The 71240-nt window shown below is 45.1% G+C and overlaps 3 protein-coding genes and 1 pseudogene across 9 annotated transcripts; 2 read left to right on the top strand and 2 right to left on the bottom strand.

Moving 5' to 3' along the window:
* Window positions 1-19876: 19876 nt before the first annotated feature.
* On the top strand, window positions 19877-24434 carry LOC120670084 (probable protein phosphatase 2C 56). Of its 3 annotated transcripts, none has more exons than XR_005673048.1 (8): window positions 19877-20322; window positions 20872-20999; window positions 21076-21174; window positions 21269-21460; window positions 22361-22447; window positions 22716-22807; window positions 23137-23407; window positions 23683-23757. XR_005673048.1 is itself a non-coding variant. In XM_039950072.1 (8 exons), the coding sequence occupies exons 1-8, from the start codon at window positions 20072-20074 to the stop codon at window positions 24208-24210; spliced, it is 1056 nt and encodes a 351-aa protein (XP_039806006.1). In that variant the 5' UTR covers window positions 19879-20071; the 3' UTR covers window positions 24211-24434. The 3 variants fall into 3 exon arrangements, 2 of the variants coding, with proteins under 2 accessions (XP_039806006.1, XP_039806007.1); XM_039950072.1 differs by lacking the exon at window positions 23137-23407 and adding an exon at window positions 24079-24434 and having other exon boundaries at window positions 19879-20322; XM_039950073.1 differs by lacking the exon at window positions 23137-23407 and adding an exon at window positions 24079-24434 and having other exon boundaries at window positions 19882-20322; window positions 21269-21427.
* A 554-nt stretch (window positions 24435-24988) lies between these two features.
* Window positions 24989-33382, top strand: LOC120670083 (DEAD-box ATP-dependent RNA helicase 31-like). 5 transcript variants are annotated; one of them, XR_005673046.1, is made up of 12 exons: window positions 25050-26344; window positions 28041-28147; window positions 29104-29159; window positions 29234-29458; window positions 29557-29763; window positions 29836-29922; window positions 29999-30094; window positions 30179-30394; window positions 30634-30816; window positions 31075-31122; window positions 32634-32925; window positions 33030-33382. XR_005673046.1 is itself a non-coding variant. In XM_039950070.1 (11 exons), exons 1-11 carry the CDS (start codon window positions 25050-25052, stop codon window positions 32859-32861), a joined length of 2748 nt encoding a protein of 915 aa, XP_039806004.1. In that variant the 5' UTR covers window positions 24989-25049; the 3' UTR covers window positions 32862-33267. The 5 variants fall into 5 exon arrangements, 2 of the variants coding, with proteins under 2 accessions (XP_039806004.1, XP_039806005.1); XR_005673045.1 differs by having other exon boundaries at window positions 32634-32932; window positions 32988-33267; XM_039950070.1 differs by having other exon boundaries at window positions 24989-26344; window positions 32634-33267.
* A 1390-nt stretch (window positions 33383-34772) lies between these two features.
* Window positions 34773-43832, bottom strand: LOC120670082 (anthranilate O-methyltransferase 1-like). The gene is made up of 4 exons (XM_039950069.1): window positions 43694-43832; window positions 43196-43585; window positions 35553-35813; window positions 34773-35222 (listed from the first exon to the last, which is right to left on the bottom strand). Exons 1-4 carry the CDS (start codon window positions 43766-43768, stop codon window positions 34863-34865), a joined length of 1086 nt encoding a protein of 361 aa, XP_039806003.1. The 5' UTR covers window positions 43769-43832; the 3' UTR covers window positions 34773-34862.
* A 1667-nt stretch (window positions 43833-45499) lies between these two features.
* LOC120670633 lies at window positions 45500-48573 on the bottom strand (annotated as a pseudogene).
* Window positions 48574-71240: the final 22667 nt, after the last annotated feature.

Raw genomic sequence — 71240 nt, 5'->3', positions numbered from 1 at the left:
GACTGGAAATCCACCACGTCGATCGTAACAACAACGTGGGAGCTGATGTCCTCTCCAAACTTGGGTCCACTCGAGTAGCTGTTCCACCAGGAGTTTTCGTCCATGAACTTCACCACCCATCAGTCAAGTAACAAAGCCAACAAGCTACTGACACGAAGGCCCCGGCCACAGTCAGAGAAGTGCTGATGATTGAAGCAGACTTGCGGACTCAGTTTATCGACTTCATCAAGGAATTCAAGCTTCCACCACATGTCGATCACAAAAGCGTTGAAGCTGCCCGCATCATCAGGCGTAGCAAGGGTTTCGTTCTCATCGGCGACAACCTATACAAGTGCTCTGCTTTTGGCATCCTCATGAAATGTGTTACCCTTGAAGAAGGCAAAGACATCCTTAGGGAAATACATGAAGGAGTTTGCGGCAATCACGCCGCGTCAAGGACACTAGTCGGCAAGGCTTACAGGTCAGGATTCTTCTGGCCAACAGCCATTTCAGATGCAGAAGACCTTGTCAGACGATGCCCAGGCTGCCAATTCTTTGGCAAAAGGACTCATGTTCCAGCACACAACCTGATAACAATCCCTCCATCATGGTCGTTCGCCTGTTGGAGTTTGGACATGATCGGACCATTAACCGTCGCTCCAGGAGGATTCAATCATGTGCTGGTAGCAGTCGACAAGTTCACCAAGTGGATCGAGTACAAGCCCATTGTCAAGATCTCATCAGATAGAGTAGTGGACTTCATCTCTGACATTATCCATCGGTTTGGTTTTCCTCACACAATTATTACAGATCTTGGCTCCAACTTCACGTCACAATCTTTTTGGGATTTCTGTGACAATTCCTGCATCGAGGTCAAATATGCTTCCATGGATCACCCTCGGGCAAATGGTCAAGTTGAGCGCATCAATGGCTTAGTACTTGACGGCTTGAAGAAAAGACTCTACGACGCCAACACCAAGAAAGGTGGCAAGTGGATTCAAGAGTTACCCCATGTGGTCTGGGGGTTGCGAACGCAGCCTAGCAAAGCAACTGGACAGTCTCCCTTCTTCCTCACCTATGGATCAGAAGCTATACTACCCGTAGATATCATGTGGAAATCTCCAAGAGTAGAAGCCTATCAAGAAGGAGAAGCAGATGAAGCTCGACAACTTGAGTTAGACTCAGTCGAAGAGGCCAGAATCAATGCCTTAACTCAATCAGCTAGATATCTTCAAGGAGTTAGATGCTATCATGATCACAATGTCCAGCAAAGATCTTTCAACATTGGAGATCTAGTACTATGCAGGATTCAGGATGAGACAGGACTGCACAAGTTAAATTCCAGATGGGAGGGCCCATTCATCATAACCAAGGTTACAAGACCAGGATCATACAGAATCACTGATGCAGACGACAATGAGGTACTGAATTCCTGGAACATTGAGCACTTGCGCAAGGTTTATCCTTGATCAAAGCAGTTTAATGGTGTTAGCGGATTTCTTTAATAAAGCGAGGATCCTTGTTGGCATATCGACTACATTAAAGGCAATCTGACAAGCATCACCAGTTCAGGACAAGCTTACACAGTTCTCCATTAGGACAACTATACAAGCCGCATCATTTCCCTTAATATAAGGGCTGAACCTACTCGCCTAGCTCGAGAAGGTGAATGGATACCTTTACTAGTTGTCCATCTTGGGTAACTCGATAGAGTTCATCCTAATAGGTCAACTATGAGGAACTCCAGCCTTGTTGAAAAGGCAAAACTACTCGCTCGCTCGAGTATGTTATGGATACTACTATATTTTGTCCATCTTGGGCAACCCAACGGGGTTCGTCCTAACAGGTCAATCTTAATAGTTACTCCATTCTACAAGTTAGACACCTTACTCGCCTCGCTCGAGTAAGTTTCAGATATCTTTTTGGCATTTACATCTTGGACAACCCGACGGGGTTCGTACCAAACAGTTTTGCCTTAAGGATTACTCCAGTCCTTGGCTAAAGGACACCTTACTCGCCTTGCTCGAGTAAGCCTTGGATATCCCTATGACATTTACATCTTGGGCAACCCGACGGGGTTCATACCTAACAGTTTTGTCTTATGGATTACTCCAGTCCTTGATAAGGACACACTACTCGCTTGCTCGAGTAGTTTATGGATACCTTCACAAGTTTCTCAAATCGGGTAGTCTGACGGGACTCATCCTAACTGAATTACTCCATGCGGGTATTCTACTTGATTGGTCGACTAGTTCACACTTACCCTACAGTATCATATTATGCTTCTGAAGACACACCAACAGGATACAAGCTATGAACAACAACAAGAGCTCACTGAAGATTATAAGAGTTGTTACAAGCAGTCTACTCTGCCATGTTTTTCAGAATCTCCTCCGCAATCACTTCTGATTCCTTACAATACTCTCGGAATTTCTCATCAGAGAAATTGGGAGCTATTCCTTTACCTATCGGAGTCAAATTAAAGTGAGGCAAGTACGACTTGACAACTCCTATCATGTGGGTTAAATAAATCTTGGAAGTAGCCGTCAAGACATCAAAAATCTTCTGGGGTGCTTCTTCCAAGCGCTCTACCAAGGATTTGCTATTTGACGACCCTCCTTGTTGACACACCTTAGTGCCCCAATTTATGTACCGCAAGCGCACGGATCGTGGTAGCTTTTCCCTTAGAGTTCTCCCCCAAGGTTTATCAATCCGTGGATCGACAAAGAACAACATAAGGTTTTCCATCTAATCCAATGGATCTATCCTAACATGAAGCATGAATTGCACATATAGAGTAAACCTTTGATAGATATGAGTGTTGTGTAAAGGTTGATCTCATCCATGAACATAGGCGTAACCGTAGCAAAACCAAAGACATGACTAGGCCTATCGTCATCTAGTTGTAGTTCAAGCTAACGAGCAAATAAATCATGCATCTCAATCAATAGCATCTTTAAATCAAAACCTCCAATCCAACCCCTCGGGAACCCCCCTACTCAGGCCATGCCCTGTCACGACGCTCCCTTTGGACAAAAGCACCACGAAGCACGCTAGACGTGTCGAACCCCCTAGGGTAGATCCGGTATGAACTCCTAGCCACCATAGCTACAAGGACACCCCATGCAATCTATCTCGAGAATAGATCTAGGAATAAGCGCACCCAAGGCAAGAACGAAATCAAAAAGGAGCGACATGATCGCTAATAGATTCGGAAGACATGATTATCATTACTCACATAATAGATGTGTTTGGATCAACACCTCCATGTGCACACCATCGATGAATCCAACTAGCTCATGAACTCCGCCATGGCACAACCACGCAGGGAGGCCATGGCGGCTAGGGGCGGCCTAAGCCATCTCCTAGACAACTTCGAAGACTTGTGGTGGCAGTCGTCTCCCTCCGGTCTTGGCCCTAGGTTTTCGTCGGGTTCTGGGTGGATGGATGCCGCGAGTTGAATAAGGTGCGAGCTATTTATGAGCTGAGGAAGCCACCGTTCGAAAAGGAGGCCGAACCGCCTCGAAAACGGGCTATGCCGGCCGGCTCATGGGCCTAGGCCGGCTGGCCTACCCTCTTTCGGGCCCGCCTCGGTCTCATCTTTCCCGTGTAGACTCCTCGCATCTTCTAGAGTTTATGTCCTTCACGATTGCACCCCTTTGGACGTCGTTATCTTGGAGATATCTTCGAGGAAAGGATAGAATAGGGAATCCTTCCTTAAATCTTCATTTGCTTTGCTTAATCCCGAAGTATCTTGATCTCATCTTCGTGGGCTTGATCCTTTGGGCTCTCTTGGAGAATGGATGTGCATGAATGGGCTTCGAATCAACATAGGCTTTGGCCTTCATCTTTCTCCGTATTAGCGCTCGATCACGGGCCTCATCATTTCATGCTCCAAAATAGGCCAAAAAACTGCAAAAACGAGGTTCCTCCAAAATATATGTGCAAATGTGAAAATGACCAATAATTAGGTCAGGGTTAGGACGGTTAGTGATTTTGATATTAAATTCATGCTATTATCAAGGATAAACAAGGGATAAAATGGGTACTTAAGGAGTGCCAACATCCCCCCATGCTTAAACCTTGCTCGTCCTCGAGTAAGTCCAGGAGCTTTGCTTATAAAGAAATCAGCGTTGCCCCTCAATGTCCTCTCTGCACTTAGTCATACATAACAAGACATATTGCTCTCTCAAGTATTTAGCATTTAAGTTCATGTTGTGACCGGCTACTTTTTCATTATGGAAGATAGACTAGCAATTAAAGAACAAGCCACAATAATAAATAAATGCCATGCTCTCAAACTTAAGCGAACTTCAAACCTTTACCTTGTTTCATCATGAAGAGTTTTCAAAAGAATGCATATCAAACATAAGTGAGGTTCTCTTGCAAAAGATCATGGAAACACTCATCTCATCAAGTCGCTCAAGCCTACATTAGATTGTCTTCAACCTATTCTACTCATATATAAAAGTGGAAGGCTTATGTGGAGCTTGGTAGGTAAAAACAATCCTAGCAAAACATTATACTTGAAATATTATCAAACTAAGAGAGAGATCTAATGGAATTACCGAGACTAGTCAAAAAGGCTATTGGAAAATAATGTTGGAGAGGGAGAAAGATGAAACACACACATTTAGATAGGTGGACATGTGCAAGTGGCAAATGGATGATCCCGAGACACAAATGAAGTTCTCGTTATCGGATTGCACATGGTTGGAAGATTTGAGTATGGAATAATTCTTCAAAGTAACTTGGAAAATTAATGAAGCCAAAAAGAGCTAAGGAGTATTTTATTCTTCTCTTTTTTCTTTCATTTTTCTATTTTTCTCTTTCTTTCTTTTTTTCTTTCTTTTTGCTCCTTAAAACTTTTGATAACATAGAATACTTACCCAGCCATCTCCCCATGCTTGAACGAATGCTCGTCCTCGAGTATGAATAGTGGGAGAACCAACTAGCTAGGGTAAGTATCTCAAATTCACCTTCTTCTTCATAGAACCGCTTGAATCTCCGGGGAGCCTTGTCTCCCAAAACTTGTCTTTATATGGTGCCCTTGATTCTTTTGATTTCGTCGAAATGATAATTTATACTCAAATTGGGTTGTGGTCAAGGAGGTAATCACAAAAAGATATTTTTTGGTTTAGGGCGGATATCCAGCGAGGTTTGCAAAATTCTCGAAGTAGAAACTCACAATGCATGGATAAATAGGCTAGCAAAAAGAAGGTTACACCAAAAAACGAAATGACCAGCTTCTTAGTCTCATACCAAAGAAATCAATCTTAATCCAACTCATCAAAATATAAGTTTGCAATCTAAAGGTTTCATCATGAAATAATATGTATGTATAGGCTTTAAACTTTGCAAGAGATTCACAAATGTAGATAGCATAGGAATTAAGTTTTCAAATTAAACAACACAAGGTGTAAGATCATTGGTAGACTTAAATCAAAGAGCAATATAGAATATGTGGGTCTAGAATTTAGTCATTTAACCTCCACAAATAAAAGAGCCGGTATTTAATCATTTTAATTCCATTTAATTGAGAGCAAATGGTCAAGTCATATACAACATAGCGTAGGTAAAACAAAGCAGCAACTTTCATCATTTTTCGATAAGCAAAAGGCATTGCCAAAATGTATCAATGTGGTGAGCACAAATTATGGTGATCCTACACTTATTGAAAATAAAAACAAAACTAGGTTGTCCTCCTATAAGCCATGTGATAGGTTGAGAGATATATACAAAGGTTGCATCTATGGTTGAAGGCATATATGTACAAGCATTTAGAAAAAGAGAGTTGAGGAAGAATTACCGTCCTTCTCGATGCTCGTAATGAAGTGTAGCGCGGCCTCCCCCATACTTAAGCATTGTGCTAAGCATGGAATAAGAATCATGAGAATCTTATGGAAACCTTGATTATCTTACTCCATGAGATCTTTCTTCCTTGTCCACGAAATCCTCCCCCATGCTTAGCATGATGCTAGGTGTGGAAGGAGAAGATGGATCATCTTGCAATTCTTGAAGTCCTTCCCTCATGTGTATGAATATCATATTCAATGTGTCTTCACCTTTGTTACCTCAATTTCCTTCAACTTCTTCTTGTACTAAGTCATGGTCCCAATCATTGCTTCACATCGTCGTCGCCTCCTTCAATTCCTCGTTGTCCCATTGCTGCCTCATCTTCACGAATTTTTCTTTCAATTTCTAGAACAGAACATGTACTGAAACATTGCTCCATTGCGAAGTGCACGAATTTTCCTTTCCAACGAGTCCTCATTCGCCCAAAATTGATTCCTAACAAGAGAGTTATGTCTATTTCATCCCAGCGCTGCAATCTGTCCCGACGAATTTCAGAACGCGCAACGTCCAATGTTCTTGCCATATCTCCTTATACGGGTCTTCAAATTCATTGATCTTGGATGCGTTGGAACGGTAATTTCATGGAGCTTCTGAATATCAACTTTTTCTTCCTTGTACGTCTCTGTCAATGTGCAAAATTTGATGAAAACAGCAGGGCTTGCTCTCGAACTTTGGAGATATTAACGAATTTGATTTCTTCTTTGATCACAAATTCATGGGAACGCTTTGTCATGCCTGCAAAAAAATCAAGTGCACACACTACCCCCGGGGTGACGGTCGGGAGTAGAGACAAATGCCAACAGACCAACCATCCCTAGAATCTCAACTTGTGGGATAGCTAGCTTAGCGAAATCTGATGAGTGTACGTGTGTGCAAGTGTAAATGCAGATAAAAGGAAGATATATAAACAATGACAATGTTTGCACCAAGTTCTAAACACCATGTTTACAACTAGGGTGCTTAATTTTCTATATAGCCATAAAGATATAACCGAGGTCAAAACACCATGTTCATTTCAAGGTTAAAAATTCTTCACGACGCAAGAAAGGTAAAGCGCATTGCAAAGCTTATAAATCAACCTAAAGCAACATGAGAACAAAATGGATTTCTATCTTGGTCAAAAGAGCTTAAAGATGGAGGTCCGCAAACAAGTTTAAACACCACATTTACACAAGATTGCAAAAGGTAAATGCTATCATGATAAGCATTACATGGATAGGAAAGCATACATCAATAATATTGAGACCAAGCTTAGCAAAATGAGGGCATGAACAATGGAATGGATGCAAAGTTAGCAAAAACAAGTGTTAGCAAGGTTGAAAGGACAAGTGTTAGCAAGGTTGAAAGGAACAAAAAGCCTCCGCGACACTTCATAAGAAGTGAGGCTTTTTGTCAATGAAAAGGTTATTTATCGAAAAGGACCAAGCAACCGAGCTAACAAGGTTTTAGAAGTAGGTTTATGGGTTTCCTATATTTTTTGGCTTAAAACAAAAATTTTGAAGAGAGAGTGTTGAGTATAGAAATTCTATCTAAGGTGGTTTTAAAAAACTAGAGAGAAACAAAAGTTAGATTTTTTTTTTGAATAAAAAATATAACCTATGGTTTTAGGATTGCTCTATGAGTGGTTTTCCTAAGGGTTTTAGGATCTCAAAAGCGAGGCTAGTCAAAGTTTTTTAGAAAAGGTTTTTTAAAATACAACATGCAATGCAATGCAAGGGTGAGACAAACAACATGGTATGCAATGCAACACGGGGTGGGTGAACAAAATGATATGACATGATGAGGTGGTCTAAAACAAAACAAAAAGTTAGCCTAAATTAACTAGCCACAAGTTTAGAATCAAAGGGTCGTGCAATGCTTCATAAATCTCTCTAAAAAGATACAAATAAAAAGACTCAAAACACTAATAGGCACACAAAAAGGTCTACAAGTTTCCCAAGATCAAATAACAAAGTGCTCCCTCAATAACATTTAGAATGAACAACATGAAGTTGTGGTTTTTGTTAGAGCAATGGTATAATGTTACTTGATATTCCGATTAAAGAGTGCAATGTAGACGGTCATATTAATATACATAAAATAAAAGATCGGGTTGCCTCCCGCAAAGCGCTTCATTTAAAGTCATAGAGCTCGACTTTCTTACCTTCAAATTGATACGAAGCCATGGTCCTTCATGCAAGAGGTGAAGGTGTTCCATGCAGCTCTTATTTCACTTCCCATGTTGGACATGATCAATCAAACTTAATGGAAAATTTGTCCAATCGTCTCTCACATCATCGTCACCTCATTTGTTGTCCTTCGTCGCCACCATTCTTTTCACGGATTTTCCTCTCTGTCCAGATTGGGAGTTGCACCAACCAATTGATCCAATGCAAGGTGCACAAAATCTTCTTTCCAACAAGTCTTCATTTGCCCAAAACGCATTCCAATTGAGGGAGTTATGCCCCTTTTTCCCGTCACTGCAATCTACCCCATGCTGATTTCAGCATGTGCATCTCCGATGTTTGAGACATAGCTCCACCTGTGGGTCTTCAATTGTATCGATCATGGATGCGTTGAACCGAGGACTTGATGGAGATCATGAATATTCAACTTTCTTGCATTGTAAATCTCTGGACTTGTGCACAAAATTGATGAGGCTTAGCGACGTCCGTTCTTGAAACTCGAAGATGTTGATGATGGTGATCAAAATTTTGGGCACGGTTTCCCTCCTCATCATTTGAGTTTCATGTCCTGCATGGTTAGTGAAATTTAGGGCTTCTCCCGACATGTGCTCTTTTAGGGTCATGAGCTTGACCAAGCGCAAAGCAAGATCGAGATTTGTAATTATTTGTACACATATGCAACATAATCACATCCTCAATTAAATTTCATCAACAAGGCATGGTGTAATTAAATGCAGCATGTGTTTCTTGCATAGCGCGGAGCTCATTATTCGGCAGAGGTTCTTTAAGCGTGAAATCAACATTCTCAAGAAACCCTAGCCTATCATCATGAAAAGAACAAGGCATAGAATTTAAACTTTCATTCCGACTATCGGTTCGAGTATGAGATTTTTAAAGATTATCAACAAAACCAATAGAAGCTCGAGAATTCAATGTATACCTTGGCCTCGGAGCTTTTTCATACTCATTGGAGTCGTGGTGCTTTGTGCGAGATGTCATCTTGATGCACTCTTCGTGGTCCATCGTGGTTTGCTTCTCACGTCTCCATGTGTAGAATGTTGCGCTCTTGTAATCCGTCGTGGTTTGTTTGCAACATCTTCGTCTGTCGAAGGTCGACCGCTTGTGCCTTCATTTGCCAATGTCATTGGGGTTCTTTCTCTGCTCCAATCCTCTGAATTTTATCATGTACGCTTGATGAAAGCATCGCCCAAGCCCCCCTTCATTGTTGTCATCGTCATCTTCTCTATCTTGTTCTCATCGCGTTGCTCCTGCCTCTTCTTCATGGAATCTCTCCTGTATACTCAACAGAACATATAACAAAATATAGATCTATTGAAATTTTTATGAAATTACCTTTCCAACGAGTGGTCATTCATCTTAAACCGAGTCCAAATGAGGGAGTTATGCTCGTTTCACTTTTGGCGCTACGTGCTGTCCAGAAATTTTCAGAGTGCACAACCTTCAATGTTTTGGCCATACCCGCTTGTAGGAATCACCGATTGACTTGGTTCTTGATTCGTTGAAACGGTAACTTCGTGGAGCTTTTGAATATCCAAAAATATGCTGCTATTTTCTTCTGAGGTCGAGCTAGACATTGATGAGAACAATATCTTCTTGTGAATTCATCCGAAGATATCAATGATCTCGATCATGTGGTCTTTGGAGCGTAGTGTCGTGTGTCCCTAGGCTTCAAGGTCATCATCATTGATTACCAGCATATCACGGCTTCAATGATGTGTCTTCTCCATTGTTCTTGCTTTACCCAAGGTGTTGGGATTGTAAGATGCTCCTGTGCTTCGTGTTGATGATCCGAACGGTTTCCTTCCTTGATAGCATCACTCGATTAGAAGTATATCGAGCATCCCACTAGAAAAGATAGGTGGTGTAGTGGTTCTTCTAATCTTGTTGCCTCTAGCTTTGGTCAACTTCAAATTATCATCTTTTGCATACACAGCCTTCCAATCATCCTTTGACTTCGTCATCACCTTCTTCGTCGATTGCTATTGCCTCTGTCCTCGTTGAATTCCCCTTCATCCAGTGTAGAACACATACCAAACTTCTGCTTCATTGCAAGGTGCATCAAATTATCTTTTCAACAAGTGGTCATTCACCCCAATTGGACTCCGGATAAAGAAGTTATGCTTGTTTTATTATAGCGCTGCAATCTGTCCAGAGGGATTTCAGAACGCGCAACGTTGAAAGATTTTACCATAACTCTTCACACCGATCTCCAAATTTGACGGTTCTTGATCCGTTGGAAAGAAGACTTGATGGAACTTCAAAATAATCCATTATTTGCTCATGGTACTTCTCTAATCTTGGACGAAAAACTCATCACAACAGTAACACTTCATAGATGATGATGATCGCACAATTTTCTTCGCGGGCATGCTTCATACCTATTGCTTGAACAAACAATTCTTCCCAAAAACATTAGTCTTTAAAATTAATTGACACGGCGGCGTACCTTATTTATCATCTTTTGCTTTGGGGAGTGGGGACTCGATAGCGGATGCTGGGCCACTAACAAAAGTTAGCACCTACCACTAAAGAGCGAATCTTGATGTTGTTGCCGTCATGTCGATGTGGACATTGTCGATGTTCCATGTCGAGGCTCCTCGATCATCTTGTTGCCGATTGTTGAAATTTGTTGAAGTGGATTATGGACTTCTCGAAGTCCAAGTTTGGTGTCTAGCTTTTTCCACCTGCTTTCAAGGACACAAACAAGAAAACAAGGGTATATGCAATAATAAAAATTAGGGTTAGTCCAAAAAACTAGATAGATCGCCCTAGGGTTCGAGTTGGCAATCCCCGGCAATGGCGCCAGAAAAGCTTGTTGACGCACCTTAGCGCCCCAATTTATGTACCGCAAGCGCACGGATCGTGGTAGCTTTTCCCTTAGAGTTCTCCCCCAAGGTTTATCAATCCGTGGATCGACAAAAAACAACATAAGGTTTTCCATCTAATCGAACTGATCTATCCTAACATGAAGCATGAATTGCACATATAGAGTAAACCTTTGATAGATATGAGTGTTGTGTAAAGGTTGATCTCATCCATGAACATAGGCGTAACCGTAGCAAAACCAAAGACATGACTAGGCCTATCGTCATCTAGTTGTAGTTCAAGCTAATGAGCAAATAAATCATGCATCTCAATCAATAGCATCTTTAAATCAAAACCTCCAATCCAACCCCTCGGGAACCCCCCTACTCAGGCCATGCCCTGTCATGACGCTCCCTTTGGACAAAAGCACCACGAAGCACGCTAGACGTGTCGAACCCCCTTGGGTAGATCCGGTATGAACTCCTAGCCACCATAGCTACAAGGACACCCCATGCAATCTATCTCGAGAATAGATCTAGGAATAAGCGCACCCAAGGCAAGAACGAAATCAAAAAGGAGATACATGATCGCTAATAGATTCGGAAGACATGATTATCATTACTCACATAATAGATGTGTTTGGATCAACACCTCCATGTGCACACCATCGATGAATCCAACTAGCTCATGAACTCCACCATGGCACAACCACGCAGGGAGGCCATGGCGGCTAGGGGCGGCCTAAGCCATCTCCTAGACAACTTCGAAGACTTGTGGTGGCTGTCGTCTCCCTCCGGTCTTGGCCCTAGGTTTTCGTCGGGTTCTGGGTGGATGGATGCCGCGAGTTGAATAAGGTGCGAGCTATTTATGAGCTGAGGAAGCCACCGTTCGAAAAGGAGGCCGAACCGCCTCGAAAACGGGCTATGCCGGCCGGCTCATGGGCCTAGGCCGGCCGGCCTACCCTCTTTCGGGCCCGCCTCGGTCTCATCTTTCCCGTGTAGACTCCTCGCATCTTCTAGAGTTTATGTCCTTCACGATTGCACCCCTTTGGACGTCGTTATCTTGGAGATATCTTCAAGGAAAGGATAGAATAGGGAATCTTTCCTTAAATCTTCATTTGCTTTGCTTAATCCCGAAGTATCTTGATCTCATCTTCGTGGGCTTGGTCCTTTGGGCTCTCTTGGAGGATGGATGTGCATGAATGGGCTTCGAATCAACATAGACTTTGGTCCTTCCTTTGGGCTTTGGCCTTCATCTTTCTCCGTATTAGCGCTTGATCACGGGCCTCATCATTTCATGCTCCAAAATAGGCCAAAAACCAACAAAAATGAAGTTCCTCCAAAATATATGTGCAAATGTGAAAATGGCCAATAATTAGGTCGGGGTTAGAACAGTTAGTGATTTTGATATTAAATTCATGCTATTATCAAGGATAAACAAGGGATAAAATGGGTACTTAAGGAGCGCCAACACTCCTTCATCGACCACATCCACAAGAGCTTGAGCTGCTGCAACCAGTCGAGTATGGTCTTCTAGAGAACCTGATGGAAAGGTTTTTCAGTAATTATTATTGACCAAGCAAGATCAAGAGAAAAGATCGAGTACTTACAAGCTTGGGCAGCCTGCACTTGTTGTTGAAGCTTGGAATTTTCTTCCTGCAGCCTTGATTTTTCTTCTTCAAGATTTTTTATCTGGAGCTTCATATTACAAATCTCCAGATGATGCTGTTGATTTGCTTCATAGAGCTTATTACGAGCCGCTAGGGACTCACCCAGACGTTTGGCAATCATGGCTCTCTAATCCTCCAAGACCTTTCTGTTGTCCATAGTCTTATACAGAGCATGAGACTTTAAGAAAGATCGATTGGCTACATCCTGAGACATACAAGACGAATCTGGTCAGATATCAACAACTACTCGACAAAGACAAATAGTGGCAGAAGACTCACCTTGGTGAATTTAAAGCTCCACTGCATACAATCTACAAGTTTCTTCATGTTGTCTAGAGACAACATCGGATCATCAAACAGTTCCTTTCCCAGCTCTTCTTGGGCTGACTGAGGCATAGACTGGAATGGTACCAGTCGAACGGAAGGACCTTTTGACCTTTCTGCTCCACTACTCCCAGATCCACCAGCTTTGGAAGCTCCCTCGGCAACCTCAGGAGTATCAGATGTTTCAGGGCTTGGCTCGCTTGGTTTCTCAGCTGTGTCTACACTCGGGCAACTAGCAGTCGGGTTCTCGATCAACCCGATTACAGGAGAATCGGGGGCTGATCGACTAGCTTCTTCCGAACCACTCGACATCCAGTTGCGGAAGTCCTGGACTTGATCTTTTTCATGCGACGAAAGATGTTGGACCCTAGCCAAGCAAAGATTCTGAATAAGAAAGTTGAGGCAAACGGGATACAATCAACAAAAGGTTATATACTTACTGGTCGGCATCAAGACGAGGAACATTCCTCTACAACATTTGCAGAAGTCGGAGGCATACAATACCAGGATTTATAATTCTTCTGCAGAAAGAAGCCAAAACTTAGACAGAAGATCGAAAATGGTTAACCACAAGTACTCGATATGGTATCCAAAGCACGTACCCAGGCATTCTCGGGAGGATTTTGTGCCGAGAAGAGTGTTGGAAGCGTCAAAGACTTATCGAAGCTATCGAGTACTTTGCAGCATCTCTTTATCACTTCAGACTGAGCCAATGGTTCTGAGGACATCCTAGTGGGATCCTGCGTACCTTCATATCTAAAGGCAGGATGTTTTCGCAGCTGGAGAGGTTGCGTCCGGCGACTGATAAACGAGAAGACCACATGATCTCCAGTGACTCTTTTTTTCTTAATAATGGCAATCGCACGAAGAATGGCTTCAACTTGCTTGCCACCAGGTCCTCTACTAGACCAGCTCTCCTGGACTTGGGGGGCACCAGCAGTCCTTTCTGGAAGTGGGGATTCAAAGTTCCCACCCAACATAGAACCAGAATTTCTTCCATTCGGCTCCTTGATCCGCTGGATCATAAGTCAAGTACTCGCCTCGGTTCTCAAGCCGGAGTACTAATTCACATCCCCCGGCGACGACGGGATTGGCAGCATTAGGGATTGGAACAAGGAAGAAGAAATGTTGGAAAAGATGGAAATGGGGGAGAAGTCCAAGGAATGCCTCACAGAAATGAGTGAAAATTGAAAGATGCAAGATGGATTGGGGAGTGAGATGGTGTAACTGAACTCCCCAAAACTGAAGAAGTCTATAGAAAAATTCTGACACAGGAAGAGTGAGACCACGTTCTACAAAATCGCGAAACATAACAGCCTCAAGAGTACCTTCCATAGGGTAATCTTCTTCCTCACCAGTGCGCCACTGGCTTACGCCCTGTTCTTGGAGGAGACCCATATTCTCCAACTCTCCGACCAGTGATTCAGACATCTTGCTTTTACGCCAACCTGTGGACATATTGGCGACAGTTCCATCCTCAACTTTGGATTTGTTCTTCCTGGGAGCCATCTCAAAGTCACGAGTTTTGGCTCGGGGGCTACGAGAGGGGATTTTGGATTTTGACTGAGAAGAGGCAAATGTGAAATCTGAATTTGACGGCGGCCAGCAGTTCAAGGGGCAAAACCCTTGGAAGTTTTCAACCGGCTTTATATGGTCTTCAGGGGTAATTTTGTGAATATTTGGGATGCCAACGGATTCTTTCCTTCTCAGGGAAGTTTTCAGTTTTTGCCACAAGTTTACATTGATTCTTAAATTTAAATGGAGGGATTTAAATTCAAGACTCGGGGGCTACGGGATATAGGCATCAGACATTTATTTTTCAATTTTTTTTGAAAAATAAAGAAGCAAAAAGACTGAAGTGACCCTCAGCCTGATTCTACGATTCAACATAAGGCTCGGGGGCTACTCCATATGGAGCGCGAGAACTTCGCGCACCATATATGTTCAAGATTTCGGGGCTTGAGCACCTCACAGCCTCGAAGCAAACGGAAGTACTTGAAGGACTACTCGACGTACCTGAAGGAAGGACCAGAAGCAACCGAAAGGACGTTCTGACTACTTGAAGTACTCGAAGACGCCCAGCCAAGTACTCGACGCCTGCAGGACTCGGCTACGAAGAGCTCGGGGGCTTGTCAGACCCGGGACAGCGGGACTGCTTATAGATATAGAATGTTCTAGAGTAAGGGATAGCTCATGGATGTAACTTATCTTTTTTGTAACTATTCGAATAGGCGTAGGACTAGCTGCAGTATAAAAAAACTACCCGATTGTGTTGTAGTAGGATTCCAACTGTACTCGGCTAGGACTTTCCATGTAACCCTGTCCCCCCGAATACACAAGGGTGGGCAGGGACCCCCTCCAAATGATCATCAACACCTAAGGCAATATATACCACACAGGACGTAGGGTATTACGCAAACTCGCGGCCCGAACCTGTCTAAATCTTTGTGTTCCTTGCACCATCGAGTTCTAGAGCAGTCGATCCCTACCTACAAACCCTACTGCTAAGGGTATCCCTGAGTAGGCTTGGTGGTAAACACCGACAGGTACCATTGTGCTTTCTGTACATTTGTTTTCAGACCTGAGGCTTCACCAAATTGCTGCAGGATGTCCAAAATGGCCCTGATATCATTGGCTGATAGCTGAAGAAAAATGACAACATCATCAGCATATAGGCCTTGTTTCGATCACTTTGCATTTTATTTTTTTGGATTTTTGGAAGAGAATATTCGACATCTGAGTATTAAATGTAGACTAATCACAAAACTAATTACAGATCTCATATGTAAACCACGAGACGAATCTAATGAACCTAATTAATCCATCATTAGAGCATATTTACTGTAGCATTATTGTAGCAATTTAGTGTCTAATCACGTCCTAATTAGGCTCATTAGATTCGTCTCGCGATTTATAGTCCATTTGTGTAATGCGATTTATTTTTCGATTATATTTAGTACACCATACAAGTGATTTAAAAAAAATGCATTTTGGCTTTATGGATCTAAACAGGGCCATAGTGAAATACGATGCTACAAGTTTCTTCTAGATAGTGGTTGCAGGAAACCCTCTTCTTAGGCTTTTTTTATTAGAGAGCACAGAACATTCATGACAAGGATAAATAGCATTGGGGATTGTGGATCCCCTTGCCTGAGACCATGCCTATGCACAATTCTTTCACACAAGTAAGAAAGGCCAGCGGCATATCTAGCCGCTGGGCAATGTGCCTTGCTGACAAGCAGAAAGTGCCATTGTGAGGGAACGGCATCCACTTATGCAACCAGTGGATTTGCATAGGGCTATGGGCTTTAGCTGGTCCCGAATTCGAGCTCCAAGGCACCCGGGAATGATATGAGAACAAGTCCAATAGCTCATCGCCGGCCTCGTTGTCCCGAGCTGGTTCCATTAGCTGCAAGTGAGGATGGCGCGGGCGGATGAGGTCGGGGTGTGGAGAAAGCCGGGGGCCGCTGCGGGCAAGGACGGTGCAGAGGAGATAGGGGTACAAGGATACGGCAAGGAGAGGGCTGGAGTGGATGTGTGAGTGACTCCAATGAGTGGCAGCATGAGCTCCTCACGATTGAAGGATTGAAGGGTTGGTGGCGTGTGGGCAGATCAGGAGGGGCGGCGTGCAACCACGCCGAGGATGGGGGCGGGTGGGCAGAGGATGGAGCTAATGCTAAGCTGACAAATCATGGTGTTGGCATGCAAGCGGAAGGGGAGGCGGCAGTGCGCGGGCGAAAGGGGTGGGGGATGCGCGGGCGGACAGAGCACCATGCTGGTGGATGGGTTGGGGACAGCGGCATCTGGACGGGTGGGAATGGCGCGTGCGGCGGGAAAGAGCGATGCCCAATTGCCCAAACGGGCGAGAAAGATCTGCGCGCATGCGGTAGGATGGGGAGGAGTGGATGAGGTGGAGTGGAAAGTGATGGGTAGTTTGGTTATTTTGCGGACATAACAAATGGTTACTATTTGTTTGGATCACTTAATGTAGTCTAAAGTTTAGTCGTAAATCAAAACAGGATCTTAGTCATTCTTTATTCAAATTTTGCTATCTCAGTTGGCGTTGACCTTGTCGAGGGCATGCTATAGTGGCCTTGTGCTCTTCAAGCGCATTTGTAGCTTCAGCTCTTTGATCGGGCTCCAAAGGCCTTCGAATTTGGAACCCACTGTGCTAAAATGAAAATCATGGCAATCGAACACAATCTAAGTCTCAACCACGTTTGTTCCTGATAATCTAGAGATTGCATAAATGTCGAAGGCTAATAATAATCCTCGACGGATCTATATATCTATGATGCTGTTGGTTGCTACAGTGCTGGTTCTTTTGCTCATGCCACTAGCATATACTATGTTCCGATTGGCTGCGGCTAGCGTTTTAGTCAGACTAGTATGTAATTAGTGTGGTTTTATAACATCACAAAGGTAAATGTAGGATTACAAGCCCAAACACCAACCATATGACTATAGAAAAACTTCCTAGGTAATTCTTCCATCCTAAATTATTAGTCGTTTCGATTTTATTGGATCCCTATTTTTTACTATGCTCTACATATATTATGTCTAGGTGCAGATCAAATTTTATAAATCTAAAAAATCAAAATAACTAATATATAATTTGAAAATGAGGGAGTAGTATCTAATATTAGCTTATTTGTATATCAAAACTGGCGAGTAGAAATCAATTCCTGATATCTCTATTATGGCTTTATTTCGGCGCTATCCGAATCCAAACTATATCCAATCCATTACTCTCTTTATTTTTTCCCTATATATCTGGATCGTCTGGATGTGGCTTCTTACATCCCTATCACGTCTGACTAAATAGTTTTGTCTCGGCAGGACGACGAAGGGATGGGAGCAAAGAGAGGATGAGCAGGCAAAATAGAGAGACTGATGGCAAGTTTATGCTTCTCCAAGTGTTGGAAGAGGTATTTTTAAATATATTTAATTATAAAATTAAATTTTATATGACACGCTGAGTTACTTTTTGCGCTTAGTGTCAGGGGCAGCTTTCTTATCTCCAAGTTTTCAGACTTATCCTTCCGAGCTGTTAGGAGCATCTGTATCTTTCTAAATTTCACTCTCTAAATTATCATTTGGAGAGTTATGTACATAAAAATCGCTCTCTATACATCTTCACTCTCCAACAGTTTTTCTATATCTTGTTTACACTCTAGAGAGCTATTTTCGCTATTTATCTTTGGCTAGCGAGAAATCCGGAATAAATGATGTCTATATTTGGATAACCACTTAGAGGAGCTCTTGGAGGCTATTTTTCCATCAAAATCTATATTCCTAATAATTAGGATGAATATAAAGAGTCTCTTGGAGTTGCTCTTATACCTGCATAGCTAATTCAGGTTTCATTTACTGTCGTTTTTTGTATTTCACCTTTTGATTTTAGATACATTTGGATCCAAATGCTAATAGGTGTAAATGATAAACTTTAGCAATAGCTCATCCAAACAGAATGTATGGGTAAACTTTAGTAATAATTTAAACTTTAGCAAATATATGAGTACTAAGAATTGCTATTGTTTAGCAATGAACTTTAGTTCATTCAAGCAGGCTAATAGAGGAAGATGACTTGGGCCATGTCCTAAGAAAGAGATGCTACCATTGAGCATCATAATGACACAATCAGGAGGATTGACTAAAATTTTTTTAGGCCCCATTTGGATCCTTAGAAATTGAATTCCATTCTAGATAATGTAGTTATATGTGGCATATATTTATATATTATTGTTGGTCACATGGGAGAGATATTTATGTATTTCTATAGGGAGCGAGTCTAAGAGTGTGCAATAAGTTGCACATTAGAAACATAGCATGAGGATCTATAGAATCAATTTGGCAAAATAACCAAATAATCCTTGAAATATGGCGTTCGGCTCAATGTGGTCCCTGAATTATGAAAGTATCCAATTCAGTCTTTGAATTATCACAACCGGTCCAACTTGATCCTTGAATCCGACATGGCACACCATGCTTGGGGTGGCGACCTAACAGGTGAGGGAGCGATCTGGCTCAATGCGGGCTGGGTAGCGTCAACAAGCTGGCTGGCAGCAGCGTGGATAGTGGCGGACGCAGAGTTCAAAGTTAGGGGGTCTTGGTTCTTCCTCCTCCATATTTCCACTCATTTCTTCTCTTTTTTTCTTCATATTTTTCTCTTTTCCTCTCATCTTTCTCCTTTGATTTTAGTGAAGCTTTTTTTAAGAGGGGGTGGGGTGGGGCTAGAATCAGTCACGGGCCACCCGACCCGATAAATCCGATCCAACCCACCCAAAAAACCCGACCCGATCCAACCAGACCAAGTGACGGGTCGGGTACGGCCGAAATATTTGACATTAAACTAAAAAAGTCTAATCTAACCTGGAAATTACACACAAAAATATGGACCAACCCGAACCTCATCCGACCATGTCATGGGTCGGGCACGGGCCAACATTTTTGACCCGAAAGCCAAAGTGACCGGACTCAACCCAACGGATGATCAGGTCTAAGTGGGGCTAGATAAATTCGTCTCTGGGCGTGGAGGGTGGTCGCGGGCGGTGACCTAGCTTGGGCAGGTAGGGATGCTATGAGCGAGCTTCCGAAGGACGGAACTAGAAGATGCTTGTGTTAACCTGCTCTATGGATGGAGGGTAAAAATGATATTTCATACTCCAAGCTGACTGGACAATGATTGGAGGAGTCTACGTGGCGTGGCAAGTTGGATTCAATGACAAAGTTGGATATAATTGTTCAGGTACTGGACTGGATATTTTATAGTTCACGAGCATCAGAATTCAGGAATGATTTTGATTATTTTGCCAATCAATTTCCATCTCCCACCTCCATAAATTTAAGATAAGTATATGTAAACTTTTGAAAATTATGGAATATCACATTCAAGACAAATAGCCTACTCCATTAAGTAGATTCCCATTTCCTCAAAATAGAAGGATACAAACGGGGCCTTAAGAGGAAAAGAATATACTATGCTGATTATGGGTTGTGGCTAATGTCCTCAAGTAACGAACCAAACAAAGCTCGTGCACCGGACGGATAAGCTCCCTCCCCAAGCGAGACAAGCAAACACCTTTTTGTCCTTTCGCAGCCTGCCATCGATCAATCAATTCGTTAACCGGTGGCTCGTTTGCGCCGCCCCGTGCGCAGGGTTCCAGCCTCAGGCCCGCCACCGGCCCCTCCCGCTCCCGAACGCGAAGGCCGGCGCCGCTGGGCCGACGGCATCCGCCGCGCGCTGGGTACCATGGCACGGGCCACCGCCCTGCGGGGCCTGGTCGGCATTGCGGCGGCGGGCGGGCGCCGCGTGCGCTCCTGCGGCCAGCGGCGGGACGCCGGCTGGCGTGGGTTCCGTGCGGGGACCTCCGGGGCCACAGCGGCGGCGGCCCCCCGCGGCTCCTCGCCTTTCCGTTCCTCGGCGGCGCGGCAGGCGGGGTCGCTGCGCGGCGCGGCGGCTGCGGCGGGGCGCAAGGGCTGGGTCTCCGGCGGATTCGAGAGGTGGGCAATTCAGGCGCAATGATCGCGCCAATTGATGGGTTAATATGCCTTCTATCTTTGTTCCTAAATTCGAATCAATCAGTGTTATGTTATCCATCCATGTGTGCTCGTGTGGTGTCGGTGCATCAGGGGATAAACGTTTACTTGATAGATAAGTGTTGTGGACTTGTGGTGCGTGCCTAAATTGCCTATGTTCGTGATGTTACAGGGATATATTATTAATTCAAATTGATTAGCTTGACGCGTAGAATATTATATGGCAGGTCCATGGTCCTTTCCATCAAATAGTCATCTTACAAACACATTTTTCATAGTGGAAGCTTGAGAGCTCACTGCAATGCTGTTGCAGTTGTGCAACTAAATATTTTACAGATATCTCTTTTTGTTATGCTATTGGCCTTCAATATATAATTTTAGCTTGCTGGCTTTAAGTAGTTACATTGTTCTCGCAATACCAACTTTTTGTGCTCAACGGCTCACATTTCTCCAAAATCTACTAAAGATTCATACATTATTTGATCAACATAAGGTCAATAACTTTGTTGGCAGTGAGGATGGTAAGGTCACCTGTGGATATTCAAGCTACATAGGGCGGAGACCTACTATGGAGGACTGCTATGCCGTTAAATTAACTAAAGTTGATGGGCAGCCAGTTAACCTGTTTGGCGTATTTGATGGTACCATTTTCACTCATGCCTTCATTACTTCGCAACTCCTTGCACATCATATTTAGTTGATGTCTTGGTCCACTAGGTCATGGAGGAAACCTTGCTGCTGAATATCTGAAAGATAATCTTTTCAAAAACCTTATGAAGCAACCTGACTTCCTGACAGACACAAAGCTTGCAATAAGTAATGTCTTTTACCTTCTGTAGTGTCTTTCATCTGTTATCCTTTCTAATGCTGCAACTCTGATGTTCTTTTTGTTTTTGGTTACTTTTCACAGGCAGAACATTCCTTGAAACTGATGGGGATATCTTAGAAACAATATCTAGTTCATTTAGAGATGATGGTTCAACAGCTTTGGCTGCGGTTCTGATTGGCAATCGTCTATATGTAGCAAATGTTGGTGATTCACGTGCTGTTGCTTCAAAAGCCGGCAAAGGTAAAGTGGCGGCAAGAAAGAAAAGACCAAAACGTACAGCATCCACTTTTCTCATATTTGAAAATTAATATCCATTTTGTCATTATTCTCTCTCTGCTTTTTGAATTGGATGTTTTAAACTAATTAGCTTGTCCCAAGTGTCATATTTTTTTAAAACGGAGGAAATATTTGTTTTACCAATTTTTGTATATTATACCTGAGCATGATCAATTGAACTGGTACTCTGCTGAGCTTCAGTCACCAAGGGGAGTTGCTCTTATTTCTATTCACATGATTAATGAGCTGGAATAAAATTTTATCAACGCAACACTGCTTCATTATGTTGCTATTTTCCATTGATAAGCTTCCAATGACTTTAGAATCTGTCAATGTTAATTATTCTTGATGGGACAACACACTGCTGAAGATACACGCTAACACACTAGTTTCACGCAGAAACACACTAGTTGCCGCAAGCTACTTGGAACTGATCAACTTGATCAGCTCCTCCTTAAGTACCTAAAGTTGCCTCCGGTCAGCCTGTAAGCATCCGGCTATGGCAACTCCTACTATACAGCCCAGTCAGTCCTATACAACAACCTGCCAGCAGCCACACACACTCCTCTTGTGAAGAGAACAACCAGACCACTCTCCTTTGGTGCTGCTCGAACTCTTGAGGGAGCTAGGCCCTCTCCTCTCTATTTATAGCACTAGATGCACACTACTACACAGCCATAGTGGCTTACATGCCAATGCAAAGACTTGACTTGACTCAACTTGGTCCCTAAGGCAAAGACTTGGATCCTAAGGCAAAGACTAGACTTGACTAGACTTGGACCCTAAGTAACTTACATGTACCTACTGCACTACTAGTCAAGATTATTGCTAACAATTCTTTGGTTTATTTATGTGTGAAGAGTATGTTAAACTTGGCATTATTTCTGTGCTCTATAGCTGTCCCACTGTCAAAAGATCACAAACCAAACAGGAAAGATGAACGAAAGCGAGTTGAGGATGCTGGGGGTGTTGTTATATGGGATGGTAAGCCTTTTTAATCCTCAGAACACTCTTATTGTATTTATCCTGCTTACTTGGATAAAAACAATATATTTAGACTGAACCTCAAGCCCTCCAGTTTTAAGCAAGTCTGATATATGATACGTTAGGACATTATGTTAGTTTAATGGCTCATCATTTGCCTGTGTCTATACATGTTTTTCCTGTTTTTCAAGTACTCAAATCGTTGAAGGTTCTTTATAAGTATTGAGTGGTCGCTGTAATTCTTCATTTGACATTAGCACTTCCGCAGATACATGTAGGGTTGGTGGCATTCTGGCAATGTCCCGTGCATTTGGCAATCGTATGTTGAAGGAATATGTGATAGCCGAACCTGACATTCAGGTATCCATTTGAAGTCTAATTAAAACTTTCAGTAGTTTGGCAGTCCATTGATACCTAGGCAAGGGTTGTTGTGTTGGTCTCTTAGAACTGGATCCACTAACAGGATAAATCAAGCTACTTAACAAGCTAAAAAACATCTTACACTAGTTCATCCTTGATTCTTTGATTTACAGATGTACCTTTGTATCAATGTATCATTATGTTGTCTGTAACATGAGTCAGTATTAATGTTGTTGCAATAACCATAAAAATTGGGTATTACTGAAATATGATGAGAAGCCCCTTGAGAAGAAGTTTGTTTAAAGATTTCATTTTTTCGGATCTTTTAGTGGATCTGCGTGGTATGTGGGAAAGAGTAAAGGACTCTATTCATGGAAGGGAACCTTTTTCCTTTACTGGTTTTCCGTGGCAAGGGAAAGGTTGGAGCATGCTAGCATGGTTTCTCATGATGAAATTTGTCACACGGGACTACTTGGCAAGTGCTTGGTATTTCTGGAGAGATAGGCATCTGAGTCATAAAACATCTAGACATTCAAGATACTCTGGAACTAGAATAACTAAGAAGACTGTCATGGTTTCTGCCTATCATGCTACAATGAGGTGTGGATCGTAGATTTCTTTCATTTTAGGTCTGTATCTTTTCAAAAGGGCATAAATATTAAGCTGTCAGTAGGACCTCACTGAAGTCTCGAAGTGATATTCTGGAGTTTTTGTTCTCAAGTATTTGAAGCTCATGATTAGTCCATTTGAAATTTTCTTGATGTTCTCGACTTGCATAGGAAAGTCTTCTGAAAAGTTCTTTTTTAGCAATTTGATTCCTTATGTCAGATAAGTCCGATGGAAAATTAACCTTTGGTAACATCTATGAAATGCAGGAAGAGGAGGTCAACATTGATTTGGAATATCTAATTCTTGCTACTGATGGTCTTTGGGATGTTGTGCAAAATGAGGTATCTCCTTGAATTCCAGCTTCTAACAACCAGCTATGGCAACCTGTTGGTTCTGTAGTTGAAGTAACCATCACAGTACAATACCACCAAGCTACTGGTATAATTTTGGAGGGTTGCTCTGTTCTCAGTGAACTTGATCAATCTCTTCATGCAAGGCCCCCCTAGCAGTTATTAACATGCATCCAGTGTATCCTGTCTCAAATGGTCACACACAAGAAGAATGTTCACAGATTGAACACAGTGAACAAGGGCTTTTTTCATATTAGCGTAGGGTTATACTTTCTCCATTGCTAATCAGGGTTTATATCGTTTGTCAACAAGGATGCTGTTGCTCTTCTGAAAGCTGAAGATGGACCTCAGGCTGCGGCTGTGAAGCTGACAGAAATTGCCTACTCCAGGCACAGCACAGACAACATCACATGTGTCGTTGTGCAATTTCACCATAACAAGTAGTCGGTTTGGACAGTTTTTCGTCTGATGGTAGTACAATTTTGTATGCGTTAGCCCCAAAAAATCCATAAAACATAGTTGCTTTTGCCTAATATATGCGGTTGCTGGAAGAATTAGCAACCCTGAAAGAGATTCGCGGGATTCATTCTTTTGTTCTGTAGGAAAGATAACATCCAAACAATGAGCATGAGCTCGAATGAAATTTCTTCAGTTACTTTTTATACCAGCTTCACAGAAGCATTCTGCACTTTGTATGTTGTTTGCTTTGTGGTGGTTCTTGGATGCGAAGCCGAAACGGTTCGGGTTTCCATGTAAACAGCTGTTTCTGTCCTTCTTGGTGTTCCCTGTTCCGCGCTTCCGGCGCTGGATTGCAAATTGCAATATACAACGCCATATGGTAAAAACCTGAATTTTCAATTTGTGAATTTTCAGTCAAAACATATAGTAGTTCTCAGTTTTTGGAGGGATTGTTTGCATCCCGGCGTCTTATGGAGAAATTGGTGTAACAGAATTGGCTAGCGGAATTGTATGGATGTTATGTGGCTGAATGTAGGAAAATTTATCGAATTTGACAAATGAGATCAGCGTCTTATTCTTTTGGGACGGCAAAGTTTTTCGGCAATGTGATTTCAGATGATGAACACCAAATTCAGTTGAGCAATGAGCAGAGATCCAAGGGAGTCTGACAGATCTCAACCTTTAATCAACCATGATCCGTTCGGTTCACGAGAGCTCTTGCGCAAGTGACATCTCCTGGTAGAGCCTGGACCTAAAACCCCTGATCGGCATCCCAATTCCGGTTTTCTCACCTAAACCCTAACGCGCCGCCTCCGCCCGCCGCCATGCGGCGCCACCACCACCTCCTCGCCCTCCTCCGCCGCGCCGCCGCTTCCGCCTCCACCGCATGCCAGCGCGCGGACCCCCTCCTCCACCTCAACCACGCCCCACCCCGAAATGGCGCCGCCGGGCTCTTCTCCCCGCGCCTCTTATCCTCCCGCGGCCGCTCCGTGGCCGGCGCCGCTAAGAGCCTGGTGGAGGACGAGGCGGACCTCAGCGACTGGATTAGCGACCTCAAGACCGATTCGTGCCACCTCGGGCTCAGCAGCGGCGACGAAGGCGACGCTCCATCCACCCGCAGGTCCCCCGCCGGCGCCTCCAGGGGCGGGCGGGGTGGGCGGGACTCGAGGGGTTCGTTCTCGAGGTCGAGGTTTGGCGGCGGTGAGTTCGGTGGCGATAGGCGCGGCGGCTTCGAGCGGAGGGGGAGGGTAATGAGTAGTGACCTGGATGATGATGAGGATGATTCCGGGTTTGGTTCCTCAAGGGGAAGGCGGGGGCGGGGTGGGAGGTCGTCCGGGCTTGCGATGAGAGGAGGGAGGGGAAATGGGTTTGATGACGAGGCTGGGTTTAGGTCTCCTAGGGGGCAACGAGGTCGTGGTGGGAGAGGGTCAGGTGTGGTGCGGAGGGGCGGGAGGTACAGTGATTTGGATGATGGTGATGCTGCTGCTGGATTTGGGCCTTCCAAGGGAAGACATGGTCGTGGTGGAAGGATGTCTGGTTTCTCGCAGAGAAGAGGAAGAGGCAGTGATGACAGTGAGGAGGATGATGATGATGATGCCATTGGGTTTGGGCGTTCCGACAGAATGCAGCATCGAGGTGGCAGGAAAGGGGGAAGGGCAGAGAGTGTTGGACCACATCAAGGCCGGAACAGGAGTGATTTGGGTGTGTCGCGGAGGGGTGGGAGGTATAGTGATTTGGATGATAATGACTATGATCATGACATTGGATTTGGATCCTCGAGAGGAAGACATGGTCGTGGTGGAAGGATGTCTGGTATGTCGCAGAGAAGAGGGAGGGAAAGTGATTTGGATGACGACAATGACGATGATGATGTGGTTGGCTTTGGTGATTCTGGTGCTAGGGAAGTGAAAAAGTTTGATTTTGGCTTGTCAGAGGATGATGATGAGGTGGGGGAAGTTGATGAGGATGATGACCCATCAGGTTTAGAAGATGATCTTATTGATGATGAGGGCAGTAAGGAGTCTGGATCTTTTAAATTAGACAAAGAAGAGGCAGTTAAACATAAGAGTATAGCGGGCACAAGTACTAGAGGCGGTGATTCTTATCTGAGCCAGAAAAGGTAGCTCTTACAACTATGAAATAATGCTGAATAGTATTTATTCCTTTAAGCTGAGCTGTTTCTGTTAATTGCTAGTATGCCTCTCTTTGGTACATAGGTAGATTGGTTCTCTTTTTCTTGATGTAAATTATGCTTACATTATTGATAGATGACCATCTTGGCAATATGACAAAAATGGTGGTTCGTATTTTCTAATTGCCAAGTGCATATCATGTTTACTTTCACCATCTGTAATCTATGGTACAATGAACCTGTATGATGTTTGACTGCATCACTTTCATGTCAACAACAGCTACTATATTGTTAAATGCTTCTGCATCTACTTCCAACTTGGCTGCAACACGTCCTACCATTCATGTTGTTTGGTGGGTTTCTTTCTTAGTGTAACAGGTTCAGTGGTCCACTGAATGTAGCAGCATTATTAGAAACTAAGTATTTTGCTGTCCTCAAAACGTGGAGAAACTATGCGTGGGCTTGAGGATCATTCTACAAGAGTACTATGAATGAGTTTTTTACTATAAACTGAGCCATGGTCGACTGCATCTAGCTGCACTCACAGCATTGGTATTTGAAATACACAAACAATGCACATTTTGAATCCAGAGCAAGTGTCATTGGTAGTCTATTTAGCATCTGCTTGCTATAGGGATTAGGGAATAGAGTATTAAAGATGGAGCTATGGAGGAATGATATCGGAATGGATTGCATTGTTTATATCCTCTGATATTGTAGGTCAAGGTTCTTAATGATATTGATCTTGGTATTTTAAGTTATTCCTATGAACCCTCATGTTGGTTTCTTTGAACTTCGAAGAACAGTTTTGTGATGAGTTGTCTTTGTCGCAAAATTTGGAGGGCACAACAAATTGATAATATTTTCTGATGCATAGGGTAGCCTAGGCAATGAGATGCTCTCTGGGGCAAGGCATCCCTGATGCCTAGCCAAAAGTGGAGGGGGAGGGCTGGAGAGAGGAACCCAGCGGGTAGCACGGTTCTCTTTCCTTCTACCACATCCTTGTCAGCTCTAGTGCCGTGGCTGGTGCAACTCCCAGATTGTTTCCAGTGCAATTGCTGGCGTAGATCTGGCCTTGCTTAACTGCGGCATTGGTGGTCTGGAAGGAGTGTCGGTGGGGCTCTGTTTGAGTTGGGGGAAGAGTCTGATTCATGGGCTCATGGTGTGCTCATCGTTGCTCCTGCAGGGTGGTGTCATTCGGGACGGGAGTAGCAGCGCAGAAGGGTGAATCGGTTGTGTGAGGTGGGATGGGAGGGGTTCTTTATGTGCTGTTGGCTTGGGTTGGGCTCATCTAGTGTTGCGGTTATGGCCCATTGATAGGCTTGTTTTTCCTTTTCTTCTCCAATTTTTCTGTTTGTCGCCAAGGCTCGCCTTAACCCTTTAAGAACATTGATTGATTGATGTTGCTACTGCTACTTTATTTGAGCCAAGCATTTTTACAAATCTTTGTCAAATTTCTCTGAAGCCTGTAATTTGTAGTAGATGGCAATGATGTTGCTTACTGAATCTGTACTAGTTCTGCACTGTGGTTTGGTTAAGTTATATTGGCATATTATATTCCTATGGGCTATGATTATCAATGAGTGTAGATTAATTGCTTTTCTCCTGAATAGTTCATGCATGTACTGCAAAAGGTTTACTTATAAGCCTCTATGCTGATGGATATTCTTCCATTTCCTGACAGGTTTGATGAATGCCCACTATCTCCCTTGACACTAAGAGGTGTTAAGGCTGCTGGATATGACAGAATGACTGCTGTACAGGAGGCTACTCTTCCCATCATACTTCAAGGTTCATTTCAGTATTCTTTAATGTATGTTTGACATTTGTGAATTTACTTTATGATATTAATCTTGTTCAGCAAATATATTAAATTTACACAAAGGGACATTGTTGCCCGCACATTTCTAATTTGTAATTTCTCGCCTTCTTGAGTTTCAGATCTATTTACCTACCTTTTCCATTTCTCTAGAATTCCTGATTTAAATTGCATAAGCTATCCATGTAGCTTACATTTTTTTTTTAGCACCTGTTAGTCTTCCTCAATTAGCTTGGGACTAAAATGTTCTGTTGTTTTATTGTTAGTGAATCATCCATGTAGTTTATACATTTCAACTTTGAAGTTCTTTGAACCCGTTTGGAAAAGCCATTCTCACAGTTGATGTGAGCATGTTTGGACCCTGCTAAGTGCTAACTGTGTCGACAGTTACATTATTATGCCTTCAACTCATAAGCTTGTATAGAGTATGGAATCCTAGCATTACTTCTGAGCTCCCTGGCTTGACGGAGGTTTACAAGAACATGGAATAGATGCTGAAGTTCTCTTTGTCTATCTATCTGTATGTCCGCCTACGAGGGTCACATATGCAAAGATTTGTTGTTAAGAAAAAAATTGAATGGCCTATTTTTCCCAAGTGTAAGCCACCAAGGCCTCAAAATTTTGTTACCGTGGCACAATTTCTATGCATCATAATTATTCAGAGATAAAAATATGGAGAGAGGAAACAAGTTTGAGAAATTCTAGTTATCTGTGTCCAATGGTTCAAGAAAACAAATATTAACATTGAATGTATGTAGTTTTTAAGTAGTATATCATTCCGAGAGGCAGGCAATCGGAACTGCACTAATTATGAAATGCATGTGTACAAAATTTTTTTTGCAGCACATGATTCTGAAAGCAGTTTATTTCCCACTTAAATTGTATATTTTCTATTCAGTTCTCACACAAACACGTCTTCTCCCTGTAGGGAAGGATGTATTAGCCAAAGCAAGGACTGGAACTGGAAAAACTGTAGCTTTCTTGGTAAGTACCCTGCTGAATAGTGAATATTATGTTTCCTCCCATTGAATTGTAATGTACAACTGTTTTACCTTCAGCTTCCGGCCATTGAAGTTGTCTCAAAATTACCACCTGTCGATCGTGATCAAAAGAGGCCTCCCATCAGTGTTGTTGTAGTGTGCCCTACACGTGAGCTTGCTGATCAGGCTGCTGCAGAAGCTAACAAGCTTCTTAAATTCCATCCATCAATTGGAGTGCAGCTTGTAATAGGTGGCACTAGAATGGCTCTTGAACAGAAGCGCATGCATACTAACCCTTGCCAGGTGATTCAAATTATCTTGTTGAACTGAATAATTCTGCTGTTCTGTGTCATTTGTTCTGATATCTAACCCACAAGCAATGGTGAACTTCTGATTTACAGATTCTAGTAGCTACTCCAGGAAGGCTTAGGGATCATATGGAGAACACACCAGGGTTTGCTACAAGGTTAATGGGAGTCAAAGTTCTAATTCTTGATGAAGCTGATCGCTTGTTAGATATGGGATTCCGATCTGATATTGAGAAAATAGTGGCTGCACTCCCAAAACAACGTCAAACACTCCTATTTTCTGCGACAGTTCCGGATGAGGTATCACTGTAGTATACTTGTAACTCATTACTGCTTGGTCAGTTTCCCATGTATTTCTACTTTCCATGCTAGGTTCGTCAAGTATGTCACATTGCCATGAAAAGGGATCTTGAATTTGTCAACACAGTTCCAGAAGGAAGTGAAGAAACACATTCTCAGGTATTCGACAAACCGAATGTGTATTGATTGCTCCTTAGTTTTTAAATAATGGTGTGCTTATGATTACCATATTCAGGTGAAACAAATGCATTTAATTGCACCACTAGACAAACAATTCTCTATCCTATATGGTCTTCTAACTGATCATATCTCCGAAAATGTTGACTACAAGGTAACCGTTAATTGCTACTGTCATCTTTATTGTTTCTTTTAGTTCTTTATATGTTCTGTACAATGACTGAGGAAACAAATGCAGGTGATTGTATTCTGTACAACAGCAAAAGTAACAAGCCTTGTTGCTGAGCTTTTGTCTGAGCTGAAGTTGAATGTACGTGAGATCCATTCCAGGAAACCTCAAAGTTACAGAACCAGGATATCAAAAGAATTTAAGGAGTCAAAAGGTCTCATTCTTGTTAGCTCTGATGTATCTGCCCGGGGTGTTGATTATCCCAATGTCACACTAGTTGTGCAGGTAACTAACCTGTTGTACTTTATTTACTTACTGTTGCAAATATAGATATATGCACTTTATGATACAAATCAGAAATTATGAAATTCCTAAATAAATCTGCTTACCTGCCATTGAGAAAATTCTTTCTCCATGCAGCTCACAGCTAGTTAATTGGAACTCTGAACTCATTATTAGCTTGCTTATCATTTTACCTGCACATAGTTTCGAATTGAAGTGTCAATTCTCCACCAATATTGCAGTTGGGGGTGCCAACAGACAGAGAGCAATATATTCATCGACTTGGTAGAACTGGTCGCAAAGGTAATGAGGGGGCAGGAGTCTTATTATTGGCACCATGGGAGGAATATTTCTTGAGAAGTATCAAGGACTTGCCTATTACAGAGGCAACACAACCATTAATTGATCTGGACACTAAGAAAAAGGTACTTAAAAGACTCCAGTTCACATCTTACTGTTGTATCTCTCCATGCATTGACATTGGTTTTTTTGTTAACATGACCACTTATATACATGTATATGATTTGAAATGTGCATTCTTAATATATTTCGACAGTCAACTAGCAGTTCATTTCTATATCTACGTATTTTCCGAGAACCTTGGACAAGATACTGTCACTATGAATCTATGATGATTCGCTAAAGATCATAACAATTGGGCTAATCGATCAGTACAATTGTAGGGATGCATGTTTAGTTTCCTGAGATATATGATGTTCAATGCAGTTCAGGTTATAATTTTGTAGTTCACATCAGCTGTGTACTTAAGGAAAAGCTTTGCTTCCTGAATGATATGGATATTTTAGAAATTCGTCGACAAGACAATAACAGCCAACCGATTTAGGGATAGTTAGTATTTTCACCAAATTTATGTTTTGGATCTAACTATAGAGGATTTCTATTTTGGACCACAACAACCTATCCACATATAGGGATAGTTTTTTTTTAGGAAAAGCCATCATGGAGACTTTGACCGTAAAAAATAGTGTTAGAGTATATTAGGCAACTCCGGATATGGTTAGTTTATGATTGATTGTAATCCCGGGATAACCTTCCTTATCTCTAGGAGAGGCTACTTGCCCTCCAGTCCATGTACTCTATATATATTGCCTAAGGGGCTCAATGCAATACATCGACCACATTATACGCATCCTACTTTCCTATATGGTGTCAGAGAGTCACGATCCTGTGACTTAACTAGGCTTCCGCTGTCGCTGCCACTGCCACCGTGCCGCCCTCGGGGAGATCGATCTCTGCCGGGGGTAGCGCCCTCATAGGATGCCTGGCGGATCCCTCTGATCCGCCGTGCCTGTCGTCGTCAAGCATAGCAAGGGGACCTACCTCGCCGCTAGGATTTGTCACCAGCGCCGCCATCTTCGCCTCCTCCACCGAGCGCCCCGCAGGCCACATGCCCCCATCTACTCCAACGCCGTCGCCACCCCTGTCCTGAGCGTGACCTCGTTGCAACTTGTGCTGTCGCCACCCCTGTTCTGCGCGAGTCCGTGGCTGCACCTGCGCTAGTCCGTGGCTGCGAAGGAGAACCGTGGGGGCGCCGTCGCCGCCGCAAGATCGGGGGCGCTCGACAGTCGCGCGCTGCCCTTCTCCCGCCGGTCCAGCCGCGCCGCCTGCGGCTGCGGATGGACCCCGCCGCGGATGGACCCGCCAGGGTGGCGGCTCGGCCCGATCCTGTCGTCATCGTCGCCAGGCTCTGGGGGCGCACCTGCCTGGTACCCATGGTCCTCCTGTTGTTGTTTTTCTTTTCCGATTTAAGATCGGTTTGCGTCGCCCTGCCATTCGTCGCCGCATCGTCGTCGACGCTCCCGAGAACAAGGTTGCTGTTGCGTGCCCTCACAGGCTGCAGCATCGACGCTCATGGTCAAGCCATCATCGCTGGTGTCGCCGCCTTTTCAGGCAGTGGCACCATCCGCTGCTGGTCCTCGTCAAGCTGGCACTCGATCTGAAATGCTATCAGGTTATCAAATGAATCCAAAACTAGGATGAATGGCTTGTCCAGTTAAATGATGTGGCAACTGCTGAGTATGAAATTATCAATCACATTTGTAAGCACCCAATCATTTTTCAAAACATTTTGCTGAGCACTATGTTGTCCTATCTGATAACTGCTTAGTATTGAACTATATAAAATAGGTAGAGCTTCGCATGCCATTGTTTCTTTAGGATAATAATCTGGTCGCTGACATATTGCATTATGCTACATTACATGTTTTCTTATTATGTGCAGGTTGATAAGGCTCTTGCACACGTGGAGGTTAAGGACAAGGAATCTGCTTACCAGGCATGGCTTGGTTACTACAATTCAAATAAGTTCATTGGACGTGACAAATACCAGCTCGTATCACTCGCCAATGAGTTCAGTAGAAGTATGGGTCTCAACAACCCTCCTGCAGTGCCTAAGCTTGTTCTCAGGAAGATGGGTCTGAACAACATTCCAGGTCTGCGAGCAAAATAGTTTGGTACAATGAATCCAAGCCATGTTGGCGCATAGTCTAACATCCGATAAAACGCCCGTATTGGTAGGAGTTTTGGAGCTACCTTAATAAAACAAGGTTTACAATACATGTCATGCTCCCAGAAGTTCTAACTTTCGTAATGTTGTTTCATTCTTTTATCCTGTAAGGGCCTTGACAAAGCACCTACTCATAGCTTTGGAGCACCATATTTCTGCGTTGGAGGAGGCCACGTGTACTCAATCCATCCTTTAGTAAAAGCCAGAAGACCTTGTATCTGTGCTGGCAGCATCAGTGGGAACGGAGAACTTGGCTTTATGATCAATGGGGATGGAGAACTAGTTGCCGGTACTACCCATCCAATGCCAAGACCCATGTTGATGTCATTAATAAACACGTACCAAGCATGTACCAAGCATACAATCAACTTTGCATGTCGCCATGCCTGTGGCTCTCGATACTTGAGGCTGTCTACACTGGTGGATCTCTATTTTTCTCTTCTAAAAGAAATATTCTTGTCTAGTCATGAAGATTCTCTACTCTATTTTTATTTTTTCTGCACTCGTTTATCCTCTATATCTCAGTCATCAACATTTTTTTACTTATACCCATCCTTTGTACAGTCACTGACTAGTGGGACCCACCCCATCCCCCATGTCCACCTCTCTCCATGCTTCTCCGCCGGCGAGCGGCCCGGTCTCCCTCTCCCTGCGCCGGACCTTCCCGGCGGCCGAGCTCGCCACCCACGCTCCTCGCCTCCGCAGCCAAGCTCGCCGCCGCCGCGGCGTTCCCTCCCTCGAGCCGCCGCGTCCATGGCCGGCTCGAGGTGGAGGCCCGTGGCCGACCTTCCCCAGCGGTCGACCCTCCGCGGCCAGGCGCGGCGTTCCCTCGCTCGAGCCGCCGTGTCCATGGCCGGCTCGAGGTGGAGGCCCGTGGCCGACCTTCCCCAGCGGTCGAGCCCTCCGCGGCCAGGGCGGCAGGACAGGGCGGCAGAAGGTGGCGCGCGGATGCGAACGCAGACCGAGAGGCGCGCAGACGTGGACGGCGAGGCACGCGGACGCGGACGGCGAGGCGCGCGGAGGAGCCGAGCAGGGCGGCCGGGTCGAGAGCTCGAGCAGGGCGGCCAGCGACATGGCATGCGGCGGCGCGCCGCTCCCGCCGGCGATAGGGCCGGCCGGCGGCGGGGCAAGGTGGTGCGCCCGCAGGGCAACGCTGGGCAGCGCAGGGGCGGCCCTCGACGGCACATTGGGCCAGCGCGGCGGTGGAGGAGCCGATTTCGGCCGGGAAACGGCCGGAATCGCTCGGGGAGCGGCGGCGAAGGTGGAGGAGGGGCCGACGTAGCTTCTTGCGGGAGGAATCGAGGGAGGGCAGCCCAAGGAGGCCGGGATCGACGAACGACGACAGCTCTGCTCGGCTCGATCCAAGGTCCGGCAGCGTTCCGGCGAGCTGGGCGGCGGCAATTGGGCCGGTGAGCACCAAGGAGCCGAGGAGGTGCGGTTTGAGGTCTTGGCTCATGCGGAGGGTGGCCGGAGGAGGGGGTACAGCGTGCAGGGCCAGCGGCGGCCATGGCGGGCGGTGGCGGCGGCTATGCGCGTGGCCGCGGGTGGGCGCTAGCAGGAGCGGAGGACGCGTCGGGAGACGGGCCGGTGCCACATCGGCGGATAGTGAGCACCCGGTACCTACGCTCAGATTACCGGACCGGCGGACGTCCTCTTTCTTACACGCACTGCAGCGTTTTTCTCCTCTATCCCATCCTGGAGGGAGGTACAACGGACGCCGGTGCAGATAGCCTGACACCATAAGGGTTGAGTAGCGAATAGACTTATTTTTAAGAATAGAAGCATAGCTTTGTGATATACTGCTGTTGCTTAATTAGCACAATCATCTAGCAGGCTTAGAAATAGAGCAAGGAATGGCAGTAATCGTGTACATTTATGTATAAATTAAAATTGCAGGATAATTAATCCTCAGGCATTTGGGGTTAGTACATGCATAGACCAACTTTATCTTCGTTGCAAGGACATGACGATGACCGAGTACATGGTCTTCTCCCTCTGAAGGTGCTTTGCAACATTACGTGCGTATTCTCTGACCAGCTCATCCAGCGCGGCTCCACCGAAATGGCTCGCAAACAAGGGCTCCATGACTGCTCTGATGCTCTTAGCAACATTCAGGGCACTTTGGAGGCTATCTTGGACAATATGATCCCCAGAGTCATCGTAAGGATCCCAGTTGGATTCGAACAGTTCGGCAGAGTTGATGTCGAACAGCTCGCTCTTTCTGACCACTGCCTTCACTTCATCAACCGATGGGCCGTAAACGGGGAGATTGAAGGCATCAAGCTTTTCCTCTTGCACAAGGCCCTATTACAATATACGTGGAACTCAACAAATAGTATAATTTTATTTTATGATAAATTAAACTTATCAAAATTTAGAAGCCAAAGATTTTGCTACACAAATTACAAGCGATGTATATATATTATCTACTCTTCAATATTGCTATGTACAAATAAAGACATAACTTCTTTTGTTTTTATGACCAAGATTTTCTTCTTATTTTGTAGACGTGAGTATAGTTATCATATAGGATTACCATGCTGAAAGTCTGAAATCATCTTGTTTTATGTATGTGATACAACAATAATTTTGTACTGCCAACCATTTTCAATCTATTCTGTTCATCTGTTGTACCTTGTGAACGAGAGACTGAATAGATTGTGCAAATAGCCCACAAAGATGGTTCAGATCTCCTTTATAAATATCCTCATTCTTCCTCCCAAGAAACGTCAGCACCATCTGGCCACCAGCATGCCGCAGCTTGAGGAAGAGCAACAAGTCCGTCTCGAACAGCTCTTGGTACAGTTTCACCACAGATGACGGTGTAGTCTTCGCAATGTAAATGTTTCCTTTGTTTAGGTAAGGTTTTGCGTTGACATCGAGACCATCAGGAAGCTAAACAGAAGAAAGACACTAATTTTAGAACGTTGGTGGTTATAAAAGCTTAAAAGCTGAAGGTATAATAACATGTAGGGAAACGGGTAGGCTACGCTAGCATCACTATCGCATAAACCCAAGATACTTGCGAGTAGAAGATCATAGATCGTTACCACTAGACGCGCAGCGCAGCGGAAGAAGTCGCGCGTCGATGTAGATGAAGTAGTCGATCACATCCCACGAACCGAGCTCCTCGTACTTGATCCCGGCAGCCGATCAGCGCAGCAGTCGCAGCAGCGCCTCCACGGAGTCCACACGTACGGGGATGAAACGCCGGGCGTCGGTGTGCTAGCACCGCACGCACGGCAAGGGCGGCGGCCGAGAGAGAGGGAGGGGCGGCGGCTAGGGAGGTGGCGCCGCTCAGGTCATCTCCCCCCTAGCCCCTCCCTCATATATAGGGCGTACTAATGGGCTTCTATCTCATAGGCCCATTAGTAACCCTAATCCCTCTTGGATCAATATCCACTTGGGCCTTTAAACCGTATTGTGATGATGGGCTCTTGGGCATATCACCAACAATCTCCCACTTGCACTAGAGACAATCATACATGCAAGCTTTCCAACATTCCAAACCCCTTAAGTGTGTGACCCGTTAGGTTCATGTGTAGGTGGTCGTGATCGGAAATCATTTCCGAATTACAAGTCAATAGCGGCACCTAGCAGGGCATAGTGACTCACAAATACACATAAAGATCATATCGGCTGAACCATAGATATACTCATACACCGATTCCTTTGCCACACGATATCAGTCAAGCTCAAAGCGAGATGCGTGCCACCTTTGTGATAGCTCGACCATTCTCTCAATCTAATAGTGGATTCTATTCATAACTAACCTTTAGTCATCATGATTAACTCTTTAATCACTTTGGCATGGCCATGCACTTTCAAATCCAACTATCTCGAGGGGCCCAGAGATATCTCTCCCGTTATCTAGGAGGGGCAAATTCCATCTTGATCCGCTCACATCCCATTCCATGTTTCATGACATACCTGTAAGCTGCTTTTGTAACTACCCAGTCACGGAGTAGCGTTTAGCAGCCCCAAGATGCACCACTACACACAGTGAGAAACAATGGCGATCTTAGGTCTAAGGATTCAGTAGGTATAACACTCAAGAACAACTGATGGCACATACAAAATAACAATCCCAACATTGTCTTGGAGTGGGTCAATCCAACACCATGTTCACCAACATGTGTCCACATCATTAATCCGATATCTCCATATCCATGATCCGTGAAACATGATCATCAATTAATGCATGTGCTAGTCTCAACGTCGTTGTTGTCCCACACAACGACATAAACTAGGGATAATTTAGAATCATATCATTTTCAACAGAGTTTCACGAACAAGTCACATACTTGATAATCAATGTAAAATAATCATCCATGGAACAAATAATAATTATTTATCATTACATAAACATACTCATGACACAAAATCTCCCACGCACACTAGAATCACTGATGTAAGTATCTAATACCCATAGATCTCATGTGCGCCTCATGCTTTGGTTGTGGGAGAGGCTTCGTCAACGGATCAGCAACGTTTGAATCCGTGTGCACCTTGCAAACCTTCACATCACCTCTCTCAACAAAGTTACGGATGAGGTGATACTTCCGCAGTATATGTCTGGACTTCTTAGTTGTTCTAGGTTCCTTTGCTAGTGCAACGGCACCACTATTATCACAATAGAGGTCCACTGGACTGGACGCACTAGGAACAACACCCAAGTCAGAAACAAACTTTCTGATCCAAACAGCTTCTTTTGCAGCTTCGGAAGCTGCAATATACTCGGCCTCTGTCGTCGAATCAGCCACCGTATCTTGCTTGGAACTCTTCCAGCTCACTGCCCCACCATTGAGGCAGAAAACAAAACCGGATTGCGATTTGGAGTCATCTTTGTCTGTTTGAAAACTAGCATCGGTGTAACCCTTTACAAGGAGCTCATCTTCGCCTCCAAATATTAGGAACATATCCTTAGTTCTTCTCAAGTACTTAAGGATACTCTTTACAATTGTCCAGTGAGGTTCACCGAAATCTGACTGATACCTGCTCGTAACACTTAGAGCAAAGGAAACATCTGGGCGCGTGCAAAGCATAGCATACATGATCGACCCTATGGCTGAAGCATAAGGAATCGTACTCATCCTCTTTTGCTCATCAGGTGTCGTAGCACACTGACTCTTGCTTAGAGTAATGCCATGTGACATTGGCAAGAAATCTTTCTTGGAATCTTGCATATTGAACCGATTCAATATCTTGTCAATGTACGTGTCTTGGCTCAATCCAATTAGCCTTTTTGATCTATCTCTATAGATCCTAATACCCAGAATATAAGCCGCCTCTCCTAAATCCTTCATCGAAAAACTCTTTTTCAATGAGGTTTTAACGGCTTCAAGCATTGGAATATCATTTCCGATCAGTAATATGTCATCCACATATAGGACCAGAAACACAAGTGCGCTCCCACTAGCCTTTTTGTAAACACAAGGCTCATCTTCATTCTTGATGAAGCCAAACCCTTTGACTACTTCATCAAAACGAATATTCCTACTCCGAGATGCTTGCTTCAATCCATAGATGGACCTCTGAAGCTTACATATTTTCCCAGCATTTTTAGGATCGACAAAACCTTCAGGCTGTGTCATATACACATCCTCACTTAGATGTCCATTAAGAAAAGCGGTTTTGACATCCATTTGCCATATCTCATAGTCATAATATGCGGCAATTGCTAGGAGAATCCGAACAGACTTTAGCATTGCGACGGGCGAAAAGGTTTCCTCATAGTCAACACCTTGAATTTGTCGGAAACCTTTCGCCACCAATCGTGCCTTATAGATGTGAATATTTCCATCCATGTCTAATTTTTTCTTAAAAATCCACTTACAGTCGACAGGTCTTACACTGTCAATCTGATCGACCAAGTTCCAAACTTGATTATCATGCATGGATTTTAACTCGGATTCCATGGCTTCAAGCCATTTGTCGGAGTCGGGTCCCATCATTGCTTCTTTGTAGGTCAAGGGCTCATCATTTTTCATCAATAATACATGGCGCTCCTCCGTAATAAGGAGGTTGAGCTTGTCAGTAGCGCGACGTGCCCTTATAGACCTTCGTGGGGCTAGTGCCTCAACTACGGGTTGTGCAACATCTTGCACATCCCGTGGATCTTCAGTGGGTGCTGAAACAGTTTCGGGTGTTTCCTGAATTTCTTCAAGTTGCACCTTGCTCCCACTAAATCCTTTTGAGAGAAACTCCTTTTCTAAGAAAACACCATTGCGAGCGACAAACACTTTGCCTTCCGTCTTATTGTAAAAATAATATCCTTTGGTTTCCCTAGGATACCCCACAAAGAAACATTTGTCTGACTTTGGAGTGAGCTTATCTGACATCAAACGTTTGACATAAGCCTCACATCCCCAAACTTTGAGAAAAGATAATCCGGGACGCTTCCCAGTCCATATCTCATATGGTGTCTTCTCAACAGACTTACTTGGAACCCTATTCAGTGTGAACGCAGCAGTTTCAAGAGCATAACCCCAAAATGATAATGGAAGATCAGCTTGGCTCATCATGGACCTAACCATGTCCAACAAGGTTCGGTTCCTCCGTTCGGATACCCCATTCCATTGAGGCGTTCCGGGCGGAGTTAGCTGCGGAATAATTCCACATTGCTTCAAATGATCACCAAATTCAAGGCTCAAATATTCTCCTCCACGATCAGATCGCAGAAATTTAATTGTCTTGCCTAATTGATTTTGTACTTCATTCTGAAATTCTTTGAACTTTTCAAACGATTCAGACTTGTGCCTCATTAAGTAGATATAGCCATATCTGGCTATTGAGCTCATTGGTCCACATACATCGGTATGTACAAGTCCCAACAAGTCACTCGCCCTCTCACTCTGACCAGTGAAAGGCGCTTTTGTCATCTTTCCAAGCAAACAAGACTCACATGTGTCAAATGATTCAAAATCAAATGAGCTTAACAATCCATCTTTATGGAGTTGTTCAATGCGTTTCTCATTTATATGACCTAAGCGACAATGCCAAATAAAAGTGGGATTCAAATCATTTGGTCTAAGCCTCTTAGTATTAATGTTACAGACAGATTTATCCTCAAGATCAAGAACATATAATCCATTCACCAATGGACAATGAGCATAAAAAATACCATTGCAAAAGATAGAACAACGTTTGTTCTCAATTACAATCTTAAAATCACCAACTTCTTCCAAACATGAAGAAGAAATAATGTTCTTGCTCAAAGCAGGAATGCAATAACAATTATTTAATTCCAAAACTAATCCGGAGGGTAGAGACAAGTGGTAGGTGCCGACCGCCAACACCGCAACCTTTGCGCCATTGCCGACCCGAACGTCCAACTCGCCTCTTGCAAATCTTCTAGTCTCACTTAGACCCTGCAACGATTTGCAAGTGTGAATCATCGATCCAGTATCAAATACCCATGATTCACTAGAAGATAATGCAATATTTATTTCTATAACATTTATACCTGAAGTGGAAGTCTCACTTCCCTTCTTCTTTTTCTTTTCTTCCAAGTACTTCTTGCAGTTCCTAGACCAATGTCCCTTTTCATGACAGTGGAAGCATTCATCTTCAGAAGTAGGGCCAGATTTGGCCTTAGGTGCTGGCTTTAGCTTAGAGCCCGAGGACTCACCACCGGAACTCTTTTTCTTGCCTTTACCTTTGGGATTAGGAGGCGTCCAACGCTTCCTCTTTTTGTTCCCCTTCTGAATCATCATCACATGATTGGGATTCTTCTTAATGCTCTCCTCTGCTGTTTTTAGCATCCCATGCAACTCACTCAATGTTTTATCCAAGCCATTCATCTGAAAGTTCATGATAAAAGGCTCATAGCTCGCCGGGAGCGACTGGAGAATAACATCAGTAGCCAAGTCTTGGTGAAGTTCAGAACCAAGTCTATCCAAAGTCTCAATGTAACCAATCATTTTGATCACATGAGGACTGACTGGGCTACCTTCTGCCAGCTTGCACGCAAACAAGGACTTTGAGATATTGAACCTCTCAGTCCTGGCTTGGTTCTGAAACATCCCACGCAGCCCCTCGATCATGGTATGAGCATCCGCATGCTCATACTGCTTCTGCAGATCAGGGGACATGGTGGCGAGCATCAGACAGCTGACATCAAGTGAGTCATTGCAGTGCTTCTCATAAGCTCTGCGATCAGCAGCAGTTGCATTGTCAGGGAGATCATCAGGATATGGCTGCTCAAGAACATACTCCTTTTTCTCTTGCCTGAGAACAATTCTCAGGTTGCGGTACCAATCAATAAAGTTTGTTCCATTCAACTTTTCTTTCTCAAGAACAGAACGCAAATTGAAAGCGGAATTGTTACTGGCAGACATGATCTACAACATTAAAGTAAAGCAAGATTTCAGCACTATGTTTATGTAAAGACTTTCATTAACTGATTTAACAAAAGACAACCTACTATATCAAAGTCATCTTCCCTCTAATGACATATAGTGGTTCAAGATCCATAATCACTAAAATTCTAGTGAGCTTTAGCATCACGGCTAGAAAAGTAGTGATACAGGTAAGTAACAAATTACTAATCACATCTCTATGCGACTCTTGTTTATTGGGTGGCATCCAATGCCCCGGCCCCAACCCTATGCCTTAAAGCCCAAAACTGTTTTGATAGCTTTGCTGAGTAAACCAATACTATGCTTGTGAATGTCCGACATCCACCCTATACAAAAGTGATAGCTGAGGGTACTCTACTTTGGTAAACCTACCACACAACGATCAAAATTTATAGGTGCAACTATTGGTAAAAGGCATCAAAAACTCAAACTTTTCCGAGGGAAGCTATTCTATCATGATTAAAGCATCCACCATATGTAAAAGCATGAAAGAATAGTATGACAGGAAAATAAACATCACAGGCATATAATCATATTATATTGTGAATAGTATGGCCTCTTGCATCACAATGGGCTCCATCGCCATGGCTCCAAGGTGACCTCCATTGCCATCCGTCATGTCTTGTGTTGATCATCATCGCCATCATGATTGAAACCTCCATGAAAAGATACTAAGCTACTACATCTAATAGCTAGTGAAATAATTACATGAGGATTCAAACATCACAAGTCGACACGCAGGTCGTTATACAATAATGGTGCAACCTCAACCCGGTTGTGTTAACTTGCGACACGCAGGCCGCACAAATCATCACATACATCATCACATGACATTGAGGCCATACCATTCACATCACACCCTGCAAAAACAAGTTAGGCGTACGACGTGTTCTACCAAAGTAGCGCTTGGGAAGCCGCTACAGCGAGAAAGCAACGGCGGTCCCCGCGGGTCTTAGGGCAGCGCCCTGAAAACCTCATGGAATTACACAGATCGCATCTATGGAATCCCTATGAAAATCTCATCAGAGTGATCGCATCACCTCAAATCCGAGCCATTCATAATGCCTCAATTTTCACTAGGTCAATCACCTTGACCGTGCAAACTTTGCACTTGAGAAGACTGCATCTACACATGACCTTGATCTGTTGGTTCAATCTGCTGACTATGCACACAGTTAGTCCCGATGGTGATTCCAGCCGGTAGGGACATATCGTATGCATAACAGAGAAAGAACACAAACTAATCTTTTGTCACATGCCGCGCAATCAACTCGCTCCAGTTTTAACCCCTTATGACCAATTGATCTAATCAAACCGTGCAAAAGTAATAGATCCAATCTACTACAACAACATATCACCTATATGCAAAAGATCCAGACCAAAAACTACGCAAGATGGCTCTGATACCACTGTAGGGAAACGGGTAGGCTACGCTAGCATCACTACCGCATAAACCCAAGATACTTGCGAGTAGAAGATCATAGATCGTTACCACTAGACGCGCAGCGCAGCGGAAGAAGTCGCGCGTCGATGTAGAGGAAGTAGTCGATCACGTCCCACGAACCGAGCTCCTCGTACTTGATCCCGGCTGCCGATCAGCGCAGCAGTCGCAGCAGCGCCTCCACGGAGTCCACACGTACGGGGATGAAACGCCGGGCGTCGGTGTGCTAGCACCGCACGCACGGCAAGGGCGGCGGCCGAGAGAGAGGGAGGGGCGGCGGCTAGGGAGGTGGCGCCGCTCAGGTCATCTCCCCCCTAGCCCCTCCCTCATATATATAGGGCGTACTAATGGGCTTCTATCTCATAGGCCCATTAGTAACCCTAATCCCTCTTGGATCAATATCCACTTGAGCCTTTAAACCGTATTGTGATGATAGGCTCTTGGGCATATCACCAACATAACAACTCTAAACAAACCCGAGAGCGCCAATGGAGACAATACGACGAGTGAAAGAGATGAACGCTTTGGGAAGGGAAAAGCCTAGTGTAGTAGGAACCAGGCAACCCAGCAATGTAAAATTGAGGTGTTGTTCCTCCCTTGTGCTCCGCTGCAATCGACTCCTTGAAGTTTCCAAGTGAACCGAAGATATAGTTGAAGTCGTTTCCGGGTAGATCATTGAGGAAGAATTGGACCTCCAGTTGCTGCTGGTCACTCATGGCTTTGATCACCTCAGAGACGAAGATGAGTGTGTTTTCTCCTGAAGAGCAGCCTAAGTCAGCAACCACCAGTTTTGGAGTGAGCACAGCGGAGCATATTTCTTTCACGGCCTTCTCAAGAACTTGTTCAGTCGCCAACAAAGCTTTTCTCTATACGCATGGTGCGCAAAATGAAATATGTCAGAACAGAAGAATCAAATAACAGTAAGTGAGCAACTTTTGTGGATAAAGAGAATTATAAAGAGATTGGACACAAACTTGAAGCCTGGAGTTGTTTCTGTAGCTGCTTTCACTTTCCCCTTTCGCCATATGGAAGTCAGTATCCATCTTCATAGCTAGCCACCGAGCGCTTCAGCTCAGAACCTTTCGTGGAGCAGAGCCGCACAGATTGCAAATGAATCAGTACAGGGGCACTGAATATATATTGGAAAACCCGTGCCGTATTAGAACTCTTTCTAATTATTAGTTAAAGTTATACTCGCTCTTTTAACTTTTTTAAATATACATTATATCTAGATACATAATAAAAAATATAACTAGTAAATAATATCAGTGCTCTATATCACAAGATGAGATGATTCTTTTTTATAAGAATCACAAATATATTAAAAGAGCAATAGTTTTACAAACAGATTATGGAGTCAATTACACCCCACTCCTTAAAAGTGACACGTGTCGTCGTACTGGTTCTGTGTGCCACGGCTGCGGAGCACCATCGCCACCGTTGGTGGTTTGGTGGCCATCAACAAAGATGAGGGCGAAGTGAGTGGCACCACGTGTTTGGCGTGTATATTTACTTACCATTCCCTCCTAAAGGAAAAAAAATAAGCCTCTCACATGGTTTGCCTGCTTACCGGTTTGTTCTTTTGCTTACCGGGGGCAGTAGTGGGCTGCGGTGCTTTGTGGTCTTCCCTACACATAGAAAATATATATGCTAAGAGCAATTTCAGCAATAATCTCTACCTTAGGATCTCTACTTCCTGAGCAGGAACTTCCCCAACTTTCTTGGGGCTAGTTCTTTACACACAACTCTAGCAAATGTTCTATTTCTTCCTAAAATTGAGTCATGATATCATCATAGTTGGAGAAAGACCCCTGCGAGCTGCAAAGTTACATGTTGACGCAAAACTAGGGCCAACACACGAACGCACTCGAGCGTGCAGCGAGAAGAGGCGCGCGTTGCAGCGCCGCTGCTCAGACCGGTTATAGCAACCGGTCAGACCGGTCGTCGCTGGTGAGATCGGTGACGAAGCCTACGAACGCTAGCCCGAGAAGACCTGTCGGGGCAAGCACACGCAGTGTTGTTTTAGGGTCGGCAGGCCACCTAGAACGCCCTCAATCGACGTAGAGACGAAGGAGGAACAACAAGTAGTAGATTGGAAAAGTTAGGGCAAGAGAAAATAAAAAAATAAAAGTTGTATTGTTTGATCGATTGGATAACCCTCAATCGGGCGTGACCCTTTATATTTATAGGGTGGGGTGGACTTATCCCGCAAAGAATCCTAATTACAGATCTAAACCAATGAAAAATTCTAATTGTACTCGGATTCCGGATAGACCGGTCAGACCCACCGGTCAGACCGATCGGGGTTGCTAGACCGGCTACATTGTCCAGACCGGTCAGACTGCTCGTAAGCACTGGTCAGACTGGTCTGTTCGACCTGTGCCAATTTTGGTCATCAACACCATGCTACACAAGTGCCCCCATTATTCAATGGTATAGGCAATAAGGGGAAAAAGGAAACAAACAGTGAAGATAAGCATGTCTTCACTAAACACAGCGCACAGGGAGAATAACACAATTCAAAGCACTAGTTCAGAGTCCGCATACACTAGTTCAGACTTCAGAGCACACGTACGTTGAAATTGAGACTCCAAATACATTGAAATTCATAATCCTAACAAGATAGACACTTATTCAGTATGCAGGAAGCTACTTCTCTAAACCAAAAGCAAAGCAGCAGCCTTTCTACTGTTCATCTGTTCAGTATAGGAGCTCGAGTAGGGAGCTTCCTAGAGTTGCTCTATCGGTTTCATTTTCTTTGTAATATTCAATAACAGATCAAAGCACCAGGTAACTTTTTAGAAATCTAACACAAGTATTCATCTGATTCAAATGAAACAGAGTGATCCCAACGCTCCATGGAACAATCAGTTCCCATCAAATCGTACTAGTACTTTCTTTTCGGGTCCAGCTGGATGCTGAACGCCAAGACAGTCACGAACATGGACTCGAAAACATCACCACGTACGGCCACAGAATCTAAACCGAGAGCTCGATCTTGACAGGGAACGACACCGACGACGACGAGTCGCCGTTCTCGACCAGCACCTTGCTCACGCCGGACGGCACGACGGTGTACGCGGTCCTTCGCCGGCACCAACACCCTCCGGAACGCCGCCACCTGCTTGATCGGAGCCTGGGCCACCTCCGGCGGCGGCGCGGTGTACACCAGCACCACGTGGGCGCCGTCCCTGCCGCCGGCGTTGGTCACGCTGACGTTGAAGCTGACGGTCTCCGTGCAGGCGTGGCCGTTGACGTTGACGGCCTGGCAGGCCGGCGTGGTGGCCACGCTGGGCTTGTAGCTGAGCCCCTTGCAGTGGCCGCCGGGCACGGAGATCGTGACGGCGCTGCCGTTGGTGCCTGTCTCGTAGAGGAACTTGGTGTAGCTGAGGCCGTAGCCGAAGGGGTAGAGCAGCTCCGGGCCGTCGTAGAACTTGTACGTCCTGCCGGGGTACCCCAGCTCCGGCACCGGCCGGAACCCCATGGAAGTCATGGGGATCTGCTGGATGTACTTGTTCTTGAACCATGTCAGTGGCAGCCTTCCTCCTGTTCCAATAAAAAAAAGTTAACCAGCATTATTTTTCAGTATTGCAGATAAAAAATACTAGTAGGACATTATAATCCACAAAGAAGAGGTATTTTTCCTAATTAACCTGGATTATATCTTCCGAAGATGACATCGGCAATGGCGTTCCCACCTTCGCCGCCGGGGTACCCGGCCCAAAGGATGGCGCCGATCTTCGGGTGGTTCTGCGCAAAGGAGATGTCGATGCCGCCTCCCGACAGGATCACTAGGATGATCGGGTTTGGCGAGGCCGCAGCGAAGTGCAGGATCTCCTTTGTTTGGTTCTTGGGCAGGAGAATGTCCTCCCTGTCGTTGCCCTCCCTCTCGATGTGAAGGTTTATGCCACCGAAGTAGATGGTCGTCTTCGCCCTGTGCGAGATCTTGACGTCCTTGCTTATACCTTGGCGCGGCGTCACGTACCGGCATGGCGGTCCTGCGTACGATTCAGAAGTTGTACATGATGGGTGAAACTATTTCTCAAATTAAACGTGCCATTTAACAAGGCTAATTAAATCTTATCGATCGTGTGGTTACAAATAAAAAACTGATTTTGTAAACTACTAGCTACTTGACGCACACTGACCTGTGTAGTCCCCGTCCATGACCTTTTCCGGTGCCCGGGCGTGTGGCCCGTGCACGGCGACGGCGAGGATCTTCTTGGCGTCCAGCGGCAGCAGGTTGCCGCGGTTCTTGAGGAGCACGATCCCCTGCCTCGCGCCGTCGAGGGCGAGGCCCTTGTGCTCGCCGGTGCAGATGTCCGTCTCGTTGAGGGCGGCGTACTGCGGGATGTTGTCGAAGTAGCCGAGGCGCATGAGCGTCATGTACTGGTTCGTGAGCGCGTTGTCGACGTCGGACTCGCGCATCTTGCCCTGCGCGACGGCGGCGACGCCGTACACGCTGAGGAAGTCCCTGAGCGGGCGGCCGCCCTCCTCGATCCAGCTCTCGCCGCAGTCGAGGTCGAGCCCCGCCCTGACGGCGGCGGCGCTGGAGTCGGCGCCGGTGAAGTTGAGCCAGGTGGCGTTGTCGGTCATGACGCGGACGGCGTCGCAGTCGGAGACGATGTAGCCGTGGAGCTGCCAGTCGCCGCGGACGGTGCCGGAGAGGAGGCGCGCGTCGGCGCAGGCCGGGACGCCGTTGACGCTGTTGTAGGAGCACATGACGCTGCTGGCGTCGCCCTCGCGGACGCACATCTCGAAGGGCCGGAGGAAGCTCTCGGCCATGTCGCGCTCCGAGACGCGCGCGTCGAACGTGAAGCGCGTGTGGTTGTGCCAGTCGTCGACGTCGTACGCCGCGAAGTGCTTGCAGCAGGCCGCCGTCTTGATGGGCCGGGCGTGGGGGTCGCCGGCGCCGGGGCCCGGGATGTCCTGCATGCCGCGGACGAAGTTGACGGCGTAGCGGCCGGCGACGAAGGGGTCCTCGCCGGGGGTCTCGAGGGCGCGCCCCCACCGCGGGTCGCGCACCACGTTGATGTTGGGGCTCCAGTACGTCAGCCCGCCCTTGCCGAGGTTGTACATGGCACGCGCCTCCGTCGACACCACCTGCATCGATCAACAGATCGTTCGTTCGTGCAGTGCAGGTCGATCGATTAATGAAACCAAATTTAATCTTCTGAAGAAATCAAATTTGTAGATCGATGAGTGGAAATTTTTGGATCGAAATGATTATTGAAGTACCTGGCCAATGGCCTTCCAGAGCGTCTCGTTGAAGGAGGCGGCGCTGTTGATGACGTTGGCGAAGACGGTGCCGTTGTTGACGGTGGCGCGGCCGGAGTGGTTCCCGGGCCTGCTGCGGAGGTCGTCGAAGAGCGTCGTCGGGCCGGTGCTGGAGAGCCCGTGCAGCGCCTCGGACCACCACTTGTAGGGCGGCAGGCCGACGCGGGGCGCGCCGCGGGAGACGTCGCCGAGGTTGCCGACCTTCTCCTCCACCGTCATCCAGCCGATGAGGTCGCGCACCCGCTCCGCGTACGGCAGCGACGCGTCGCAGTACGGGAACGCCGACATGTTCAGGCCCAGCTCCGCGAACCGGTCCGCGTCGCAGACCTTGCCGTAGGCCTTGCCGAAGGCGGTGACGTTCACGGTGGTGGCGGCGGCGGCGGCGGTTGTTCGCGACGAGCAGTCGACGGGGATGGTGCCGCCGCATAGCAGCGAGGCGGCGAGGATAAGAAGGAGATGCGACGCCATTGTCAGGAACCTAGCTAGCTTTGTGGTGTTGGTTAGCGATACGATCGCGGTGCGGCGGCGATGTGCATATATAGAGCGAGTAAGTGCGAGAGAATGGCAGAAAAGAGAGGAAAATGGGCGGGATCGTAACGAAGTTTCGAAATTCGGAGTGCTGTTTCGCTCATGGATAATGATAACCTGCCTGTTTTCAAATTTTAGAGGGCCGGGAGAGAATCAAGGCAGCGCGTGCGGCGAAGGTGGTAGGGAGAGAACGAGCCTGCCGGATGCGCATCGTTGCTGAAAATCGTTAGGGCCGAAGGTGGAGGGAAGAAAAGATGAACCAGCTAGTGCCGTATCATTTTACCGGAAGGACGAATTGTTCTTTAAAGATAAAAAATGATGCAGATTAATCGGATCGGTGGAGAAGTGGAGATCAAACATGCATGTCTCTCCTCTCCCGTAAGATTCTGTTTGGTTTCAAGTGCTAATGAATGAAAGTGCTAAATTTTAGCACCACTAGTGTATCTAAAGAGGAGTGCTAATAGGTTCCCTAAAACTTATCCAAGACTCAAAAACTTTAGTAAAGTTACGAGGTATGAGTGCTAATGGTGCTAAAGTTTAGCACTCAATTTTAGTCTCTCTAAACAGCTGTTGAGGTATATCATTCTGGAAGTAATATAAGAAGTTTGACAGCTAAACAGATACTCAGTTCAAAAGAAGCAGGCGGTAAGCTTACAGCTAGCCAGTTTCAATATAAGGGTGTGTTTAGTTGGTTTAAAAGTTTGAGTTCGGGTACTGTAGCACATTTCGTTGATACTTAACAAATAATGTTCAATTATGGACTAATTAGGCTTAAAAAATTCAGTTCGTGCTAATCAGTTAGACTGTGTAATTAGTTATTTTTTCAACTGCATTTAATACTCCATGCATGTGTCTGAAGATTCAATGTGACGAGTACTGTGCAAAATTTTTTGGGAACTAAACAGGACCTAGAATAAAAATATTTATAAAAGGGACAAGTGGGCTATACATTATTAATGAAAACTAATTACTGTATAAATAGGTTGAGAGGTAGACAGTAAAAATCTTTGCAGCCAGCAGCGGACTCTATTATTAACTTTGCTTTAACGCCACTCCTCCTGAACCCATCCTTGCACAATCCCTCTATCGCAAAAAAAAATACCCATTTTTCTCCGACAATTTTGGAACACTAACCCCAACATCTAATGCATAGGGCAGCATAAACTCACTTTAGAACCTCTGGTGCAATGGCCATACCACAACACTAGGCGAGATTTATAAGGGTGATGATGGACAACCCTGCATGAACTCATTGCAGGCCACACCATCATCATACATATATCGACGGCCTGCGCCTTCACTCTCAATACATGGGTTATTTAACTATTTGCCATCCTTACAGATGACACCTCTTCAAAAAACATCTTTATTTTGGCTCCTATATTTTTGCCACTCCTCTAAACTGGAGTCTATATATTTGCCATTTTTGTTGACGTGGCACGCCAACTACCACACCAGCATGGATCACCCATGTGAAAAGACCACGGTATCCACTACTAAATATATGGTCATTGCAAATGGTCTATCACCGCCGGCTTAAAACAAACCGACGGTAATAGTATATCACCGCCGGTTCTAAATGAACCCGGCAGTGATGACCATTCATCACCACCGGGTCGTATTACGAACCGACTGTGATAGATTTTTGAGCATCACTGCCGGGTCGTAACACGAACCGGCGGTGATGAGCTATCACCGCCGGGTCATGTTACGCCCCGGCGGTGATATCAATTTTTTTCTTATCTAATCTCTCTCCCTGTCTCTCTCCCTGTCTGTCTCCCTCTTCTTCATCCATCTCCCTCTCCCTTAGGGATGGCACCCGCAGATTCGGGTGCGGGTACGGTGAAAACCCGCCCGCAGCGAAAGCCGCGGGGCCAGGAGAAACCCGCTCGTGACAAATCCGTGGGTGTATTTTTGCACCCCCATCCGCACCCACTGGGTTTCGGACGGTTTTCGGGTGCCCGTGGATTTGGCAAGATATACTATAAAAATAGACAGCTTCAAAATTTAAATAGACAAACAACTGGTTTCAGTTAGCAACAAAGTAATAATCCACAAGTTCGAAAGTCTCCACAGCAACAAATCATAATTTAGCAGCACAACAATTAGAATGAGTCAAGGTTTCCATGTATTTATATCATAAATAGTGTTGAATTGGGCTAGGTCTATAAATATGGTGCGAGTTTAGGCGGGTGTGAGTTCATCCGCAGGTGAAATCTTAAACCCGCAACCGCGCATTGCGGGTGCGGATACGGGTGCACCCGTGGGTCAAAATTTGAACCCGCACCCGTCGAGTCCGAAATCCGCGGGTACCATTGCCATCCCTATGTAACATCTAGCCTCGCGGACAGTCCGCTAGGGAGCGGCGGACGGTCCGCCCAGGCAACACCAAGATATTTGTTTGGATGTAGGACCCGCCTGTCATTCCCTCCTCTTTTCTCCTCCTCACTTCGATCAGTGGCGAGCGGAGCTCGTCCGCTCACGCCGCCGCCGCCCCCTTCCTTCGATCTCCCTCCTCCGGCAACCATACCTTGATTCCTCATGTGAGCACCTTCCCTAGCACCTCCTCCACCTTCTCCAACCCCCGGCCCAGCTTCTTCCCGGCCGGAATCGCCCCAACCACCACCGGTCACCATTGGAGCCGCTTGAAGCTTTGCTCCACTGTCGATCCGCTTCTCCGGTCATCCTCTGCCCGAACCGACCACGTGAATGGATTTGTAGTGAGTTACTTGTGCTCCCTGGCCTTTTTCCCCTCCTGTTGTGCGTTACAGGCGCAGGTAAACCGTCGCTGCCGGCCGCCGCCGCGCTTGCTGCCGCATGTTGTGCGGTGTTGGAAGACAGGAGTCGCGGACAGTCCGCCTAGGAGGGCCGGACGGTCCGCAGGTCAGGTTAGAAGTTGTCCAGAGACAATGGTGTCTCTGGTGGGTTCCGCAGGGTTGAACTGCAGACGGTCCGCTATTGGAGAGCGGACAGTCCGCCGTAGAGTCTAGGATTTTGTCTAGGATTGGAAGAGTGAACTGTGGACGGTCCGCCAAGGGGGGCCAGACGGTCCGCCGGTAGGATTAGAAATTTGTCAAGAGACGCCGTTGTCTTTGGTGGTTTGGCGTAGGTGTATTGCGGACAGTCCGCTAAGGGTGAGCGGACAGTCCGCCAGCCAGTATAGAAAATTCTCCAGAAACAGTGGTGGTTCTGGGGGGTCTGCCGAGTTGAACCGTGGATGGTCCGCAACTTGGGTGCGGACAGTCCGCAGTACATTTCACTTCGAAGTATAGTTGTTATATAGTTGGGTTGCACTCAGTTATTTCATCTGTATTTGTGTAGCATCCGCAGTTGAGAACGTTGTGTATGAGGTGATTGCGGCGCCACAGGAGCAGCCGGAGCAAGCCCAGGAGGAGAAGCGTGAGAACCCGGCCCAAGGCCCGTCTGACCCCAGCTCTGAGCAGCAACCTGAAGGCAAGCCCCGGTGCATAACCCCTATTCCAAATTATGCAACATTATATATGTATATATATATATCTATTCTTGTGCATTAAAGTCATAGGAGTTGAATGGAACCTTAGATGCATAACCCTTATGTACCATGAGTTCTATACTAGTATATGTCAGACGATAGACATGCTATGCTAAATAGGGTTCGATAGAAGTCGAGTAATTTCCAGTTACTCACGAGATATAGGATATTTTACGTTCTCATACATGAGTTACTAATATTGGAATTGAAAGGAAAAATAGAAGTTGAGATCGGGCGGCGAAAGGATAGCTCCGTCTGTGTCGGTTAAGGACCGTACCATTGTCGGCCCTGCGGGTCATGTTTGAATTGTACTAACCGCATGCCGGGAGTAGGAGGTAGTCGAAACTGGTAAGCCGAGTACTGCTTTGCTTCGAAAGTACAGAACTTCTACCCACCCCTTAGGGCGAGTCGAGTTGCCGCGGAGAATTGGGATGCATGAGTTTACTTTTGGTGGTCTCTCGTAGGGCTCGGCTGACTATATGCAAGTGGGGCGGTTCTGTAGTTTGAGGCAGGGAGGGGAAAAGTTGGTGCGTATGGTCCGACGGGGCTTTTGCGTGCCGTGTTGGTTAGGTCCACCTTGCAAGGTTAAATCGAATCGATTCGCCGTCGGTCCCTCTCGGACATGGGCACCTTGATCACCGAGTCGCAGCGTAGTAATATGAGATGGAACATGGATTATATTATATATGTTGATTCTACTTTGATTTGTGCTTAATGTTCTACCATGTTCGAACTAGATGGTTTATGCAAATAGTAGATCCTGGTTAATCTATATAGAACCTGAGCAAAAATCCTGAAAAATAAGGATCCACTTTTAGATGTTTTTCTGCAAAATAAACCACCAGACAAAAGATTTGCATGTCTAGATATGTGGGCTAAGTATACCCAATAGTCGGGTAAGTCTTGCTGAGTATTAGTTGCTCAGTGCTTTTGTTGAACCATTATTTCAGGACATGCAGACGTAGACTTTTGTCCCTGCTGCGTTAAGTTCATCCATCGGGACGCAGAGGGATGGGAGATTGTGGAACCAGACGCTTAGTTAGGGGTCGCCTCGGCGTACAAGTGTGATAGTCGTAGACTTTTACCTCTGTTCGAACCTTAGTTTCAGTAATGTAAAGTTTGTAAATTATGTATGTTTCAAAATTGGTTTGTAAAACTTTCGGTTGAGTCTTGTGTATATTGTTGTATTTTCATACGCATGTCATACTTGTACCATCTGCGCTCACCTTCGCGTGGGACTATCGGTGTTGTTTCGATCGGGACATGGGCTGAGAAAGGACTATCAAATTAAACTATTAAGCTAATGCGCCTGATGTGTTCAAATGACGGCCATTACGCTTAATTGAGAGTTTTAATTTGGCAGTTCCGTCACAGCTGGTATCAGAGCCGAAACGCACCGAGGGTGGTACGGGTAGGACTAATTTCTAATTTTTCCAATAGTATAAAAAATATGATTGGAAAGGACGTAGGGCGATCATGCATCATATGTTTGTTGTGTCTTGGGATTTTTCCTGTAGGAGTTGTTTGGGAGTGTGAGTTTGTGGCCCTAAGGACCTTTGCAGATGAAGTTCGGGTCATAAGATTTCATAGGCTTGCCGTGAAGTGTTACGGAAGTGTCGTCGGCCGGACCCGAGACAATGTCTGGTAGTTCAAAACGTGTTCAGCGGATAGTCCAGTCATGACGCGCGAACGGTCCGCCGGCCATTACGGAAAAATACACAGAGCCATTTGAAACTGAGTTGGGTAGATTTAATGTGAAGCGGACGGTTCGCGGAAGCTAAGCGGATGGTTCGGTTCGCTGAATTCTTGTAAAGCGGACGGTCCGCCCTTGTACGGCGGACGGTCTGCCATACATTTTTCGGCTGGACCAGGATGGCCCGGTCAGACCGATTGAACTGAGCCGGTCGGACCGCCTGGCCCCGCCTGCAAGCATTACACTGAATTGTTTTTAAAGCTATACATTCTGCAATGTGTCATGTGTAGAAAGATTAGTTACTATCGGGATTGTTTTAATTAACCTGGATGATGGAACTAATCTTGTCATGGGTAAATGCAGAATAGCAGCACCCTCGAACCCTCCTAATTTGGTTCAGGCCATTGCGGCCATACTTACTAGGCGTGATGAGCAGACGGCGCTCCTCCGTCAGCTTGTGGAGTAGGGGGCAGCACCACGGCCAGGACACCACCTGCCACCTGTTCTTGGGTACCCACCCGCCGCTGTTTCACAAGGCAGATGAGCCGTTGGAGGCCGACAGCTGGCTTAAGACCATAGAGTCCAAGTTCACTCTGTACCCATACAATGAGGGAACAAGGCAGGATTTGCAGCTCAGCAGCTCAGGGGTCCCGCACGTACGTGGTGGGACAACCACGTGGCCATGTTTCCTGCTGGCACTCGATTCACTTGGGCGGAGTTCACATAAGCTTTCAAGGCACATCATGTCCCCGCAGGGGTGATCAGAAGGAAGCTTACGGAGTTCTTGGCTCTGAAGCAGGGCAACAGTAATATGATGCAATATGCCTAGAATTTTAACACACTCTCACAGTACGCAGGGTACCACGTGGACACGGATGAAAAGAAGCAGGCTTGCTTCAGGCAGGGGCTTAGCAGCAAGCTCCAAGATCGCCTGGCAATGTTCAAATTCAACAATTTTAGTGAGCTAGTCAATGTGGCTATCGTTCAGGAGGATGCCCATCTAGCTCATAAAGCAGAAAAGAAAAGAAAGGCACCGGCAGCGGGGTCCTCTAGCAGCAACCCACAGAGATTCTGCCTTGTGCAGTCTGGCCCACAGCGAGCCCCATTCCAGCACCGGTCTGTGTACAGGCCACCACAGCAGCAGTGGGGATATCAGCCACCTCAACAACCATAGCCACAGGGAGTGGCTAGGCCTCCTGTTCCTCCACAGTGCGAGCAGAAGATTTGGGTGCCGCAGCAGGGGGTGCGCCCAAATTTGTTCCCTTGTTACAACTGTGGGCAGCCGGGACACTTTGCACATAACTGCCCGATGCCACCCAAGCAGGGCCAGCAATCAAGTCCGTAGGGCCAGAAGCAGAAAGTGGTTCACTTCAAGCCAGGATAGGTGCACTATACCACCTTCGAGGCCATCCCTGAGGGAGCACCAGTGATGTCGGGTACGTTCTCAATTAACGGACACCTCATTACTGTACTATTTGATTCTGGGGCATCTCACACATTTATTAGCAAAGAATGTGTAAGCAGACTGGGATTAGAATTGGATAGCATATCCAGGCCATATAATATTCACTCACTCAGGGGGCACTTGATTACTAATCAACTTGTTAGACAAGTACCCTTGCAGTTATAGGGGAGGATTTTTGCCACCCAGCTTATAGTGTTGACATCCCAGAAGATGGATATTATTCTCGGTATGAATTGGATGGGAGTTCACGGAGTCGTTCTTGACACTGTTTCTCAATCTGTGCACATCAATTCTCCTATTCATGGTTTGATGACCTTGAGTCTTATGAGCTCCACCCAGTTGGTCCATGCGGTGCACCACGCCGAGGGCAAGAAGCTAGCAGATATACCAGTGGTATGAGAATATCCTGACGTCTTTTTGGATGATTTGCCTGGAATGCCACCTGATCGTGATGTGGAGTTTGCCATTGAGTTGCAACCGGGAACGGCACCAATTTCCCGAAGACCTTATCGGATACCACCCAATGAGCTGGTGGAGTTAAAGAAACAATTACAAGAACTGCTTGATAAAGGCTATATCCATCCTAGCACGTCACCTTGGGGCTGACCTGCACTCTTTGTGAAAAAGAAAGATCAAAGCCTCAGATTGTGTGTGGATTATAGATTTTTGAATGCCGTCACAATCAAGAATAAATATCCACTTCCCCGGGTTGATATTTTGTTTGATCAACTATTCGGGGCCAAGGTATTTTCCAAGATTGTTCTCCACTCGGGTTATCATCAGATCAAAATCCGAGCTGAAGATATTCCTAAGACGGCTTTCTCTACCAGATATGGACTTTATGAATATCTGGTGATATCTTTCGGGTTAACAAATGCTCCGGCACATTTCATGTATCTCATGAACTCAGTATTTATACCCGAGTTGCATAAGTTTGTCGTGGTTTTCATCGATGACATTCTTATATTTTCCAAGAATGAAGAAGAGCATGCAGAGCATCTTCGCATTGTCCTTCAGCGTCTCAGGGAGCACAAGTTATACGCCAAATTCAGCAAGTGTGAATTTTGGCTCAAAAAGGTGCAATTTCTAGGCCATGTCATATCGGAGGATGGTATTTCTGTAGACCTCAGCAAAATCCGAGATGTGCTAGATTGGAAGACCCCTGAGACAGTTCTGGAAATTCAAAGTTTTCTTGGGCTAGCAGGATATTATCGCCGGTTTGTACCGGACTTCTCCAAAAATAGCTAGGCCCATGACAGAATTGCTTAAGAAAGGGGTGAAATTTGTTTGGGACGACAAATGTGATCAGGCTTTCCAGACTTTGAGACAGCTTTTAACTTCGGCCCCTGTTCTGGCTCAGCCAGATATCACTCGACCCTTCGATGTTTATTGTGATGCATCAGGTACGAGTCTTGGACGCATTCTCATTACTGCCTTTGGCTTAGCCAGGTATTACTCTGGCCTTGATGTTTATGTGTAATACATTAGGTACGGGTCTCGGCTGTGTCCTTAAGCAAGATCAGCGGGTGATTGCTTGTAATGAACATGACACCATTTATGCCATTTCGAGTGATTTTGGTGGTCGTATGACAACGCAATCAATGGGACTAACAAGTTTGTTAAGTGAATCTTTCTAGGTCCCAAAAATGTATTAATAAGGGTTAGCAAAGCAAAACATGAATAAAGAACTCAAAGAAATGCTGAATTGGACGAATTATGCAAAAATCAGTAGAACCGGTTCTTCCTATGAACCTGCACCGGACCTTCCGACAAACATCGGTTTAACCGATGCTCAAAACTTAATCAAATGAGATGGACTTTAGCATAATCTTTTAGAGAATTTCACAAGCTTTCCAAAGAGTACAAGATCATCGAAATCGGAGTTCGGAGTAAAAAGTTATGGTCAAAACACGGAGAAGCTGATTTCTGTGTGGCACCGGTTGAACCGATGCCTATCACCGGTTATTCCGATGCTCAAAATTTGGTCAAATGAGATGTACTTTAGTAGAATCTTGTAGAGAATTTCACAAGATTTCCAAAGAGTACAAGATCATCCAAATCGGAGTAAAAAGTTTGGCCAAAATACGAAGCACTTTAAAGCTGATTTCTATAAGCACCGGAAATTCCGATGCTACAAAAAAGAGCATCGGTGCAATGCCCGTACTATTGTCCAGAGAGCATGTTTTTGACCCCAGAAAGTTCCTTTAGCACCGGAAGTTTCGATGCTACCACCGGATATTCCGATGGTACCATTTTTCAGCTGCAGAACACGTCAGAAAGGCCCAATGGCTAGTTCAAGCTATTAGTGACCAGAAGAACCGATGCCCTAGCAGCAGAAGTTCCGATGCCTACGCAGAAATGTGTCCAATGGATCTAAATGGCTAGTTCAAGTTGGAGGCCTATATATATGTGTTCCACCAGCCATTTGAAGTTTGCTAGAGTCCTAAGACATCACACACACATCCAAGAACACCTCCAAGCCATCCAAGAGCATAGAGATCAAATCCTTAGTCCTTAGCACAAGCCTTGTGAGTGTAAGTGCTAGGTTAGCTCTTGAGTGAGTGATCAAGCAAGGTTTAGATCCTTGTGCTGTGGTTTTAGAGTGAACCAAACTTGTATCTCGTTGCGCCGGCCTCCTTGGAGCATTAGTGGCTCGCCGTCAAGTCAACGACCCTCCGGCTTGGTGTGGAGCGGCATCGACAACATTGTGCGGGGGACGGAGACCCCTCCTTCGTGGGCAATCTCCCTTAGTGAAGATCGGGATCAAGGTGACCGTGATTGTGTTCACGGAAGAGACTTGATTGCCGGGAAGCGATACTCTTCGTGAGTGCTTCAACAATGTGGACGTAGGGGCGCCTTTGTGGTAATCCGAACCACGGGATAAATTGTAGTGTCGAGAGTTCGCTTCCTCTCATCCCTCCCTTTAAGCTTCCGCATTTCATATTACAATTTGTGTGCCTTTACTTTCTTAGTGTAGTATCTTGCTAGGATTGGTTATGGGTTGCAAAACTCTTTTGGGATGAGGGTTTCACACTAAGGTGAACCGTAGTTGTACATCTAGATAGCTTGATCTAGTTTAAGTTTTGTGAAAACTAGTTGGAGCCATATGTTAAGATTTTAATAGTGCCTAATTCACCCCTCCCCCTCTTAGGCTAGAGCACCCGATCACTTTCAATTGGTATCAGAGCCGGGACTCACTTCTCTCACAAAGGAAGCCAATTTCATTGGCAAATTTGTGTTTACCGGCTCATTAGATCGGTAGGCTTCACCGCCTAGTGAGTTAGCTCTTAGGGGGAAAGGATGGATCCTTTTAGACCCGCTCCACGGTTCGATGGCACGGGCTTCCAACGTTGGAAGATTTTAATGCAACCCCATCTCCAAGCAACGGGCCTAAATGTTTGGAGACTAGTGAGTGATGGCATGAAAAAGAATGGTGGCCAACAAGAGAAGCAACATGATGTCACCGCTAAATGCATAATCTTGTCTTCTCTTAGTGACAATATGTTCAATCGTGTTTATTCTTGTGAAAATGCTAAAGAGCTATGGAAGATGATCATTGAGAACCATGAGGGCACGGAGGATGTTGCCAGCGAAAGATATCATGTTCTCATTGATAAGCTTAATAGCTTTAAGCAACTTGATGATGAGAATGCCGAATCAATGTACTCACGCTTGAACACTCTTGTGAATGAGATTAATTCCTTAGGTGTGAAGCAAATTGAAGACTTGGAACTCATTCGCAAGATCCTTCACGCACTCCGAATGCCGGACTATAATTTGGTGACCACAATTCTATATGAGAAAGAGCTCGACACAATGACAACAAATCAAGTCCTCAACAAGGTGATAGCCCATGAGCTACACAATGACATCAAGGCAAAAGTGCCATCTTCTTCACCAACACATAGCGCACTTGCATGCAAACACCTCAAGAAGTTGAAGAAGATGGCCATCAAAGGTAGCTCAAGTGATGAGGAAGAAGAGGATGCAAGAAGCTCCTCAAATGATAAAAAAGAGCCAATAAACCCCAACCTCTTCAAGCAAGTAAAGAAGATGAACAAATGCTTGAAGGAAATCAACTCAATAGGGTATATGGATGTAGCGAAAATGGCCTCTCATGCCATTTTTCAATATAATGTTTTGGCGATTGATGACACACACAATACTTGGACTAATATCATTGTTAAGATAAACATTCCCAGGCTTTTAGGTTCAAGTGATGACAAAGACAAGATAGGCGAAGCTAGGCCCGAAGGGCCACCCCTACGGGGGTTCCAAAGGACAAGAATCGAAGAAAGTGTGAAGAAATTCAATACACCGGTTGAACCGATGTTAAGGAAAAGACACACGCCGGTGTAATTGTCCAGAAGCTGGAAACTGAAGATACACTCACCGGATTAACCGACGTTGAAGAAAATGCATACGTCGGTGCATTGCCAAACGAAGACCGATGAAAATACATACACCGGTTGAACCGACGATGCATCGGTCAATTGCATCGGTTCAGTTGTCCAAAGAGGTGGTTTTTGGAGGAACGTGAAGAAGTTACAATCACCGGTTAAACCGACATTAATTTTACATATACCGGTTGATTGCATCGGTTAAACCGGCGATACACCGGTTAATTGCTAACGGCTAGTTATTCAAGTGGCAGTTTACATACACCGGTTGAACCGATGATGGCTTTTGGGGTACGTCGGATTAACCGGCGTTAAGCACATTTCTGGCAGCTTTTCTCCAACGGCTATATTTGCTTGTGCTGCCTATATATACCCCCAAGGCCGGGTCATTTGAGAGTGCTGGAGTTCAAGGAAGTATACAAGTGCTAAAGATCATCTCCAACCACCATAGAGCTTCATTGTACATCATATAGGCTTAAGCACACTTGTGAGAGTGCTTAGTGCTTGTTTAGGCTTAGTTCTTGAGAGAACTAGCTTGAGAGAAAGCCTTGCTGCGGCAAGCACCTTGTGTACTTGTCGTGTGACCCTCCGACTTGGTGTGGAGTGGCAACGACATTTTGTGCGGGGAAGGAGGCCCTACTTGGTGTTAAAGCTCCAAGATAGTGAAGACGGTGCTGTGGTGACGCTTCGAGATAGACGGTGGCGGTGACCTCATCTTTGTGACTTGGCGTCACTTAGCCTTTGCTTGTCGGGAGCCTTGGAGGCGTGGCAAGACGGTGATCGAGCGAAGAGACTCGGTATCACACTTGTTCGTGTTGGACAAGTGGCCGTGGACGTAGGGAGGAACTTTGGTGTCCTAACCGAACCACGTTAAATCGTGTGTCTTGGTGTCTTCACGGGAGTTTGCATATCCTCTCCCTTACCGCTTTACTTACCGCATTATGTTTCCGCATTTACTCTTTCTTGCTTACCTTTACTTTCCTAGTTAGTTTGATTAGGATTGGCTATAGGTTGCAAGTCTTTTGGGGTAAGTAGAGGGTAGCATAGATAAACCTTAGTCATAACTAGCATGTGTAGGACGTGTTAGGTTTATCTTATGCAATTAGATTGAGCCCTAGGATAGAAAAGCGATTAGCGACCCTATTCACCCCCTCCCCCTCTAGGGTCGGACACCCCGGTGATCCTTACAATGGTCTTCCTCAAAGATGGGCCTCACCATCAACTTATGAAGGTTGAGAAGAAGTTCAAGAAGAACAAACAAAAGAAGAAGCCCAAGCATGAATCATATGCCGTATTTGGTGAATGGGTAAGCGGTGGTGAAGAATCAAATACAAGTTCAAGTGATGAATCAAACAAGAAATTCACCACCCGCATGGGATCATCATCCAACTCTTGCTTCATGGCCAAAGGTATGGATAGCGACGTAAGTGATGATGACTCCGACTCTCCTTCAATTGATGAACTTTTTGACTTAGTTCATGAGCACCAAAAAGTCATTAAGAAGAAATCAAAAGAAATTAAAAACCTTAATGCTCTCAATGATCTAAATGCTTCTCTTGCTATAAATTTTGAAGATTTGATGTGCAAATTCAATTTGCTTAGCAAGGAGCATGAAGAGCTCAAATTAAAATTTGAGAGCATTAATGATACTAATGACTCTTTATAATTGAAGCAAACTATCCCTTGTGTAATTCCAATCTGGATGGATGCTTCAACTTATTGCATTGATTTAATTGATGAATCTTGCTCTAACCCTTGCAATGAGAAATGCAATGAGAATGTTGTTGTAGAATCATGTGATGATCTCATTACCAAGGAGAATGATGAGCTCAAGCAAGAAGTGGAAAGGCTCATGAAGGACTTGTATAGATTGAAGGGAAAGACATAGAGAGCAATGTCCAACCTTCTCAAGATAACCGTGAAGACATGGTGAAGAAGCTTGAGAAGGGGTCCACCGTGACTTGCTCAAAGTGCTACAAAGAAGGCCACAAGTCCAACAAGTGTTCTCAATCAAGGAAGAAGCTTCCGGATGAGAAGAACAAAAAGAAACTCACAATCAAGAGTTCTCTCATCTACACCAAGCCCAACCGGAGGAACAAAAGCAATAGCACCTCCTATATAATCAAAAAGAAGACTAATGGCAAGGTGGTTTCTCACAAAGTTGGGAAGAAGAAAAGGAGTTAGAACCACTCCATTTGGGTACCCAAGGACATCATCACCAATATGAAGGGGCATCAAATGGTGTGGGTTCCAAAGGAGACTTGAAGCCCAAGAATGGCTTCGGGGGATTTGGAGGCTTAGCTTACAAGTTGAAGTGAAGATTCAAGTCAAAACAAGCTAAGCTCACAACTTGGACATTTGTTGCCCAAGTCCCCCATAAGGTAATGGTAGCTAGATTTCAATTCAAGCATCATGTAACTCCATTGCTTTTGCTAGGTTGTTTGCACATATTGCATCTCCTAGTGTTATATATGGTGGGTTGCTTGTGTCATGATTCTAATCCATGAGCAACCTACATGGTTTGATAAGTGTGTAGAAAGCTACACAAGATTATCCTTCATGGTACATGGATCTCATGAGGTATGTATTTCATATGTGTACCATGAACACAAGCTTTAGGGTAAACTTTCCAATTGTGTCAAAATCAATGTGCATACATATGCTTGGTGATTCAAACACTAAATGTACACATTTAGGGGGAGTTCATCCTATGGTTTGTGATTTTGATACTAACATGTTTGCTACTTTATCTTTTGTAGTCTCACGATGGAGTTAACACTCTAAGAGAATGTTATTCACGATCAATGTGAACAAACAACTCTATAAGAGTGATTAGATAAATTATGCTTTCATGCATATTGAGCCATGCTCTATTGAACTTAAATGCTCATATCTAAGTTCATAGGCTATGTGCTCATACATTTGCTAAATCTTGGTGTACCAAGTGCTCATCTTCTAAAGACTTCAATTGTGGCAAGTCACTTTTATTTGGTACATACAAGGTAAACAAAGGATCCCCGGAGGTATGCAAGGTTCTAAATTCATTCAATTGGTATCATTGTCAATTTCTTATTTTTAGAGCTACCTCCGTACATGATATGATCTAATCTTTCTAGTTATAACATCTAGTTGTGCACTTGATTTTCACATTATCATTTTGTGCACATACTTATGGAAACCTTAGCTCATGTCATGCTAGTTTCGTGATTTTGTGATCCACCTTAGTAAAATTTTCAATTGGTATGTTAATTGATATCATACAATTGGATCATAAGTCATGGAACTAATTCCCTAGGCTACTAACCTTCTCTTGAGCTATATTGTTTTGCAAGACCTTTTTAGGTACAAGACTTTTTAGGTGATTTGATTCCAAAGGGGGAGAAATATGGATCAAATCATGGTATTTTCTCAAGGAGGAGAAGTATATCCCAAAGGGGGAGAAATGCTTAAGTGAATCAAGTCAACTTACGAGAAAGGAGTAGCAAGATAGAGGGAGGATCAAAGGGGGAATCATGGTTTTAGGGGGAGGCCAAACCGTTATTAGATGGTGCTAATCATCTAAGCAAGTGTAAGTAGTTCAATTTATCAATTTTTGCAAATTTTATGCTTGCTTTGATTGTGTTGTCATCAATCACAAAAAAGGGGGAGATTGTAACGAACATGGCACCATTTATGCCATTTCGAGTGATTTTGGTGATCGTATGACAATGCAATCAATGGGACTAACAAGTTTGTTAAGTGTATCTTTCTAGGTCCCAAAAATGTATTAAAAAGGGTTAGCAAAGCAAAACATAAAGAAAGAACTCAAAGAAATGCTGAATTGGATGAGTTATGCAAAAATCAGTAGCACCGGCTCTTCCTATGAACCTGCACCAGACCTTCCGACAAACATCGGTTTAACCGACACTCAAAACTTATTCAAATGAGATGGAATTTAGAAGAATCTTGTAGAGAATTTCACAAGCTTTCCAAAGAGTACAAGATCATCAAAGTCGGAGTTCGGAGTAAAAAGTTATGGTTAAAACACGGAGAAGCTGATTTCTGTGTGGCACCGGTTGAACCGATGCCTATCACCGGTTATTCTGATGCTGAAAATTTGGTCAAATGAGATGTACTTTAGCAGAATCTTGTAGATAATTTCACAATATTTCCAAAGAGTACAAGATCATCCAAATCGAAGTTCAGAGTAAAAAGTTATGGCCAAAATACGAAGCACCTTGAAGCTGATTTCTATAAGCACCGGATATTCCGATACTACAAAAAAGGGCATCGGTGCAATGCCCGTACTGTTATCTAGAGAGTATGTTTTTGACCCCAGAAAGTTCCTTTAGCACCGGAAGTTCCGATGCTACCACCAGATATTCCGATGGTACCATTTTTCAGCTGCAGAACTCGTCAGAAAGGCCCAACGGCTAGTTCAAGCTATTAGTGACCGGAAGAACCGATGCCCTAGCACCGGAAGTTACGATGCCTACGCAGAAATGTGTCCAACGGCTCTAAATGGCTAGTTCAAGTTGGAGGCCTATATATATGTGTTCCCCCGGCCATTTGAAGTTTGCTGGAGTCCTAAGACATCACACACACATCCAAGAACACCTCCCTTCTCCCGGCGTTTGGCGCTGCGCAGCTAGCGCGGCGGGGAGCAGCGGCCGGCCGGGCGCTGCACGGAGTGGTGGCGCTGCACACGGTTCAAACATGAGAAGGTCACACTTGTTCCCCTCCCTTCTCTTAGAGTCTTTTGTCTGATGCTGGTTGCTAGCTGCGAATGCATTTGTGTAATTGAGGGGGTGGGCGCTGGGTATTTTGCTCAAAATGCCATGCCGGATGATAATTGAGGACCTGTGTGGTGCTGAATTGCCTAACTTTCAGGATTCAGAGAATCCCATCCTCCCCCCCTGGCAGGACAAAGTTCTTCCGTATGGCAACCAAGTTATTTGCTATTAGCAAAACAAATGGTTTCAACCGACGTATCATCTATGTGCTAATCTTTTAGGGAGAAATGGGCTTTGCTATTTACCTATGTGATATTACTTACTGACATAGGAAGAACTAAAGTTACATATTGTTTTCCTGATAAATAGACATCAGAAAAGGCATGTTAGTTTCTTTGCAAATTGAACAATAGTGTCGTCTATACTTGCTTCAGGCTTACCAGTATTGTTTCTCCTGTAGGAAGAACTGACAGATTATTTGGTGCTGCTGATTAGAGCTTGGAGCTGTTGCTGCCTTCTCTTGTGTGCAAATACAGAACATTGCAAGGGTAGGTTTACCATTCCTGCTTTGCTTGGTTCAGTCTTCTACTAATGTGGTGCTACTCTATCGCCTTAAAGGCGGAGCATCAGTTGTATAGGCTGCCTATCAATACGAATTACTAATCCATTGACTTTTTTGGCTAATTAAAGAATAATATCATCTATAGATGCTTTTGACTCACCAACCAGCTAGAAATTAGTGTTCTATTTAGTCTCAAGGACTGGAGTCCTGTATTTGATTGATTTTACTTCTCATAAACCTCTCATATTGTATTCAGTTAGTAGAAGTTAATTACAAAATGGTTCCTCTGATTACATGAAAGATAGCTTACTACCTTGGTTATGTGTAATTTGGAAATACCATCCAATGTGTTGCTGATACATGATGGCTGTGAATTTCAAGTGCATTTGACATTTTGCTTGCTATAAGTAGTTTGCTAGATTGAATCATTGACGATGTAGTTGAGGTCTTAAGGAACATGTGTGATGCTTTATAGTGTTTAGATACAATTGCTATATGCACTATGTGCAGATGATGTTAAAAAAATGTGTGGTGATAGCCATGTTACCAAGGTGGCTGCCTTATTTTTAAATACAATGTGCCTGCTTAACCTTCTGGCATATGCAAGACTGCCCATGCTGCTGCACATTATTCAATTTATCTGTTTCTTTCCAAATGTGTTACAGTTTTTAACAGAATATGGTTGTGAAATATAATGCCTTTTCCTGTTAAATGTAAGACAATCTCTGTTTTGTATTAGACTGTATGTACAAGCGCTTTCCTCATTAATCGCATTATGCATTCTCTTTTGCAGGTGGAAATTTTGGATCTAGAGTCCAGACCATAGCTAAGGGAAAAATGAAATGTCAAGTGCCTATTTATTACTTAGTAGTAGTTTGTTGCAGTGGAATGATTACAGATTGTGACCTACGTGATCAATTTAAGTAGAATATTTTAAAAACATCTTTACATCTTTGATCCTGTGATTCTTTGTATCAATAGTTTTTGCTGTCGTGCATTTCAGTCGCTCATGGCACTGTAGGGCTCATGTTCTTATATGATTGAATTCTGCTACTATGATTATGTATTATATATGTTGTACAAATGGTGCAATACTATTATATAAATATATTTTTTATGGGAAAATGGTCTTCACCGCCGGTTCCATTCACAAACCGGCGGTGATGAACCCTCATCACCAATAGTGGGTACACTCATCACCAACGGTTTATGAACCGGCGGTGGTGATGTTCATTTCGAGCCGGCGGTGACGAGGGTCTCTATAGTAGTGACCCCTCCCTCATCCACGCTCATGGTGTTCCTTCTCTTTTCATCGCCTGACTAGTGGGGCCCACCTATTTTCTTCTTCAACCTCCATTATCTTCTTCGTTCCTTAAATCCTTCTCACCTCCGCCTCCCTCTCCCCGACAGTGCTGCGCTGCTGGGTCTGGGCGCCATGTCAGACGACGACCTCTGCAGGATGGCGAGGGGGACTTCAACGGAGACGGCGCTCTCAGCGAGATGGAGTTCTGCGTGCTCATGCTCCGACTCAGCCCCGAGCTCATGGATGGCCCCTCAGGTGGCTCGACGACGCCGTGTCTAGAGCTGAAAGTTGGGCCGTGCCGGGCCGACACGGCACGGACCCATCGTGCTTCGGGCTGAACCATGCCGGGCCGATAAGGCACGGAATTTTACCGGGCCGTGCCGTGCTGGGCCTAAGACCTGAAACCACGGCCCAGCACGGCCCAAAAGCACGTCGGGCCACCTTCGAGCCGTGCCAGCCCAAGCACGGCCCACAGATCATGAATACCACCATTTGAAAGGGTTTTTTTCCACAATGGCAAAAATTACAAGAAATTAACACTAGTGATCCTCCAGATCTGCAGCTGCCGGGCCGGTCCAGGCACGGCCCAGGACACCGTGCCGTGCGGGGCGGCACGATGGGCCGAAATCTCAGGCACGGCCCAGCCCGCCCTTCATGCCGTGCCAGCACGGCCCAGTTGTTTTCGTGCTGGGCCGGGCTTCGTGCCCAGGTTTTCGGGCCGTGCTCGTGCCAGCCCATTAAGCACGGCCCAGATTTGCAGCTATAGCCGTGTCGCAGGCCTTGTAATTCCTCTTCACCAGCTAGGACTGGCTGCTGGAGACGTGCGCGTAGGAATTGTTGAGCTTCTTTTCTCGTTCTCGTTGTTCATACCTTTTTTTTTAGAAAAGGTCGTTGTTCATACTGGATTAGAAAGGGACTGGTGGCTAATTGGTCGATGGATTCCATATTATGTGTTAATGTGTACTCCCCCGTTCCTTCCCAACTGTTGTCTGAATTGATCAAACATGCTTCTTCCTCTTTTCACCATCACACATACTGCATTGGCTGATCGATTCACCTGATGGCCTTGGCGCACCCCTCGAGGACGCACCGCTTCCCGCAGCCGTGCGCCTTGCGGCACAGCGTGCTGCCCTGCGCGCCCTTGCGGCAGTTCGGGTACTGGCAGTCTGGCACCACCACCCGCGAAGACCAGGTCGACGCCGAGGCGGCAGAGGAGGACCGCGTGGCGGAGGCGCGGGATCTGATTGGACTGCGCGGTGGGTAGCACGTTGATGGAGGAAGAAGACGATGAGGTGGAAGAAGATGCACGGGTCCACTGGTCATAGAGATAGAAGGGAACTGAGCATTGTGTACTGGGTTAAAGAAGGGGCATCATAGTCTTTTTGCATGCTCGATCCATGTTGGCATGATGATTTGGCGTGCCACATCAACGAAAATGGAAAATAGTTAGCTCCATGTGAGTAGAAGTGGTAAAAATATAGGAGCCAAAATAAGAATGACTTTTGAAGAGGTGCCATCCGTAAAGATGTCAAATAGTTAAATACCCCCAATACGGTTGCTGCTGCCGCGACATATATTGGGGTGTAGCACCGTACCATCTCCTGCGTGTATGACCTCCCCCGTGCATTCACCCTCATATCAGTGACACTAAGGGCACCGCCACAATCCAGTCGTTGGATCCGCGTGCAACTTCAATGCAGGCAGCCAACCATGAGAAGATCTCTCATATGAAACCAAACAGTATCCTTGGTTTATCTCATGAGCGGTGAGGAAAAGGTCTCAATCGGAGAAAAAATAAGAGAGAAAAGGAATCCCCCAACCGGTTTTCCAAGAGGAAGAATAATGATAGACAATAATAGTCACACCCTAAAATTTTTATTTTAGGTTGTGAATATATAACCTTAAATAAAATAATTATTTTAATTATATTTCTAAAATTATCTAACCTTTAATTAGGTTGTTATCAATTTAGATAGAAAAAGAAAATTTGTTTTCTAAAATTCTAAATCGATCTGCTAACTGCACAATATTTTTATGAAAATAAATTTAAAATTGTTTCAAACTCAATTAGATTTTCCTTCCGTCCAGATCCAGTTCTTAAGCTCTTAATCAATTCCTAAACCTCTCTTGTCCCGGATCTTCTTTTAATTCAAGCACAAAATACGTGTTTCCTTTTCTCCTTTTCCATTCTTGTCTTTACCTCCACGTGAAAACCAGCCCAGGCAACAACCACATCCTGTACGTTCGTTGATTCACGTCAACAAGCCAGCATCTAAATTGATTCCAAACTTTCTCTTTCTCTCTCCCTCTCACTTAATCCTTGTCCTCATGACTCCTCGCATGACGTCCTTAATATAATTTCATCGATCCAAGGCTAACAGAGATCATCACGTATGCACACCTGTCGGATAGACGGGAAGCTGGCGAGTACCAATGGTGGTTAACCTGGATGACGAGCGATTAATAATATTGTGCGAATTTGATGTCTCTTAGCTCGTGATGTGTATGCACAAGATGCGATGTGGCAGTCGACAGATACAGTGAAGGTCAAGCTAAAAGTTTGTGTCGATGAACAAGGATGGTGAAGGATCAATGCAACTAGGCTTGGATTAAGGGACCCGAAGAGCCTGGATGAAGTCACGTACAATCCACATGGTACACTTAAAAGAGCAAGAGTATATGAATGGATGAAGACGGCGTCGGTCGAGTCAAACAGGATGGAGACGTCAGAGGCTTGGCAGAGACTGAACCCACGCGTCGATATCGAGTTGGTTGCGTGGCGGCCAAGCGAAGATGGATGGTTTGAGTGGTTTGGGTCTCAAAACCACCAGACAGATAGGTTTCTTGAATTGGGCCTCAAAACCAGGAGCGCGCGACCTGTGCAACCGGATTGGCGAGAAGGAGGACAAATAATCAGCCAAACTTGATACACCGCAGCTCTATAGTAGCCGAATTGATCAAGACCAAATCATTTATATGTCAAATTAGGTATAGTAGTTTTTAAAAAAAATTGGTATAGTCAACACGTCGTCGTCGACACACAACTATACCACAAGTGGCATGGCCATTTACTACTCGATCGGCAAGTGATAATTAGTAGGAGTACCTTTCAAATTGGTCTTGATTTGCATGCTGTACTGCAGTCTGTACTGGCTTATCTGTTACACACACTCTCTTCTATCTGTTTGGTTTGTGAACCAATTTATTAAATTTGTTAGACACACATATATAATGGTACGACCCAATCATCATTAGGAAGCAATAAGGTGCACACATACACATGCAAGACATACACACATAATGCCAGATATCTAGGACACTCCATGCTTTATTTGACTAGGGAAAATGGAAATACAAATCACAAGCCCAAAAAGTAGCAGCTTATAGGAAAAAGAAAAAAAAATGTTCGAGTAGCATAATACCCTGCGGAATCAAACTAGGCGTACGTACGTAGCCTTGAATAAGGGCCAGAAAGGAATAATGATAATGAAGGAAAATAGTAGATGCATATGTAATGCGTTGCCAAATGCCAGGCCAGGTCAATAAATTAATCCGTCGTCGACCTTGTTCCAACCATCATCACCAACTGAGACTCCCAGCTCTTTCATCTTCTGATGCCCATGTTCAACAGCTTGGCGTGCCGAAAGTTCCTTGTGCTCAAACTCAAAAGAATATTTGGTTTTCTTGACATAGTCTCCGAAATAGTCAACCGAGCCGCCCAGCTCTTCGACATGCTGCTTGCACCGGTTTGCTAGCTCACAACAGTTTTGCTTCTCCTCAATCTGGATCTTCAGCAGTGCAACATCCTCAATCTGGATAGTCATACTGGCGATCTGAGCCTTCAGATCCTTAATGTCTTGTTCCAACTCTGTAACATTCTTGGGAGCAGAATGCATAGTCACTAGAACTTGGGCTTGCACAATGGTCTGAGACACGAAACAACAACAATGACATGTGACGGCTGAGCAAGATATATATAATTAAGGAACGACTGACGTACGGTATCTAATAACAAAAATAAAGATCGACGAGCAAAAGTGTAGCTAGCTAGGCTCCGTCATGAGTACCGAGTATAGGTGTTGGCTCATTGCTTCGGACATATCCTGCGTGGAAGCAACTTGCAGGGCAGGTAGCGCGCCGTTCCTGGTCCTTCTGAGCATGCCTTGGAGGTACGCCTTCGCGTGGCCCCTTACCACCTTCTCGGTAAAGGAAGTAGTGCCTTTGTACTTGGCGCGTAAGACAGCGGCGTACAGAATAGCCTGCAGATCCATCGACAAGATACTATATATATTAGGAATTAGGATATACATATATAAGATCTTGGCGGCAGATCGAGCATCAAGATTCATCATCATATATGTGTACGACGTACCCTGTAGAGGTAGTGGTCTATTTGTTGGCTAATGTCACTCTGCGAATCACTCTTGTAGAACGAGGTGATTCTGTCTTCCTTGGCCCTGCCGAGCATCAGACTGAGATCATCCTCCATGGCAGGCCACTGAGGGTGGTTCACAATTTTCAGGGCCAGGTCATCATCGGTGATGGTCGGATCTGGCCCAACCAGGAGGCGGAGCAGCATCAGCATGATGAGGAAGACCAAGACCACACCAGCTATCCCAAGCGCAAGGCATGACCTTGCTCCTATGGATGTCATCGTAGCTCGGGCTCTGAAAGCACAGGTGTTGCGGGCCATGGCGGTTGCGCGCTGCCACCAGTGCCACGAGAGCCACGACACCGGATGTGGCTTAGCGGTGGCGGCGGCAATACCTCCTCCATTTGCCGCAGGAGGAGCCTGCACGTGATATGCATGTTAGTATATATATGAAATTCACGAAAGAGTTGGTAAATAAAGTGCATGTATATACCGGCGGGTTCTGTGCGGCGGCCTTCCCTGCCTTCGTTTTCATGGCCGGTGTCATGTAGTAATCAGCAATGTTCCCGGGCGATCCCATGGTGGTTGCGCGCTCCATCTGATGGCTCGACATATAGGAGCAGATGTAGGCTTGCCCCGAGCCTTCCGCGAGCTTAAGCTTGTCAACCATCATCTTCACTTTTTCGTCAAAGCTGCTG

Source organism: Panicum virgatum, chromosome 4N (genome assembly GCF_016808335.1).
Source record: "Panicum virgatum strain AP13 chromosome 4N, P.virgatum_v5, whole genome shotgun sequence".
NCBI lineage: Eukaryota > Viridiplantae > Streptophyta > Magnoliopsida > Poales > Poaceae > Panicum > Panicum virgatum.
This window is presented reverse-complemented; position numbering and strand designations above follow the sequence as displayed.

What these genes read in the sequence shown, in the direction of transcription:
- LOC120670084 (XM_039950072.1), top strand. Translation starts at nt 20,072, where the DNA reads ATGGCACGGGCCACCGCCCTGCGGGGCCTGGTCGGCATTGCGGCGGCG. An exon ending in AGACACAAAGCTTGCAATAA is followed by an intron (nt 21,175 to 21,268) that starts GTAATGTCTTTT and finishes TACTTTTCACAG; the next exon opens with GCAGAACATTCCTTGAAACT. An exon ending in TAGCCGAACCTGACATTCAG is followed by an intron (nt 22,808 to 23,682) that starts GTATCCATTTGA and finishes TATGAAATGCAG; the next exon opens with GAAGAGGAGGTCAACATTGA.
- LOC120670083 (XM_039950070.1), top strand. Translation starts at nt 25,050, where the DNA reads ATGCGGCGCCACCACCACCTCCTCGCCCTCCTCCGCCGCGCCGCCGCT. An exon ending in ATGTCACACTAGTTGTGCAG is followed by an intron (nt 30,395 to 30,633) that starts GTAACTAACCTG and finishes CCAATATTGCAG; the next exon opens with TTGGGGGTGCCAACAGACAG. An exon ending in ATCTGGACACTAAGAAAAAG is followed by an intron (nt 30,817 to 31,074) that starts GTACTTAAAAGA and finishes GTACAATTGTAG; the next exon opens with GGATGCATGTTTAGTTTCCT.
- LOC120670082 (XM_039950069.1), bottom strand. Translation starts at nt 43,768, where the DNA reads ATGAAGATGGATACTGACTTCCATATGGCGAAAGGGGAAAGTGAAAGC. An exon ending in GAAACAACTCCAGGCTTCAA is followed by an intron (nt 43,586 to 43,693) that starts GTTTGTGTCCAA and finishes CCATGCGTATAG; the next exon opens with AGAAAAGCTTTGTTGGCGAC. An exon ending in GTCTCCATTGGCGCTCTCGG is followed by an intron (nt 35,814 to 43,195) that starts GTTTGTTTAGAG and finishes TCTTCTGTTTAG; the next exon opens with CTTCCTGATGGTCTCGATGT.